Genomic DNA, 72,089 nt, shown 5'->3' with positions numbered 1-72,089 from the left:
CTGAAAGCCTTCTCACTAAAATCTGGAACAAGACAAGGATGCCCACTCTCACCACTTTTCTTCAACATAGTATTGGAAATCCTAGCCATACCAATCAGACAAACAAAAGAAATAAAAGGCATCCAAATAGGAAAAGAAGAGATAAAACTGTCATTGTATGCAGATGACATGATACTATATATAGAAAACCCTAAGGACTCAACCCAAAACATACCTGAACTGAGCAACGAATTCAGCAAATAGCAGGATAGAAGATAAACATTCAGAATTCAGTCACATTTCTGTATACTAACAATGAAATATTAGAAAAGGAATACAATACAATTCCTTTTAAAATTGCACCCCAAAAAAGCAACTACCTGACCAAGGAGGTGAATGACTTATATGCCAAGAACCATAAAATATTAATCAAGGAAATTAAAGAAGATGTAAAGAAATGGAAAGATATTCCATGTGCCTGGGTTGGAAAAGTTAATACTGTAAAAATGGCCATACTACCCAAAGAAATCTACAGATTCAGTGCAAACCCTATCAAATTACCCATGACAGTTTTCACACAACTAAAACAAACAATCCAAAAATTTATATGGAACCACAAAAGACCTAGAATTGCCAAAGCAATTCTGAGGAACAAAAACCAAGCAGGAGGCATAACTCTCCCAGATCTCAGGCAATATTACAAAGCTACAGTCATTAAGACAGTGTGGTACTGGTACCAAAACAGACAGATAGACCAATGGAACAGAATAGAGAAGGCAGAAATAAACCCAAACACCTATGGTCAATTAATCTTTGACAAAGGTGGCAAGAACAGAAGATGGAAAAAAGACAGTCTTTTCAGCAAGTATTGCTGCGAAGCCTGGACAGCTGCATGAAAATCAATGAAAGTAGAACACACCCTCACACCATGCACACACACACAAAACTCAAAATGGCTTAAAGACTTAAATGTGACAAGACACAATCAAACTCCTGGAAAAGAACATAGGCAAAATATTCTCTAACATCAACTTTACAAACATTGTATCAGGTCAGTCTCCCAAAGCATCAGAAATAAGAGCAAATATAAACCAAAGGGACCTAATCAAACTGACAAGCTTTTGCACAGCAAAGGAAACCAAAAAAAGAAAACAAAAAGACAATTTACAGAAAGGGAGAAAATTGTTTCAAATGATGCAACTGACAAGGGCTTAATCTCTAGAATATACAAGCAACTTATACAACTCAACAGCAAAAAAGCCGACAACCCAATGGAAAAATGGGGAAAAGACCTGAATAGACATTTCTCCAAAGAAGATATACAGATGGCCAACAAGCACAGGAAAACATGCTAAAATCCCTGATTATTGAGAAATGCAAATCAAAATTACTTTGAGGTACTACCACACACCAGTCAGAATGGCCATCATTTATAAGTCCACAAATAACAAACGCTGTAAGGGTTGTGAAGAAAAAGGAACCCTCCTGCACTGTTGGTGGGAATGTAAACTGGTACACCCACCACGGAGAACAGTATGGAGCTACCTTAGAAAACTGTACATACAACTACCATATGACCCAGCAATCCCACTCTTGGGCATATATCCAGACAAAACTTTCCTTAAAAAAGACACATACACCTGCATGTTCACTGCAGCACTATTTACAATAGTTAAGACATAGAACAACCCAATGTCCATTGACAGATGATTGGATTAGGAAGAGGTGGTATATATACATAATGGAATACTACTCACCCATAAAAAAGAATGAAATAATGCCATTTGCAGCAACATGGAAGGAACTACAGACTCTCATACTAAGTGAAGTGAGTCAGAAAGAGAAAGATAAATACCATATGCTATCACTTATATCTGGAATCTAGTATATGGCACCAAAGGACCTTTCCATAGAAAAGAAAATCATGGACTTGGAGAATAGACTTTTGGTTGCCAAGGGGGAAGGGGAGGGAGTAGGATGGATTGGCAGCTTGGGGTTAATAGATGCAGACTATAACCTTTGGAATGGATTAGCAATGAGATCCTGCTATATAGCACTTGGAACTATGTCTAGTCACTTATGATGGAACCTGATGAAGTGAGAAAAAAGAATGCATACATGTATGTGTAACTGGGTCACCATGCTGTATGGAAAAAAATAAAAATCATTCTATTAAAAAAAGGAATAATGCAATCCATATACATACTGATCAGTTAGAAAAAATGTGTTATGATTACAAAAAAAAGAAACAAGAGATAAAACTACAAAGAAGTGAAGTTAGGAACAAAAAAGGAACTAAAATTTAAAAATAATGTTAAATTATTAAAGATAATTATGTACTTATTCAAACTAGTATTTTTAAAGCTAAATAGATGTATAGAATAGTAATAGAGACCTAGTTTCATCAGTAATGTGTAAAAATATCTGGAAGAGCATATACCAAAATATTTTATTACCTATAAGGGGGAATTTGGAGTTGGAAAACCTACTTCTGCAGCACCAGGGGAGAAAAAAAAACCCTGAGCATGTACTCTAACACACTGATTTTATTAAAACAATAAAGATGAGTTCCCACTGTGGCTCAGTGGTAATGAACCGGACTAATACACATGAGGATGTGGGTTCAATCCCTGGCCTCGCTCAGTGGATTAAGGATCTGGTGTTGCTGCAGCATAGGTCACAGACATGGCTCAGATCTGATGTTGCTGTGGCTGTGATGTAGGTGGAGGCTGCAGCTCCAATTCAACCCTTAGCCCAAGACCTTCCATATGCTGCAGGTGCAGCTCTAAAAAGCAAAATAAAAAAAAAAAATAGAAGAAAAAGAAAAATGATGTTATGTTGCTTTGGAGACAGCAATTGTCAGATGTTGTTGGTACACATATAATAAAAACAGCTCACACTTCAAAACAATATAACTTCTGGTTCCTAGAAAGAAAGTAAGAAAAGAAAGAAAGAAGGAAAGAAAAGAAAGAAAGAAAGAAAGAAAGAAAGAAAGAAAGAAAGAAAGAAAGAAAGAAAGAAAGAAAGAAAGAAAGAAAGAAAAGAAAGAAAGAAAGGAAGGAAGGAAGGAAGGAAGGAAGGAAGGAAGGAAGGAAGGAAGGAAAGAAAGAAAGAAAGGAAAAAGAAAGGAAAAAGAAAAGAAAGAGAAAGAGAGAGAAATGAGAGAGAAATATTCAAAGCAGTAAAGAGAATTTTCCAATATTAAATATAGATATCAAATCATAGATCCAAGAAGCTCAAATAACACCAAGCAGGATAAATACCAAAAAAAAAAAACAACATATAAGCATATCTATTTATTCAAGTTGAAGAAAATGAAAGACAAAGGGAAAAACTTGGAAGAAGCTAGGAGTTGCTCCTTATGTATAGAGGAGCAAGGATAGAAATTACAATGGAGTTATCTTCATAAACCATGCAAGCAAGAAAAAAGTGAAGAAGTTCATTTAAAGTGATGAAAGAAAGAAACCTCACTGACCAAAATTTTACATCCCCCAAATTTCTTCAAAGTAAAGGAGAAGTAGACTTTTTCAGAAAAAAAGAGAATTTGTCACCATTAGATCTGCCTTACATATAATTTGTTTGATGAGACCAACAATGCCCTAATAATAAAACCAGACAAACACATTACAAGAAAGGAAAACTATAGACTAATATCTTTCATGAACATAGATGCTAAAGTCCTTAACGAAATATTAGCAAATTCAATATACAATGTATAGAAAAAATTAGACCTCAAGTATGAGTTATTCCATGCATGCAAGGCTGGTTAAACATGAAAATAAGTAATGTAGTCCATCACACAACAGGCTAAAGAAAAAAATCATATGATAATACCATATCAATAGATGCATAAAAAATATCTGACAAAATGCAATACCAATCATGATAAAGAAAAAATCAGCAAACTAAGAATAGAGGGGCTATCTTGAACTTGATAAAAAAAAAAAACCCATGGCAGGTATAATTCTTAACAATGACAAACTAGGTACTTTCCTCTTATACTGGGAATAAGGCAAAGATGACCCCTCCCACCACACCTATTCAATGTTATATTGAAAAATCCTAACTAATGCAATACGAATAGGACACAAGAGGAAGGCAAAATGTTGGGAAGGAAGAAATATAACTGTCTTTTTCATAGATGTCATGTTTGTTTACATCCAAAAATGCCAAAGAATCAATGATAAAACTCCTGGTACCAATAAATGATTATAGTAAAATTGCAGGATTCTATATTTAATATACAAAAGTCAATTACTTTCTTACATACAAGCAATGAACAATTTGGATTTAAAATATAATACTATCTACATTAGCATCAAAAACCTGAAGTACATAGATATAAATCTAACAAAATATATATAAGGTATATATGGGAAAAACTACAAAATTCTGATGAAAGACATCAAAGAGTATAACTGGAGAGAGATTCCATATTCTGTACAGATAGGAAAATTGTAACAATGTCAGTTATTCCCAAATTCATCTATAAATTCAGTGCAATCCCAAGTCAAAATCCCAGCAAGTTATTTTGTGGTTTTGAAAAGCTGATTCAAAGATCTATATAAGAAACAAACAATCCAAAATTGTCAACACAATATTGAAAGAAAATAAAAAATTCAGAGGACTAACATTTTAATTATTTCCATATATAAAATTTAAGTAATCAAGTTAGTATCATATTGGTGAAAGAATAGGCAAATAGATCAATGGAACAGAATATATAGTTCAGAATTAGATCCAAAAACTCACGGAGGGTTATGACAAAATCAGAATTAAAATGCTGAGCTCTTGACTCTTGATGTAAGGCTTTTCCCATATCAAGCTACCTCCTAGGTTTGTATACCAAGTATTGGTCTTCAGCTAAATTACTTTCCTCGAACCTTAAATTTCTGAGGATTGTTTTCTCATCTCGAAGTTGTATTTTCCTCTCTCTCTTTTGATCATATTTCAGAATAAAAAATATACCAGAGAGCACATCATACTCAGTATCTCATTTACTTTTTCTTTGAAAACAACTTTTCTGGATTTCCAGCTCTAGCACAACAGGGTCTGTGGCATCTCTGGAGTGCTGGGACACAAATTCAATCCCTGGCCAGGCACAGCGGGTTAAGGATCCCTCTTTGCCACAGCTGTGGTGCAGGTCATGACTGCAGCTCGTGTTTGATCCCTGGACTGGGAACTTGATATGCCACAGGGTGGCCAAAAAAGAAAAAAAAAAAAGAAAGAAAGAATGAAAACAATGTTTTCAACTCAGTACCTCACCATCAAAGCCTTTATATAATGCTGCTTAAGTGTTCCCATGGCATGGTCACTGCCCTCCACAAGACTGAGTGATCCAAGAAAGAGCAAGGCAGAAGCCACAATGTCTTTTTTTTTTTTTTTTTTGTCTTTTTGCTATTTCTTTGGGCTGCTCCCTTGGCATATGGAGGTTCCCAGGCTAGGGGTCGAATCGGAGCTGTAGCCACCGGCCTACACCAGAGCCACAGCAACGTGGGATCAGAGCCGCGTCTGCAACCTACACCACAGCTCACGGCAATGCCATATCATTAACCCACTGAGCAAGGGCAGGGACTGAACCCGCAACCTCATGGTTCCTAGTCGGATTCGTTAACCACTGCGCCATGAAGGGAACTCCCACAATGTCTTTTATGTCATAGACCCAGTTGTCATAACTTTTCATCTCTGTAATGTCTTATTGGTTACGCAAGTCATTCCTTTTCAATATGGGAGGGGACCACTCAAAGACATAAATATGAGGAGGTTATAATCACTGGTAGGGAGTCATCTTAGAGGTTGTCATGATCAGATGTGCCATCTTCCATTCATGATGATATCTGCAATTAAATAGTAGTTAATAAATCCTACTTTTGGAATTGTGTTCATAAAGCTGAACTATCTATGGCTTTTATATATCAAATTCTTCACATTCAAGTGATCTATTATTTAATTTTGAGTTTAAATTGATAACCAAATTTAGATTTTAGATAAAGAAAATTGAGGGCCATGACTAAGAATAGCTTTTATATTGCTAAATGTAGGGGAAAAACAAGAGGGATACTATTTTATGATACATGAAAATCATAGGAAAGTCAAATGTCCATAAATAAGTTTTCTTGAAACACAGTCACATTCATTCATGTATTGCTTATGGCTGTTTTCGCATTATAGCAGTGGAGTTGAGCCACTGCAACAGAGACCGTATGGCCAAGAAAGTCAGAAATATTTACTATATAGTCATTTACAGAAAGATTATTGACCTCTACTCTAACATGACATGTCAAACAATGCTCAGTTTATAATAAGCATGTAATTAGAGTTTCCCCAAAATAAAATTGCATTGAAAAAGTACATAAATACATTGGCTGTGGAGCTCCCATTGTGGTTTATTGAGTTAAGAACCCCACTAGTCTCCATGAAGATGGAGGTTTGCTTCCTGGCCTCACCAGTGGGCTAAGGATCAGGTATTACTGCAAGCTTTGGCATAAGTCACAGATGTGGCTCAGATCTGGTGTTGCCGTGGCTGTGGCATAGGCCTGCATCTGTAACTCAGACTCGACACCTAGCCCAGGAACTTCCATATGCCACAGGTGTGGCTATAAAAAGAAAAAAAAAATATATATATATATATATATATATACTGGCTGTTTATGTTTTCGTGCTAAAGTATATTTACCATAGAACCATGTATTGCAGGTAGATTCCTAAATTATCAACAAAAGCCTACTTAAACCACAATATACATACTTGAATACATACTGATTTTAGCCCCATATATTTCTAGTTGCCTCAGCTACTCTTGATCACTTCATTTTCCTTCGCAGAAATCACATCTCTAGTTTTTTTCTTCCTTCATTCTTAGTGCTGACATGATGACATGCTTGCAGCTAGATGATGCATTTCTGCAGCTGAAATTCACTTTGAGGACAGAATCTTCATCCCCTTCCATGAGTTATCCTGGATGGATCGAATGTCCACATGAATGACCCATCCTATACTCTAGTCTCTTATGACTTCAATTGCACCCCACCATTCATTATAAAGATACAGTCACCCATCTTGAATAAGGCCTGAACACTGACAATCTCACTGTTTGTCTGATCAGATTGCATGCCCATCTTCTTTAATACTTCAACCACCACTCCATTTCTCTTGCTCTCTTTCATCAGGTGAAGTTGATTCATAATTAATAGAGAAAATATAAACTATGAGATAAGTGCTACAATGACCTACTCTCATGTTCCATATTTGGTTTCAATCTTTCAAGTAGTCAATGAAAAATTGATAAATCCATTGATCTTATGAATTTACAATGTCTATATGTGCATGTTTTTGTCAAAAATAACTGTCCAAAGGAGAACTTTTTCTTAGGAGAAAAGAAAATATTTGGCATAGCTAAAATTAGCTCCTGAGTAACAGAGATTTTTCTCTTGTTCCTCTTTCTGTCCTGTGTATTGTATTGTGCATAGTGTGACATTATGTCTGTCCATTTATTTTCTAAATAGGAAAAATTATACTTACCATCTTAGAAAAGATACAAATAAAATGAAGTGTATATTAATTTTAAAAGTACATGCACTAAATATGTTTCAGGTTATAGAATCCAAAACTATAACATAAAACTCACCTTAAAAATTATTAATTATTTTATAAGAATCATGCTATTGAGATTATAAGTAAAGAAAACTCACATGACTTCCCCAAAAATGCTACTTGTGAGGTAGTACCATATAAGCACACAGGGGTTTAAAGATATGTTAGGAACTTTGGCCTATGACAATCGTATATGCTTTTTTGGCATGATAAAAACTGTTTTTTTCCCTAAAAGGAAACAAGCATATTAAAGGAAAATAGAAAAATCAATATAACCATAACATTCACTCAAACTATCTCAGTGATTTATCTTGTTTCACTTTGTGGATTTTTTTTCTTTTTATGGCTATGCCTTCAGCATATGTAAGTTCCCAGGCTAGTGGTCGAGTCAGACTTGCAGCTGCAGGACTATGCCACAGCCATGACAACACCAGATCTGAGCTGCATCTGTGACCTATGCCACAGCTTACAGCAACACCAGATCCTTAACCCACTAAGTGAGCCCAGGGATCAAAACCATATCCTCATGGACACTATGTTGGGTTTGTAGCCTGCTGAGCCATAACAGGAATTTCTTGTTTCACTTTGATATATCAAAATATATTTACATTTATCTTAAATGTAATTTAATTATATTTTTAATTGACAAATTTTAAGAATCAATTTTAAGAATCACAATTTACAGTAAAATAATGAATTTATGGTCAACATTACTTTGCATTTTTTTACAAAGTTATCTTTGAATGCATAATGATATAATTTTAGCTTAATAATCACATTTAATTGACATAATTGGAGAGAAGCTGGGGGTTATCCATATTGTTAGATTAGTTATTTTTATAAACTATGTCAAGAATACTTAACAATGTATATATTAATATATATTAATACATTGGTAAACACACCACACACAAATATAGACATAAACACAGACACACACATGCACACGCACACACACACACGCAGAAAGTATTTTCTGCTTCAAAGTTTCATACATTCTTTAGAACAAACACCCACATTCTATATTACTAACTCTGATGCCTTCTGAAAAAATTTCATTGATTAAACATACTAAGAAAGAGGCTGAGGTAATAGTGATAAAAAGAAATGCTAATTTTTATTTGATACTTAAATGTGAAAAGGAATTATGTTAATACATTGAAATAGTGCCAATACATTATAATAGGTTTTAAACTGAAATAGCTACAAAGTTTCCAACAATTAGTAACCCAATGTACCTATTTTTGTATATTTGACACTACTTATGACATAAAATATATGATCCAGATTTAATTTCCATGAAGATCCTTTAACAATAGGTCGATACTAACTATATAAACTTTTAACAAGTTTTTTTGGAAATAAAAACACTTGTCTGCATTAAATCCTTAAGGTAAGATGCTTTAGTTTGAATTAAATATTCAATTTACATGTTGTAATAGTTTTACTGCTAATTTGATGTTTCTTTTAATTTAGCAAAATACATAAATCTAATTTTGAGCTACTATAAAGGTCATCGTGGGGGAAGGATCAAGATGGCAGAGTCATGCTCACCTTCTCCCACAAACACATCAAAAAAAAAAAAAAAACACATCTACATGTAAAACAACTCACACAGAACATCTACTGAATGCTGAATGCTGGGGGAAGAACTTAAACTTCCAAAAAGGGCAAGAAACTCTTAGATGTAACTGGGTAGAACAAAAGAAAAAAAAAAGAGAGAGAGAAAAGGAATCAGGATGGGACTAGCATTCCTCAGAGAGAGCTGTGAAAGAGAAAAGTAATCCACATCCTGGGAAGTCACCTAACTGACCAGGAGATCAGCTGAGATGGAGGGACCTCAAAGTCGTCAAGAAAAGTGTAGCAGCTGGACTGAGGAGGGCAAAGTAGAGTGAGAGCCGCACAGACTATCTGTACCACTGCCTGGGACACCACAGCCTGAGATGCTCTGGCTGGAGCTGGGCACTGAGAGTCAGACTCTGCAGGTCAGTTCCAGGGAGAGGACTAGGGTTGGCTGTGTGAACAGCCTGAAAGGCTAAGCAGTGGTGTGCCATGGGTGTGGGAACAGTGTGCTATAGGCTGGGGAGTGGAATGCCATGGCAGAGGGAACCTGGGAGAAGGTCTGGGCCTGCAGGAGAAGCCAGGCACCATTGCTGGGGAGGGCAAGAGGAGGAGGGATGGACCACCATAGGAATCTCCCTGCACATGTGTGCACAGTCTCTCAGAGGGTGGGGTGCCTCTGGTGCAGGCTACAGGTGGCGAAAAGCCACTTGCTTAGGCTACAGGAGACTGGGTGTGTCTTCTGTGGGCTATGGATGGCTGGGCATCTCTTGTGTGGGCTAAGGGCAGCGGGGGGCTAAGTGCAATGTGGTGCCTCTTGCATGATCTACAGGGAGCAGGGATGGATTGCAGTAGTTGTCTCATAGGCCAGAGGTAGGTGTGGCCTGCCATCACTGGGGGCCTGAGAGTGGGCTCCACCTGTGGCCCAAGTCACCTCAGGGGTGGGAAAATAAAAAGAGGGCACTGCAACCGAGTACCACACGTTGTTGCTCTCACTCCCCTGGGAACACCCCCCCCACCCCCACTGCTGCCACTGCCAAACACTCTGCGCAGTGCTCAGATGATGATCACTGCCCCTTCCCAAGACCCTGCAACTAGGAGCAGCTTGTGCAGCACTTCCTCCATGGGCTAAGCAGGACAGGGTGCTTCTTGTGTGGTCTGAAGGTGGCAGGGGCAAACCACTGCAGTTGTATCTGACTTCAGAGGTGGGCGTGGCCCACTGCCACTGGGGAACCCCGAACAAGGACCACTTACAGCCCCAAATGCAAATTCTATACAAAGAGGAATTTATACACATCCTCCTTAAACTTTTCCAAAAGGTTGAAGATGAAGGAACACTCCCAAAGACATTCTATGATGCTATCATCACCCTAATACCAAAACCAAAGATACTACCAAAAAGAAAACTATAGGCCAATATCTTTGATGAATATAGATGCAAAAATTCTCAACAGAATTTTAGCCAACTGAATTCAACAAGATATAAAAAAGATCATACACCACAACCAAGTGTCATTCATCCCAGATGCACAAGGATGGTTCAACATATGCAAATCAATCAATATCATGCACCACATTAACAAAAGTCAAAAAAACATTATCATCTCAGTAGATGCAGAAAAAGCATTTGACAAAGTCCAATAAGCATTCATGATAAAAAATCTTACCAAAGTTTGTATAGAGGGAACATACCTTCGCATAATAAAAGGCATTTTTGACAAACCCACAGCAAATATAATACTCAATGGAGAAAAGCTGAAAGCCTTCCCACTAAAATCTGGAACAACACAAGGATGCCCACTTTCACCACTTTTCTTCAACATAGTATTGGAAGTCCTAGCCACACCAATCAGACAAACAAAAGAATAAAAGAATAAAAGGCATCCAAATAGGAAAAGAAGAGATAAAACTGTCACTGTATGAAGACGACATGATACTATATGTAGAAAACCTGAAGGACTCCACATAAAAACTACTCAAAATGACCAACGAATTCTGCAATGTATCAGGATACAAGATTAACATTCAGAAATCCACGGCATTTCTGTATACTAACAATGAAATATTAGAAAAGGAATAGAACAATACAATTCCTTTAAAATTGCACCCCATAAAAGCAACTACCTGGGAATAAACCTGACCAAGAAGGTGAATGATTTATATGCTGAGAACCATAAAACATTAGTCAAGGATATTAAAGAAGATGTAAAGAAATGGAAAGATATTCCATGTGCCTGGGTTGGAAAAGTTAATACTGTAAAAATGGCCATACTACCCAAAGCAATCTACAGATTCAATGCAATCCCTATCAAATTACCCATGACATTTTTCCCAGAATGAGAACAAAAAATCCAAAAATTTATATGGAACCACAAAAGACCCAGAATTGCCAAAGCAATTCTGAGGAACAAAAACCAAGCAGGAGGCATAATTCTCCCAGATCTCAGGCAATATTACAAAGCTACAGTCATTAAGACAGTGTAGTACTGGTACCAAAACAGACAGATAGACCAATGGAACAGAATAGAGAAGGCAGAAATAAACCCAAACACCTATGGTCAATTACTCTTTGACATAGGACGCAAGAATATACAATGGGAAAAAGACAGTCTTTTCATGAAGCATTGCTGGGAAACCTAGGCAGCTGCATGTAAATCAATGAAACTGGAACACACCCTCACACTGTGCACAAAAATAAACTCAAAATGGCTTAAAGACTTAAACATAAGACAAGATACCACCAAACTCTTAGAAGAGAACATAGGCAAAATATTAGGCAAAATATTCTCTAGTATCAACCTTACAAATGTTTTCTCAGGTCAGTTTCCCAAAACAACAGAAATAAAAGCAAACATAAACCAAAGGGAGCTAATCAAACTGACAAGCTTTTGCACAGCAAAGGAAACCACAAAAAACAAAACAAAAAGACAACTTACAGAATGGGACAAAATAGTTTCAAATGATGCAACTGACAAGGGCTTAATCTCTAAAATATATAAACAACTTATACAACTCAACAGCAAAAAGGCCAACAACCCAACTGAAAAATGGGCAAAAGACCTGAATAGACATTTCTCCAAAAAAGATGTACAGGTGGAAAACAAGCACATGAAAAAATGCTAAACATCCCTGATTATTGAGAAATGCAAATCAAAACTACTATGAAGTACCACCTCATACCAGTCAGCATGGACATCATTAATAATTCCTCAAATAACAAATGCTGGGAACAATATGGAGAAAAGGGAACCCTCCTCCACTTTTGGTGGGAATGTAAGCTGGTACAACCACTATGGAAAACAGTATGGAGATACCTTAGAAAACTATATATAGAACTACCATATGACCCATCAATCTCACTCTTCAGCATATCTGGACAAAACTTTACTTGAAAAAGACACATGCACCTGCATATTCATTGCAGCCTTATTCACAATATCCAAGACATGGAAACAACTTAAATGTCCATTGACAGATGTTGGGAGACATGTTTCTACAATCTTTTCTTAGCCTCTCTGCTTCTATTTTCTATGCTGAAAACTCCATCTTGTCCTGCTTTACTTTACCCCATATTCCTGCTTGAAAAACAGTCACAGTGCTGGTAAATAACTTAAGCTTTAAGAAAAAAGACCTAAAGGCATACGTTATTTATGCGGTCAGCTGAAAGAGGACATAATGCATTGGTCTAGGCATGCTGGACTTATGCAGATCAGCATGCCATTTGCACAGCATGATATGTCCTGTTAAAATAAGAGAAGGAAAGAGGAGCCTTACAGCCCCAGGGGGTTTATGAGTGGTCTTTAGTGGGATATGCATCAGTAAGGAGAACAGAGAATGAGGTGCAAACCTAGGCACAGCGGGTTGCTGCAGATAGGCACAGTCTGCAGAAGCACAATGATGATTCTCTAGATGCTATGCATAGACAGCTAATGCCAGGCTTCCTCAATGCTAATGATTGTTAAATGCCTAAAGGCCAGAATAAAAGCTTAACCAGCTACCAGCAATGTGACTTTTAAAAAAATAAAAGAACTATATCCTGCACCTACAGCCCCCTCCTCACTTGATGTAATCCTAAAGAGCACAAAAATAAAACAGTGTGGTTTCTTGAAGTGATGCTCTTGGTCCCTGAGACCCTGAGTCCGCTGGTTCCCACCTTTAATTAAGATAAATGTCTCTGTGTCTTGTTTTATGTTAACTTTTTCTTAAGTTTCACACAGCCCGTTCTTCAGCCCTCACCTGTTGAGCTGGTCTCTGCAGACAGATGATTGGATTAAGAAGATGTGGTATATATACACAATGGAATACTATTCAGCCATTTAAAAAGAACAAAATAATGCCATTTGCGGAAACATAAATGGAACTAGAGATTCTCATACTAAGTGAACTGTGTCAGAAAGAGAAAGACAAATACCATATGATATCATTTATATCTGGAATCTAATATATGGCACAAATGAACCTTTCCACAGAAAAGAAAATTATGGACTTGGAGAATAGACTTTGTTTGCCGAGGGGGTGGGGGAGGGGGTGGGCTGGATTGGGAGCTTGGGGTTAATAGATGCAGACTATTGCCTTTGGAATGGATAAGCAATGAGATCCTCCTATATAGCACTGGGAACTATATCTAGTCACTTTTTTTGTCTTTTTTTTTTTTTTAGGGCCACACCCATGGCATATGGAAGTTTCCAGACCAGGGGTCCAATTGGAGCTGTAGCCGCTGGCCTATGCCACAGCCACAGGAACACCAGATCCAAGCCATGTCTGCTACCTACACCACAGCTCATGGCAACGCCAGATCCTTAACCCACTGAGCAAGGCCAGGGATCAAACCCACAACCTCATGGTTCCTAGTTGGATTTGTTTCTGCTGTGCCATGCTGTGAACTCCAATATCTAGTCACTTATGATAGAGCATGATAATGTGAGAAAAAAGAATGTGTACATGTATGTTTGACTTGGTCACCTTGCTGTACAGTAGAGAATTGAAAGAACACTGTAAACCAGGTATAATGGAAAATATAAAAATCAGTATTAAAAACATTTTTTAAAAATATTCTCTTCAAAATATTTATAGCAACATTATTGCATCAAACAAAGGAAATACAAACTAAATTTGCCAAAATACTTTTATGAAACTACTAGTTGTAATTCATTTCACAGAACATACTAGTGAACTATATTCTCCCAGTATTGAAGAAACAAATAGAGCATGAGTTCAGATCTTGGTAAATTCATCGATTGATAGAATTAAGAGTTGAAAAGAACCTTAGAGTACAGCATGTATCAACCTAGTTGCTAAACATAGTATTCGTTTTCTATTTTAGTACCATTCCTTAGTGCCTAGAAATTATCATCTAATTCATTATTAAAAAGCAGCTAAGTCAGGTATAGGAGAGAAAGAAAGGGAATGGGAAAGACAGTGAGAGCATATGTACACTGGAATAATTCAAAATAGTTTGAATTTGAGGCATATAACTGAGATTACCTAGTTGGGTGACTCTGAAGTAACCACTTAACTTCTCTGAATTTGGTTTCCTTCATTTGCATAGTGGCTATAGTGATATCTGTCCTGACTATTTCTTAGTGAGATGAAGTGAGCAAATGAGTTTACATAAAAATTTTATAGGAACTATAAAAAAACTATACAAATAGACCACAATAACAGTAGGAAAATACTAGTGATATTCTGTATTTAAAAAAAAATAAAATTATTAGCTGCTAGCTGGGCAATGGTTGAGAAAAAGAAATGGCTGGAAAAAGCATTTGTACATAAATTATTTAAATCACACTCAGGCTCTGAAACTTAGAATTAGTCCAAAACACATCTCCCTAAGCCCTCTTATCCTCACTAGACTAACTTGTTCAGGCTATACTTACTCACTTTAATTTGATTTCTGGAGGACAATAGCTCTGGCCCTAGACCATACACCAGAATTTGTAGTGTTTTATAAGGATCTTTACAAAAGTATCTCCTCTATAAGATTCTGTTTGCTTTGAACATACAAAAATTGCTTTGACAGAAAAGTATCTTCTTTATTAGCTGGATTCTTATTCTCTTCAGTAAAACAAGAATGAATTTGACAACTGACAAGAGACAGAGAATAGTGTTTGTATTATAGTCTATTTTATACTGGTTTTGAATTGTTCTTTACTTTAATGAAGGCCATAAAAAGTCTGAAATAGTTTTCCAATGTTATAAATAGGACTCTACATAAATGATCTTTTCTCTTGGGCTTTCATTTGGGTTTTCTTTCAATTGAATAATAGTTTCACATGCTATTAATGGTCATACTAAAATATTAATCTACCCAAGCTTTTTTCCCCATTCTTTCTTTTCGCAGCTGATGCCAAAATGCAGGAACTGGCAATTGATTGTTATTATTGGTTATCCATGATACACAAATATTTGAGCTAGGGATTAAGAAAAAGAGAAGCATTATCCTCAAATTGGCATAATCCAATAAGACAGAAATTTGAGGCTTAGGATACATTCCCACAAATTTCCAAAAGATGTTGGTATAATTACCAATGCAAAATCCATGAAAACAACTTTTCCTTAGACTTTTGATGAATCATAGATCTTAGGCACTTTATGCAATTCTAAGTGATACTTGGTCATTTCTGCCACCATTTGTTACCATGGGACAATTTGTCTTCTCCCATAAGGACTCTGGCGATGGATTGGCTAAATTAAAAGACCTGATAGTAAATACAATGATACATTCACTTAACAAATAACTGTTAGTTGTACATCTATATCAAATTTTGCAGAGTTCCTGCCATGGCTCAGCAGAGAGGAACTCTCTGACTAGTATCCATGAGGACACAGGTTCAATCCCTGGTCCCACTCAGTGGGTTAAGGATCTGGCATTGCCATGAGCTGTGGTGTAGGCTGCTGAGGTATCTTGGATTTGGTGTTGCTGTGGCTGTAGCATAGGCCAATGGCTATAGGTCTGATTTGACCCCTAGCCTGGGGACCTCCATGTGCCATGAGTGTGGCCCTAAAAACCAAAAAAAAAAAAAAAAAAAAGAGAGACAAAAAAACCTTTGCCTTAAAAATTAGGGACGCATCAGTAAATAATACAGACATAGTCCCTGCCCTCATGAGCTTAAGTTTTAGTGGAGAAGATAAACAGTAAATAACTAAATAAGTCAAAACAAAATTAGAGATTGTATGAAGTATTATGAAGAAAACAAGATGCTAATATAGAAAATAATGAATAGGGGTTACTTTACATGGGAAGGTAAGAAAAGACTTCACTTAGTTGAAATTTAAGCTGAGACACAAAAGAGGATAAGGAGCCAGCTATGTCATATGAAGCACCTAGAGAAGGAGAAAAAGGTAATAGCAATGCCAAAGGCACTAAGCAGGTATGACCCTGATGTGTTAAAGGAAAAGAAAGAAGTTTGGACCATAGGGAGCAAAAGGTAGAGAGGTGTGAAAAGAAGCAGGAACTGCACCAAGCAGGACTGTGCAGGCCACGTCAGGAATTTTGATTTTAGACAAGGGAGTAACTTGGTCTGATTTTTAAAAAAAGTTTTCTCTACTCTTTGGAGAATGGATCAGAGAAAGTCAGTAGTGGAAGCATAGAAGCAGGGAAACTATATAAGAGAGTATTAGGATAATCTAGGCTAGAGTTGACATTGGTTTGGATTATGCTGATGGCAGTAGAGATGAAAAGTAGTGGCTAAAGACATATGTTTCAGAGGTAAAACCCCAGAGAATTGTGGTGAGTTATGGACAGCAGAGTAAAGGAACCAAAAGAGTAAAGGAAACCTTCTAGATTTCAGTCTTGACCATCACAGTGAATGGTATTCCCACATACTGTAATGAGAAAGAAAAGCATGGGCAGGTAAAAAAAATCAAGTATCTTTTTGGGCAAATTTGATATGTCTATGATCCATTTAACCAGATAAATTAAGGAGGCAGTTGGACATGCAAATCATACTCAGGCAATTTAGTACTGGACCCAGAAATGTGGATCTCATTAGCACATAGATATTTAAAACTATGGGAATGTATAAGATCATCTCAGAGATGGGGCAGGCTGTGAACTTAGGTTGGCTTTCTGAATAATCAATACCACTGATTGATCAGTCAAATATAAAATGAAAATTATAATTTAAAAATGTGAAACAAAATAAAAACAAGAAAAAATTGGTGATTATTGTTCTTGTATTAGTGAAACTGGTTAAGAGTCACTTCCTACGTTTTAAAACTTTGAGCCCTAAGTGATTGTTTATGAACATTTTGACCAAAAAATGTCACAGTAATCAAAAACGTTGATCTGGTATGGTAACCTGAGTGGCAGAATACTGTATATGCTCGGTGAAAATAAATTTGAGGAAATTATCACTGAGAACATCTCAAACCTGAAAAAGGAAACAGATATTCAAGAACAGGAAGCAGAGAGGGTCTCACATGAGATGAACCCAAACAGACCCACACCAAGATATATAATAATTAAAACAGCTAAGTTAAAGATAAGAAGAGAATTCTAAAGGCTTCAAGAAAAAAAGAAAGAGACATAAAAAGGGGAATCCTCATAAGGCTCTCAGCCGATCTCTCTACAGAAACTTTGCAGTCCAGAAGGGAATGGTATGATACATTCAAAGTGCTGAAAAGAAAAGACGTGCAACCTAGGACACTCTACCTAGTAAAATTATGATTTAGAATAAGGAGAGATAAAGAACTTCCCAGACAAGCAAAAACTAAAATAATTCAGCAATACTAAAACTACCCTAAAAGAAATGTTGAAGGGTCTTCTTCAAAAAGAAGTAGAATATTTAGGAAAGGGGAAATCCCAATAGGAAAAGCAAATATATAGTAAAGATTGACAACCACATAAATAATCCAGTGTGTAGATAAATAAAATAATTGTAAAAGCAACTATAACTATAATAGACAGTAAAGGGATAAGCATGAAGATGTAAAATATAACATCAAAAACATAAACAGTGGGGGAGAAGAGTAAAATATATGAGACAAGAATATGTTTGAACTTAAAAACTATGAGTTTAAATAAATATAATTATGGGTCAACATATATATGAACCCCATGTAACCACAAATCAAAAACTTACAATTGGTACATGAAAACCAAAAAGAAAAGAGCATAAACATATTAGAAAAGAAAATCATCAAACCACAATGGGAGAAACAAAAAGATGAAGAAATGGGAGGTCCTGCTGTGGTACAGTGGGTTATTGTGTCTGGGGCAGGTTCACTCCCAGCCCAGAAACTTCCACATGCCTGGGGTGCATCCAAAAAAAAAAAAAAAAAAAAGATAAAGAAATGAACAAAGAAGTACTACAAAAACCCCACAGAAAACAAGTAATAATAAAATGACAATAAGTACATACCTATCAATAATTGCTTTAAATATCATTGAACTAAGTACCCTGATCAAAAAACATAGGGTGGCCGAGTCAATAAAAAAAAGTCTCTAGAATAAGCTGCCTACAAAAGGCTCACTTCAGGGTTAAAGACACACAAAGTGAGTGAATGTAAAAATATATTTATGCAAATAGAAACAACAAAAAAGCAGAGGTGGTGATAGTCATATCAGACAAAATAGATGTTAAAACAAAGGCTGTAACAAAAGACAAAGAAGGATATTATATAATGATAAAGGGATCAATATAAGAAAAAAACACATTCATTAAACATATATGTACCCAATATAGGGGCACCTAATTACATAAAGCAAATACTAACAGATACAAAGGAAGAAACGGACAGTAATACAATAATAGTAGGAGACTCTTAATACCCCACTGGCATCAATAGACAGATCATCCAGATAGAAAATTAATAAGGCAGGAAATCAACAGTGATCTTTAATAAAAAAAAAATGGGTCAGTTGGGCTTAATTGATACCTATAGGACATTATATCCAAAAAGAGCAGCATAAGCTTTCAAGTTCACATGGAACATTTTCCAGGATAAATTACAAAACAAGGAAATTATATCAATCACTGTTTTCTGATCACTATATGAAACTAGAAATCTACAATTACAGAAAGATATGAAAAGAACAAACACATGGAAACTAAGCAATATGCTACTTAACAACCAAGAGGCCAATGACAAAATCAAGAAGAAAATCAAAGAATACCTCAAGACGAACAAAATGGAAACTCAAGTCCAAAATCTATGGGATGCAATAGCAGCTCTAAGAGAGAGGTGCATAGCAAAACAGATTGTCCACAAGAAACAAGAAAAATCTCGAATAAACAACTTAATCACCTAAGAAAATTAGAAAAAGAAGAACTAACAAAGCCCAGTATTAGCAGAATGGAGGAAATAATAAAGATCAAGGAGGAAATAAATAAAATAGAGAAAAAAAAAACAATAGAAACAATAAAACTAAGAGTGTTTTTTTTTTTTTTTTTAAAAAGTGAATTATCTTGGTGAGCCGTGCTTACCAAGAAGAAAAGAGAATGCAAATAAAGAAAATGAGAAATGGGAGTTCCCGTCGTGGCGCAGTGGTTAACGAATCCGACTAGGAACCATGAGGTTGCGGGTTCGGTCCCTGCCCTTGCTCAGTGGGTTAAGGATCCAGCGTTGCCATGAGCTGTGGTGTAGGTTGCAGACGTGGCTCAGATCCCATGTTGCTGTGGCTCTGGCGTAGGCCAGTGGCTACAGCTCCGATTTGACCCCTAGCCTGGGAACCTCCATATGCCGTGAGAGCGGCCCAAAGAAATAGCAAAAAGACAAAAAAAAAAAAAAAAAGAAAATGAGAAATGAAAGAAGAGAGATAACAACTGATATCACAGTGATACAAAAACAACCATAAGACAATGCTACAATTATATACGAACAAATTGGACAACCTAGAAGAAATGGACAAATTTATAGAAATATACAGCTTCTCAAGACTGAATCAAGAAGAAACAGATCATTTGAACAGAACAATCACTGGCAGTGAAACTGAAGTAGTAATTAAAAAAAAAAAAACTCCCAGAAAACAAAAGTCTGGGACTGGATAGCTTCACAGGGGAATTCTATCAAACACACAAAGAAGAAATCATATTTATTCTCAAACTGTTCCTCCAAAAAATGAAGAGAACACAACACTCCTGAATTCATTATATTTATTATATGAAGCCCTAACACCAAACCTAGACAAAGAGATTACAGAAAAAAAAGAAACGAAAATAACAGGCCTATATCCTTGATGAATATAGATGAAAAATATTCCATAATGTATTAGGAAACCTATTCCAACAATATATAAAAAAATCATGCACCATGATCAAGTTTGATTTATTCTAGGGACACAATAATGGTTCAATATTTGAAAACTAATCAGTATGATACACAACATTAACAAAGATAATAGTCACATGGTCATGTCAATAGATGCAAAAAATCATTTGACAAAATTCAATATCCATTCATGATAAAAACTCTCATCAATGTATGTATAGAAAGAATATATCTAAACATAATAAAAGCCATTTATGACAAATTTATAGCTGACTTCATATTTCATGGTGAAAAGCTCAAGACCCTTCCTCTAAATTTAGAAACAAGACAAGGCTGCTCACTCTCACTACTTCTACATAATATAGTATTGACAGTCTAGCTATAGCAATCAGAGAAGCAAAAGAAATGAGAGGCAGCCAAATTGAAAGGGGAGAATTAGAACTGTCACTATTCGAAAATGGCATGATATTTTACATAGAAAACCATAAAGTTTAAACCAAAAAACTATTAGAACTAATAAATAAATTCAACAAAGTTGTAGGATATGAGATTAACACAGAGAAATCTGTTCCATTTCTATAAATCGATAATGAGATATGAGAAAGAAAAACAATCCCATTTGTAATTGCATCAAAAAGAATAAAGTACCTAGGAATAAGCTTAACAAGGGTGGTGAAAGCCCTATACTCTGAAAACTGTAAAACATTCATGAAGGGCACTGAAGATGATACAGAGGAAGGAAAGATATCTTGTGCTTTTGTACTGGAAAAATTAATATTGTTAAAATGGCAATACTAGGAGTTTCCTTATGGTACAGTGGGTTAAGGATCTGGCATTGTCACTGCTATGGCTCGCATCACTGCTGTGGTGTGGGTTAAATCCCTAGCCTGGGAACTTCCACATGCCATGCGCGTGGCCAAAAAAAGTGACCATACTACCTAAAGCAAGCTACAGATTTAATGCAATCCCTGTCAAAATACCCATAACATTTTTCACAGAACTAAAACAAATAATTAAAAAATTCATATGGAACCATGAAAGACCTAAATTGCTAAAGAAATCTTGAGAAAAAAAGTACAAAGTTGGAGGTGTCACCCCTCAGACTTCATTCTATGCTACAAAACTACAGTCATCAAAACAGCATGATATTGGCACAAAAATAGATACATGGATATATAAAATAGAATGGGAAGCTCAGAAATAAACTTACATACCTATGGACAATTAAGCTAGGATAAAGGGAGCAAGAATTTACAATTGAGGAAAGATAGTCTTTTCAATAAGGAGTGCTGAGAAAACTGGACAGACATATGTGAAACAGTAAGACTAGGACATTTCCTCACAATAAACAAATACAAATTCAAAATAGATTAATGACCTAAATTTAAGAACTGAAACCAAAAAACTATTTGACATAAATCACAGCAATTTTTTGGACCTGTCTCCTAAGGCAAAAGAAATAAAATCAAAAATAAACAAATAGAATATAATCAGACTTAAAAGATTTTGTACAGCAAAGAAAACTATCAAAAAATGAAAAAATAACCTACAGAATGTGAGAAAATATTTACAAATGATATGACCAACAAGACATTAATATTCAAAATATATAAACAGCATATACAACTCAATATCTGAAAAAGAAACACCTGGTCAAAAAAATAGGCAAAGACCTGAATAGACATTTTTCCAAAGATGACATACAGATAGCTAACAGACACATGAAAAGATGTTCAACAGCACTAATTATTAGAGAAATGCAAATAAAAAATCAATGAGCTATTAACTCACACCTGTCAGAATGGTTATCATAAAAAATTCTAAAAATAACAAATTTTGGAGATGATATGAAGAAAATGGAATCCTTTTTCACTGTTGCTGGAAATGTTAATTCGTGTAGTCACTATAGAAAACAGTATGGAGGTTCCTTAAAATCTAAAGATAGAGCTATCTTATGATCCAGCAATTCCACTCCTGTGTATATATCTGAAAAAAACAAAACAAAACACTACTTCAGAAAGATACATGCATCTAAATATTCACGGCAGCAAAATTACAGTAGCCAAGATATGGAAGCACCTCAAGTGTCATTTGATAGATGGATATAAAGGAGTTGCCGTGTGTGTCTGCATACATACATATATATATATATAAATTATATACATAATATATATTATATATATATATGCACACAATGGAATATTAGCCATAGAAAGAATGAAATCCTGTCATTTGCAGCAATGTGTTATTTCATTACACTTAATGAAATGTCAGAGGAAGATAAATACTGTATGATTATTAATTAGATGTATGTTCTAAAAACTAAAACAAACAAATGCATGTAACAAAACAGAAACAAATTCACAGTATAGAAAACAAACATGTGTTTACCAGCAAGGAGAGAGAAGAAGAGAGGGCCAAGATGGGGCTATAGGTTTAAGAGCTACAAACAATGTGTAAAATAGATAAACAATGAAGATATATATATATAGCACAAGGAATTATAGCCATTATCTTGTAATAAATTTTGATGGAATATCTGTAAAATACTGAAACGCTATGGTGTACACTATACTAATATGTATATATATAAATTATACTTCAATAAAAATGTAAAATAAAATTATAACAATAAAGCAGGAAGCTTAATATCTATTTTTTAAATTGAAGTATAGTTAATTTATAATACTACATTAGTTTCAGGCATACATCATAAGTGATTCAGTATTTTTTACTCTCTAATTTATTTGTTCTGCAACTCTGAAATCTATGAAGTCTCACATGATTTAAACCTGGATACTTATGGAGCCTTTTGATAACTAAGATATGCTCATGTCCTTCCTACAAGAATTCCCAGATTTACACTGCCAACATGGAAGTCATGTGTTTCCAGGGGAAGGTCAACATCTTCAGCATTTCCTGCCTGCTATGGTTTGACAGATACTCACTTTTGTTTTTTGTTTAAAAAAATTTTGAAACAAGATCTCTTTTGAAATAGCTATCTTACCTCAGCGAGGTTGCAGGGTCAGTTTTTTACTGCTGCTATATTTTAACGTATTAATTCTTTTGATCACTACATATTTTCTCATTCTGCAGATATTTTTAACTAATATTACTTTGTACATTCAAATGAGCTTTCACATAAGTTACCTCAGCATGATGTAATGTAAAGATCAAAGGTTTTGGACACAGTAGACCTGGTTCCCTATGAGGTACTAATGTCATATCCATTAAACAGATCAGGAAACTGAAGGACAAAGAGTTGAGTTTTCCAAAGTAACACTATGTGTAAGTAGCAGATCCAGGACGTCAAGCAAGACTGGCTGACTTTGGAGTTAATGGTATTTATAGCTGTGCTCTACTGCCTCCTTTTGGCTGTTACATACTTTTCCGTTTTCTTTTTTTTTTCTTGACTTTTTGCTATTTCTTGGGCCACTCCCACGGCATATGGAGGTTCCCAGGCTAGGGGTCAAATCGGAGGTGCAGCCACCGGCCTACGCCAGAGCCACAGCAACGCTGGATCCCAGCCGTGTCTGCAACCTACACCACAGCTCACGGCAACGACGGATGGTTAACCCACTGAGCAAGGGCAGGAACCAAACCCGCAACCTCATGGTTCCTAGTCAGATTCGTTAACCACTGCGCCACAACGGAAACTCCCCGCATACTTTTTCTGATAGGTCCTGATGTAGACAGCTCTTGCTTGAAGTCACATAACATCTCAGAAAACAAAATCGTGACTTGATCCTACACTTTGAGATGCATGATCCCTGATCTCAGCACCATCTTAATCTGCTCCAAATGTAAGTGAAAACACATATATGCAAATCACAATTTTGAAAAATGTTTAGAGTAAAAAAAGAGATTACATTAAATAGTCTAACCCCTAGAATATAATGGAAGAAACGCATGTCCTTACAGCTGAACCACGTGGCCAACTTAATTGCTCTTGTGAAATTGCTAAAAACCAATAACTACAGACTTCACTGTTAAAGGAACAACACTACTCAATGTCATGTTGCCATAATGGGGCCAGAAACACAGATATCAAGGTGATAATGGAACAGAGTAAAGAGTGATCCAATACAGAAAATAGAAAATAAGGCCTGGATATAAACTTCTAGTTGGAATTAGAGGACTTCAGAGCTTCACATACCTGAAATTATATGAGTTCTCCTTTATCCTTCCTTCTAGCAATGCTGGTATATTTCTTCCTGAACCATAATAAAGACAACTAAATAACCACCTCTACATTTACCTCAGTAAATGTACCTTTTACACTTAGACAAGCACACACACATACCCCTCCCATTAAAAATGTGTGTTAATTCTGAATATCTGCTCTGAAAAAATTACAACTACTTAAACAAAATTTTCTAAGTCTCCATGGTTATTTTCAAACTTGTATTTTGAGTAGCTTAAAAGCCTTTCAGACTTTTCTTAATTAATCTGAACATTTTTCTACCTTATTTCATCCATGATGTTAAAACATGAGGTTCTTATAAACTCAACTCAAAAATAAATGCCATATATGCCAAAATGAAAGACACTGAAACAAGAATATAAGAAATAAAATTTCCATAAGCCTCACATCATTTAGTGTTCATAGATCAGTAAGGAATGCCCACATTTTTAAGTTCCCCATGTAATTTCTGAGTAATTTCTGCTATGGTAGGCCATTTTTAAATATATAAAATAAATTTCATAACGTTTAAAAATATTATTTACCATGACCTATACACCTTGACTACCAGTCTCACCATGCCAATATAACTGTTAACTGTTTTAGCAGTTCATCTTACTGTTTTTCCATTTTCTTGATTCTAAACTCAATTACAATACTAATTTTTTTAATTTTAAAAACTCTAAACCTTAATATTATAGTAAAATATAATTCTCCCAATTCCTTTTACTCTCTACATCTGTATGTGCATGTGTGTATGTATGTGTATATCTGTGTGTGTCTGTTTATTCAGAAGTCCCTAAATATTGGTTTCCATTTGAACACCAATTTTTAAGTATTTACAAATATTTGTGAAAATTTTCCCCACGTCATGGAGAGTCATTGTCCTGAGAAAGAATGCAGCTTTGTGTGTGAATACAACTTTTAAAAGATTTGGAGGTGGTGTCCAATTGCTACCTACCCTATTCAGGTATTATTAACTTTCAGGAAGTAAGGAAAAGATAAGTTTCTTTCAGACTTCCATTTGTTTGAAACAGGAAAGGCAAACCATAGTAACAAGTACAAAAAATTATCTTCACAAAGTAAAGCATTGATAATATATGGGCCCAGTGTAAAGAGACTGTGCTTCTTTTTTCCTCAAGAAGGTGTGGAAATGGAGCTGTCAGATATGCCATTCTGACTAGGTGAATGTCCACTGCCCAAGTTTGTATCTACAACACAGAGTACACATGTTCCAAAGAATTTTGTACCTTAATATGGAAAACATTTCCTTCATGAAAATAAATTGTGGATTCCATTAAATGTGATTGCACTGTGTAAATCTGCAAGTGGAACAATTGGATATTTCTACATCCTTTATGAGGTTAAAGTTTTATTTTTCATATATGTTATCTACAAATGAGAATTAAGAAATGTGCATCATCCTATATCATGCCCATGCACTTCATTCAACTATTTAAATAGCTATATTGGATTATAGGCATATTAATTTGATTTAAGACAGGAGAAAGTAAAAAAAAAAAATTTAAAGGCATATTACTACAAACCAAAAACCATTTCTAGACCTTCTAAGTAGGGAATGTTGGCAAGATGTTTCATTGACAACCTTATAAGTTATATTTTCGATAGTCCTTTCAGGATAGCTATTACCTGTAAGCCTTTGAGTAAATTAATCTTCAGAATTTCATTTTTTCCTCTTATAAAGTGAGGTAGATGACAGGATTTGTATAACACACAAATGGGAGAATGCATATGAAAACACATGGTAATTCTAAGGCCCCAAATACAATGTCCTAAACCCTTGAATTGGTGATACTAGGAAGTATTACTACAGAATGAATTAGAATATATAGGCAGTTCCTAAAGTGGAGAAATAGAATAAGAACTGATTGTCTTTTATCGATTTTAATTAAGAATAAACTTAAAATTAGAATCATACCTGCTGTTGTTGTTACTCATTTATTAGGTGATTGGTATACATCACTATGCCTATCAGGTAGTATTTTATATGTGTAAAGAAGGTGAGACAGGAGTTCCTGTTGTAGCTCAGTGGTTAATGAACCTGACTAGGAGCCATGAGGTTGCGGGTTTGATCCCTGGCCTTGCTCAGTGGGTTAAGGATCTGGTGTTGCCATGAACTGTGCTGTGGGTCGCAGATGCAGCTCAGATCCCTGCTTTGCTGTGGCTCTGGCAAAGGCTGGTGGCTACAGCTCCTATTAGACCCCTAGCCTGGGAACCTCCATATGCCATGGGAGTGGACCTAGAAAAGGCAAAAAGACAAAAAAAAAAAAAAAAAAAAAAAAAAGAAGGTGAGACAGGATATTTGAAAGATATAGAAACAGGCTCAGAAGTCATATATTGGTCAAAGTTATTGCCAAAACTATGGCTATAATAATAACATCTCTTAAAGTTGTTTAATGTCTTGCAAAAGTTAAATGTTGCTTCTTTATCCATTTAAAATAGTTATTTATAGGCACTGGATATATAGCAGTGAATAAGATATATAAGGTTTTGCCCTTATGCAGCTAGCCAAAAGTGACTAAAATAAAATCAACAGATTCCCTTTCATCCTGTCATCTCAACCTTTAAAGTAACTGCTGTTAAAAACTTGATGACTCTCCTTTCATACCTCTTCTTTTCCTTATACAAACGTATATGTACACGTAGATGCTTGTTTTTGTTTTGTACAGAGAGTAATACTATACATATTCTTATTTACTGGTTTTATTCACTTAACAAAACATCATGGATTACATATAAATTTACCTTATAATTTTTAGTAGTGTAATTATATTCCACTACCACCATACAACATAGTATTGCCTTATTTCCTTAGTGACAGATCTCAAAGTCACTTAAAGTTTTATTATTGAAACAAATATGGAAATACTTTGGACAAGTCTTTTATTGAGATAATTTTTATTTTTTAAGATAAATTCTCCAGTACGGTAATCAAAATGGATATGAATTTATAATTTTAAAAAACACTGCTGGATTACTTTTCCAAAATGTTGAATAATATATGTCTTGGTAACATAGTTTTAAATAATAATAATACAATAATAATAGCTAACATTTTTATAGGACTTATAATGTGCCAGAATGTAAGGGCTTAATCAATATCAAAATAATACTGCAATATGAGAACAATCCTCATCTCCATTTTTATAGATGAAGAAACCGAGTCAGAATTAAGTTTGTGAACTGGCCTAAAATTACACAACTAAATAGGATTGAGCTATTATTATATTATTTAAACCCATGCAATTTTGCTTGAGTCATTTAACATTTCAATTATTCATCACTTACCATTTTTACAAATCTTACAGAGGAAAAGATAATTTCATTGTTTTAATTTTCTGGCCTCTTATTACTAGAGTTGATTAGCATTTTTAATATGTTGATTATCTTCAGTCCCTCTACTATGAATTAGTTATGCATATTTCCCCCCATTTTACTTCAGACTGTTGTTTTTTTCATAGTATTTTGTAGGTGGCTTTATTTACTGAGAAAAAATATTTAAAATGAAAACACTAATTTTGCAATCAATTTCTCAGACTGTCATTTGTCTTTCAACTTGACTGATGTGGCCTTTTGCCATATAGAAGTATTTGTGAAATTAATTGCTCTCATTTATACAGCTCTCGGGATTCTTAAGAAGGTCTCTTCTATCTAAAGAATATACAAATATTATTCTATATTTCCTTGTGAGATTTTCTACAATTTAAAAAATTCTCTTTAATTCACCTTCAATTATTGCATAAATGTTGTGAGGTTATGTTCTACTTTTATTTTCTGTCAATAAATAGCCAGTCATCCTCAGTTTTTTAATACTACACCACTTTATATATGCTCTTTTAATAAGTATATAACTCTCTTTTTCACCCTGTTTTCTGAGATTCTGATATGGTATTGCCCACTCACTCCCACACTAGGTCTGGTTGAATATTTTTCTTTTAGTGCAAATGAAAGCTAACACTGTAATGATTGTAATTTCAAGTGCCATGGCCAATGGGAGAGTAAAATTATATTTTTGGTTCAGAGATTATAGTACCTCTCTTTCATCCACAAAAGAAATGATTCCACTTTGCTGCCTTCTTAAATGGCCAGTGCTGAGATTAAATAGGTTCATCTGGAAGTTCATTCTAAGGATACTCCAGTGCCAATAGAAAAATATCGAAAATCTGCCTCTAGAAACGTAAAAACCATAAGATATATCTCTCAATTTCCTAAATCTCCTAAAATTTCTAAATGTATCTGTTATAGAAACTAAGATACATGTTTTCTAAGTAGAAAGACTTGCTTAACAGGATTTACTAAAATAGAAGGGGAAATATGTCACCTTTGTTGGTAAGCTTCACACATTGTGTAGTCAAAAACAGTGATTAAAATTTTCTTCACACTATGGTATCTGCAAAGTCAGCTATGTTTGTTTTAAATTTTACTCTCTAGCACTTTTCTTTATCAACCACAAAAAAATTACCAATTGCTGACACTTCCATTTCTTATGGTATAGAATGTAACGTCTCAGGAAAAAATGAGAACCATTAAAAACAGCTTAGGTCTAAATATATTTTATAGATATCATTAAAGAGAAAACCAAACAAAACCCAACACATAATAGGAAAAAGCTTTACCAAGAGACTGACACAATCAAGCAGAGCAGGCTTACATTGGCATTAGATAATTCATCTTAACTATAAGTACTTTTAACTGATTTTGAGGAAACAATTACACAAACTAAATAATTATGAACTTTGTAATTCAACTCACCCATATGCTTTGCCTTATATGAATAGAGTTTTAAAGTAGATTTAATTTTCTACATTTAGGGGAACAATATACAAAAATCTAAAAGGCATTCATTCATTAATTCATTCACTGAGGTCACTTATAGTCAAGTTTAAAAATATTGGTAAGATTACTATATCTTGGTGTAGGATTTTTTGTTTAGCAATACCATGGTGTATAGAAATAGATGTGGATAGAGCAAAGTAATTTACTTCCAAGAATTCTTAACTGTTCCTGCTGGAATTTTCTCAGGCATTATAAAAGCTAACTAACCTTAGAAAAGATTTTGTGAAATTCCCAGGATGAATATTTTTCAGAGGAAATTTTTCTAAGAAACCATAGAAAAACAAAGGAAAATAAAGTATGGAAAATAAAGTAAAAATTGAATCACAGATTCATGACATTTTTTTCCCTGAGGACTATAGGTAAACTTACATTTTCTTACTTGATACCATTACAAAGATCAAGATATTTTTAGGCATAGTGGAGTTTAACTTTTATCTATAACCCAGTTCATCTTCTAGATTTAGTTTCCAAAAAGTATCCTCGCATATTGTGGTCTGTCTTTTCATGGTCTCTACACCCTATGTAATTTTGTGTCTTAATTTGGTCCTAAGATTCCTTCATAGACTGCACATGACTCATAAGAACTTTATATGCAAAGTTTTTATTCTCATCAATCTCTTCAGCAATTTAATCTCGCTCATGCTGTTTCCTCTCCTTGGTCTATTAGGATTTACATTAAGCAGGTGGTAAATAATTGCCTCACTTCTTTATTAAATATCAGTTCATTCACCTAGTATCATTAATCATTGCCAAGATAGTAAGTACTATATATTAGTTAAATCGGTAGATAATATTTTCAGTCTCCCTGTACTCTTACCAAATGGTGGAATCGTCTTTCAACTGTTACCAGCATACTAGAATGCCTTCAGCCTGTTTCCTGCCCTAATCATACTCTCACTGAATAAAAATTGATTGGCATATACCGGACTCAATGATGCGTGATTCTGGTTTTTGAACAGCGCCCTCTTCCGGAACATTTTTTACTTTATCCATTGCAGGTAGGACTATTTGGTGAAATACTGGACAATTGATTAAATTCATACTTCAGGTAAATAGTGTATAATTTTTTAGTCATAAGTCTTATCTCATGAAATAGTTTAGATATGCTGTGAATGAAAATATTATTCACTGTTTATCTGAGATTCAAGTTTAACTGAGCACCCTGCATTATTATTAACTAAATGTGGTAATACTATTGGCAGAGGTTCTGTCTTTAAAAAAACTGTCCTTAATTTTGCAATTTCCTAGTACTCAAAAAATGAGCAGGTATAACCGCAGTGAAAACATTCAGCAAGCGTGACTTCACTTTCTCAAAGTGAGTTTAGCATAATTATCCCATCCCAGCAAATACTTTTATCACAAGTAAGAACAAAAAATAAGAAAGTTGGAGAAAGTGGTGAAAAGCTCTGGCTTGGTTTAAAAGCTTGTATTGAAATCACCATCAGTAAACAGAGAGAGTGACAAAATATCTCTGAAGATATCTTAAACCCATTGAGGGATTTTTCTTTTCATTTCTAACAGCAAAGACTTTAAGGGTAAAAGAGATGCAGGCATAGTGTGGGGAAGGACTCCTACAGCCGAATTACAGGATAAAATTCACTCAGGGTCTAGCAAATAGTAAACTTCAATAAAATTAAAATTTTACTTTGGTTCTAGTGAATCCATTAATTACAAAGAAGAAAGAAATCTTCAGTTTCTGTTGCTATTTTAAGGTAATTTACCAACCTGACCTGCTTATTTACTGTACTAACATTTAGATAGAAAATTGTAGTTGCAAATTTGTTGTCAGACACACACACACACACATATATATATATATGATCTTACAATAATGCTGTGAGGTAGGCAAGGAATATTAGGTCAGTTTTAAAGATTCAGGAAACTAAAGATTAGGTTAATTAATTTAATTTATGTCATGTCACTAATATATGGCTGAGCCAGAATAACAAATCACATGTTCTTTTCAGTATAGTATTTTTATCCTTATAACTAATAGATGTTCCTCACTTGGATCACAGAACATCTTATTCGTTAGCATTACCTAAGACTGGCTTGGAGAGTTCTCTCCATAATCACACCAGCCCTTCCATAGTTATTCCAAATAAATAATCTCAACAGAAATTGTTTTCTTGCTCTTCAAATCTATTTTCAATAAAAAATTCCTTAGTCCCCTTCCTTGTCACAAGACATGTTTCTACAATATTTTCTTAGCCTCTTTGCTGAAAACTCCATCTTGTCCTGCTTTACTTTACCCCATCTTCCTGCTTGAAAAACAGTCACAGTGATAGTGAATGATTTAAGCTTAAGAACAAAGACCTAAAGGCATAAGTTATTCATAGGGTTAGCTGAATGAGGACTTAATGCGTTGGTCTAGGCATGCTGGACCTGTGCAGATTGGCATGCCATTTGCACAGCATGATACGTCCTCTTAAGAATAAAAGAGGAGCCCCATAGCCCCAAGGGGTTTATAAGGGGTCATTAGCTGGATGTGCATTAGCAAAGAAGAACCAAGGTGCAAACCTAGGCACTCAGGGTTGCTGCAGGTAGGCAAGCTGTCTGCAGAAACACAGTGGTGATTCTCTGGATGCTATGCATACATAGCTGATGCCAAACTTCCTCAAATGCTAATGATTGTTAAATGCCTAAAGGTCAGAGTAAAAGCTTAGTCAGCAACCAGCTATGTGACTTTTAAAATAACTTAAAAAAACCTATATCCTACACCTACAACCCCCTTCTCACTTGACATAATCCTAAAAAAACACAATAAAAGCAGTGTGGTTTCTTAAGGTGGTGCTGTTGGTCCCTGAGAACTTGAGTCCCCTGGTTCCCAACTTTACTTAAGATAAATGTCTCTGTGTCTTGTTTTATGTTAACTTTTTTCCTTAAGTTTCACAGCACCCATTCTTCAGCCCCATCCTGCTGAGCTGGTCTCAGCACTTCCTGTCAGAGTGCTTCATACTTACCTAAACACCTCCTCCTATACAGAAATCCTTTAACAAGCAATTACCTTACTTAAGGCACTTGTTTTTCTTTTCTCCTAGTATAAGCCAGATATATCAAAATATAGTCACTATTCTGTAATACATTCTTGAAGCAATTGTAAATAGAGATCCAAAAAAATACTCTGTGATCAATATAAAAGCCCAGAGGCAAGTTCATGCTCATTTTAATATTATAGAACTTGGAATGTATTGGGGCTGAGATGGTAAGTGAATACTACATAGCTAGGATCTCAAAATAAAAGAATAATCCACAGAAAACCAGTATAAAATCTTTTCCTTTGGGAGTTCCTTTTGTGGCTCAGCAGTTAATGAACCTGACTAGGATCCAAGAGGATGTGGGTTTGATTCTTGACCTTGCTCAGTAGGTTAAGGATCCGGTGTTGCCATGAGCTGTGCTGTAGGTTGCAAACGTGGCTCAGATCCTGTGTTGCTATGGCTGTGGCATAGGCCTGCAGCTGTAGCTCCAATTCAACCCCTAGCCTGGGAACCTCTATATGCCATGGGTGTGGCCCTTAAAAGCAAAAAAAAAAAAAAAAAAGTTTCCTCCAACAATATTTAAGAGTAGTTATGTGTATTTAAAATGTCATGTATATTGTTTGATAGCTAGGTTAACAATTAAATATATTGTATACAAAAAATTTTTATTCCTGTACTGTGGACTTAGACATTCTTTCATAATCCTTTTGGGATTTTAAATAAACAAGTAAAAGAGTAACTTTAGCCATTTTAAAATAGATACAACCACTGAAAGGACTCAAATGGTAATTACACTGATGACTCTGATGGAAAGAATGCACAGACCAAGTAAGCAGTTCTTCATACAGAATAGTGCCTAAATGAGACTTTTTCATTCAATATATATTATATTGTATATATCTGCTAAAGTATAACATTCAGAAATTTGAAGACATAACTCACATGCAAATGTAAAATGAACAATGGTCAAAAATTGTTATTTAAAACTTTAGCTAGTTGGAAAACCAGTAATATATTAGAACTGGTTCAAGGAAAAACATAGATAGTTATTCAGTACTAATACTGAAATAAAGTTGCTAATATATGCTAAATAGATTTGTATCTTTTTTTTTTCTTTTTTGGTAGCCCCATAGTATATAGAGTTCCTGGGCCAGGGATCAGTTGTGACCTATGCTGCAGCTGCAGCAATGTTAGATCCTTTAATTCACTGTGCCAGGTGAGGATCGAACATGTGTCCTGGAACTGCAGAGAAGCCACTGATCCCATTGTGCTATGGTGAGACCTCCTATATCTTAAAGGACAAGAAAATATAATGTATGTTTTCTTTCTTCCAAGTGACAATTGAATGTATTTTTACTGGGCAAAATCAATTTGCACATTTTAGAAAAAAATTATCTGCATTACTATTAGTTGTCTACAAGAAAACTTCTACTGTTACAAATAACCTAGTGAATAGAAATTAAAATTAAAATTAAAATTAAAATAATCCCCAGAGGATTAATAATTCCCAGGGGATTTGCTAGGCAATGTCTAGGAACCTAAGAATTCCTTCTGCACAATTTTAAGTGTAAGACAATTTTTTAAACCCTTCATTAGTTCATGTATTATCAGTCACATATACATACATTATATTAATATAATATATGTGTATATGATACATTATAAAAGTATCTTCTTATTTTAGCTCTCTTTAGTACATTGGTAATATTGACAATTGCTATGGATTAAATTTTTTGTCATCTCAATATTTCATGTTGAAGCCCTAATCCCCCATGTAACAGCATTTGGAAATGGAGACTTTGGGTTGTATTTAGATTTAGATGAGGTCATGAGGGTGGAATATACATGATAAGATTACTCACTTTATAGGCAGAGGAACAGACCAGAATACCTTCTCACTCTGCTGTGTGAGGATAGAGCAAGAAGTCTGGTTATAAAACAAGAAGAGGATTCTCACAGGACACCAAATCTACTAGCACTTTGATCATTGACTTCCAAGACTCCAGAATTGTTGGAAGTAAATATTTGTTGTTTTAGCCACCCAGTGAATGATAATTTGTTATTGTGACCCAATTTGACTAAGAAAATTAAGCTCTAAAAATACCTAAAATATAGACATTATTATTTATATATTTATATCCATAACATGTAAATATTTTTTTAAGGGAGTTGGAATATACCTTGAGAATTTATTCATCTGTTTTGAAATTAATAGTTCTCAAAACAGAAATAAACTGAAAACAAATTAACACATACACAGGTTGGTGAACAAAAAGCAAACAGTAGCCTTATTTTCACTCAATATTGTTGCTACACTTTCTAGTGTGCCTTTTCCATTTGGGGCACTCTGTTTAAGGTCAGGGTACTGGTAGATTTTGTGCTTAGCTATAAACTGGCCATCCTATTACACTCTGGCATACATATAGCCTTACTATTACACTGTGGCAGAAAATTGCTAATCTGGATATTTTTCAAATGAACTTGTGGCTCATTATATTGTCCATCACTTGCCATGACTCCCAATAAAATAGTTTCCATAAAAGATCCCCACTTTAATGAAACACATCAAAAGGGGAGCTATACTTTTTGAAAAATGCTATTATGATAATGTTCACTATTATGATAATGTTTCCTTTTCATTTTAATTTACAAGGCACATTATGAACTTCAGCATAGAGAACATACAAAATAAATACATTAGCAACAAATAGTTGAGGTTTTCAAATACAAGCCATTAATTGACATTATGCATGGTAAGCCCATTTAGGAAAAACAGCTAAAAGCATGGAATTTTTTTTTAAGGAATAGTGCTACTTTAATAAAATACTCAGTTTATTTCACAAGTATATTTTTGGCTTCCCACAATTTCCATTTGTCTGGTCACCACTCCTACTATGTCCTATCATAAGATTCCATAAAAACTAAACAGGCATTTTAGAAAACACATTCTTGGCAATGGATCCTGGACAACATTTATCAGACATGACAGGGAAAGTTCTCACTTTGCATTATAAAAAGGACTGCCAGATATCAACTGTTACATAAATGAAATAAGATGGAAAATTTTAACAATCTGTTTAAACTAAACTATTTTCTTAAAGAGACTTCTTCCACTGCCAGAGATCTTGAATAGCCTCCTGGTCAGTCATTTGGAAACAATTCTTCACATAATTGATGAACTTGGCTTCCACTTTGGGAAGAGAACCATTTTTTTTTTCTATACTTGCTTGCATTTTTGCTTTAATGTCTTCTATAGAACAAAGTCCTTTCAGTGTTTTAGGAGTTTTTCCTGTTTTCTGAAGGATTCTTGACCTTTTGATCTTGGTGTTGATGGTTTTGAGTCTTTTCCATTTTGGTTGATTTTTGTGCATTTTAGGCAGGAGTATCAATTATTGTTTTCTTTACTGGAGATTTTTGTGGAGGCTTTTCTTCCACATTCATCAAAGTCATCATCATCATCATCATCATCTTCATCTTCATCAACTGCAAGTTTTACTTTTTTCTGTGGTAACTTGCTACCACCTCCAGGGACAGACTTTCCAGATATATTCAGAAGTTTCACATTATCCTGCTCTTCATCTTCTGACTGCATCTTCCTCTACAGCTACTAAGTACTGTCCACTAATATGTATAGGCCCTGAACTACGCTTCAACCATAAGACCACTGGTGTTATTTCAAAGCCCCAAAGGGAAACAGTTGGCTAAACAGATATTTTCAAAGTTTCAAGTGTTACTTTTATTGAACTGCCTTCATAATTCATTGCCTCTGCTTCAACAATGTGCAATTCATCCTTTGCACCAGCCCCTAAACTGACCGTTCTTAAAAATATCTGGTGCTAATTTTCATCATTATCCAGCTTAAAGTGGTAGTCTTTATCAGCCTTTAGTTCAAAACTGAAAAGATAGTTCTGAGGCCCCAGGGGGCCTCATCAAATCTTCCATGGGTTGGTGGCACCCACTTAGGTGGGAGAGAAGGCAGATAGTGATAACTACTGTTCTGGAGAAGAGCCACTAAAGATGAAATCACACTAAGGCTAAAAGCATGGAATTTGAAGAGGGAAATTTACTTCCAGAAAGACAAAGCTGAAAAGAAAAAATTAAATGGCTAGGCATAGTTTTTCTCATAGATCTGAACAGTATCACAAGGGTACAGTTTAAGACCATGAATTTAATGTTTTGTGATAATATGTACACTTTTAAATAATCAATGTTACTATACAAGATGAAATAGAGGTAAATTTTCTCATTTAATTTTTGCCAGTTATTCACAATTACATTCTCTTAGGTTAAATTCTACAGAAAAGAACTAATATTTACTTTGTAGAAGAGGTGATCCTTATGGTTGATGGAGACTATGAGGGAGAACATTCTTCAAGATATGTCACATGCTAGGTCACAAAACCAGTATTGATAAATTAAAGAAAATTGAAATCATATCGAGCATCTTTTAAGACCACAATGTTATGAGACTTAAAATTGAATACAAGAAAAAAAAAAACTGCAAAAGTCACAAACACCTGGAGACTAAATAACATACTACTAAACAACCACTAAATAAATCAAAGGAGAAATTTAAAAAATGCTTGGAGAAAATTAAAATGAAGAGACACCAACTCAATATATATGGGATGCAGGGTGGTGAATCAAGATGGCAGAGGAGTAAGACATCGTGCTCACCTTCTCCCACAAGCACATTAAAAAAACCCACATTGACATGTAAAAGGACTCACACAGAATATCTACTGAATTCTGGCAGAAGAACTTAAACCTCCAAAAAAGGCAAGAAACTCTTGACATAACTGGGTACAACAAAAGAAAAAGAGAGAGAGAGAAAAGAAATCAATACAGGATTAGAATTCCCGAGAGGGAGCTGTGAAGGAGAAAAGGAACCCACACCCTGGGAAGCCACCTAACTGATCAGGAGATCAGCTGAGAAGAAGGGCCTCAAAGTAGCCAAGAAAAACACAGCAGCTAGACTGAGGAGGGCAAAGTAGAGTGAGAGCCACACAGATCATCTGCACCACGAGCCAGGACACCACAGCCTGAGACACTAGGGTGGGGGCTGGGCTCTGAATCCCCAGGAGAGGACTATGGTTGGCTGTGTGGGGACAGCCTAAGGGGCTAAGAAGTGGTGTGCCATGGGTTGGGGGAGCAGTGTGCTCCAGGCTGTGGAGTGGAATGCCATGGCAGAGGGAACCCTGGATAAGGTCTGGGCCTGCAGGAGAAGCAAGATGCTATTGTTGGGGACAGTGAGAGGAGGAGGGGTGGAGCACCATAGGAATCTCCCTGAGCAGGCACACTCTAGCTCTCAGAAGGCAGGGCACCTCTGGTGCAGGCTCTGGGTGGTGAGAAGCCACTTGCTCAGGTTACAGGGGACCAGTCACTTCTTGTGCAGACTACAGGTGGATGGTGCCTGTAGTCTGCACAAGATGCCTTTAGCCCACCTCTTGTGTGGGCTAAAGGCATCAGGAGGCTAAATGAAATGTGCCTCTTGCATGATCTACAAGTGGCAGGGGTGGACAGTGGTAGTCTTCATGGAAGCCAGTTGGAGGTGTGGCCTGCCACCACTGGGGGCCTGTGAGTGGGCTCCACCTATGACTCCAGTCACCTAAGGGGTTGGCAAAAAAAAAAAAAAAAAGGAGTGCACTGCAACTAACACCACATGTTATTGCTCTCAGCCCACTGGAAAAACACCTGCCCTGCACCTACCACTGCAAAACACAATGGGTAGTGCGCAGACAATTGATCACTGTCCCTTTCCAAGAACCTACAACTAGGAGCAGCTGGTGCTGCACCTCCTGTGTGGGCTAAGCAGGACAGGATGCTTCTTGCATGGTCTGCAGGTGGTGGGGGCAAACCACCACAGTAATCCCTGACTCCCGAGGTGGATGTGGCCCACCACCACAGGCACCACTTGTGGCCCCAATCACCTCAAGAGTACCACAGAGGAGGGCATTATGACTGAACACCTGCCACCATTGCTTTCACACCCCTGGGAGTACACCAGCCCTGGTGCTGCCACTGCTGAATGCTCCAGGAAGTGCCCACATGCTTGATTTCTGTCACTTCCCAGGATTCTGCAAATAGGAGCAGCCTGTGCAGAACCTCCTGTGTGAGCTAAGTGAGATGGGGTGATTCTTGCATGGTCTGCAGGTGGTGAGGGCAAACCACTGCAGTTATCAGTGACTCCAGAAATGTGAGTGGCCTGCTACCACTATAGGTCCCTGAACAGACACCACTTACAGCTCCAGTCACCTCAGAGGAGGGCATTGCAATCAAACACAACCTACTGTTGCTCTACCTCCTCTGGGAACTCACACACCCTGCCACTGCCACTGCCACTGCCAAATGCTCTGGGCACCTTGTAGATCTGCCTAGGCTTATTACCACTTCCCAGGGCCCTGCAACAAGAAGTAGCCTGTGCCACCTTTCTGCAGGTACTTGCTGTGGTTAAGAGCCAAGCAACTAGGCACTGACTCTAGCCCTACCCATTGCCTCTTTCTCCCTGGAAAACACTCAGCACTCTGGGGATAACAGCCTGCTCACACCCAAGAAAGAGACAGCAAATATTCAAACTCCCACACCAAAAATAAAGAGTAACACCCCATAAAATACAAAGGGGCACCCTTGCATAGAAGTAGCCCTCCAAGACCACAGTTTGCCTTCCCTACTGACAGAAAAAGAAAAATATAAGCAATATGAAGAAGCTCAGGAACCATTGCCTGTAAAAAACAAGTGAATTCACCTGAAGCAGCAAACAATGAAACAGACCTCTGCAGTCTGACAGACACAGAGTCCAAAAGGGAGGTAGTGAAAATACTGAAGGAATTAAGAGCAGATATGAACAGTAATGCAGATTCCTTTAGAACTAGAACATACAAGTAGGAACATAGAAAAATTAGAAAATTCATTTGCAGAGCTGTAAACTGAGCTAAAGGGACTAAGGAGCAGAATGATTAATGCAGAGGAATGAATTAGTGACTTGGAAGATAGAATAAAAATAATCACCCAATCAGGACAACAAACAGAAAACCAAATAAAAAAGAAAGTAATATAAGAGATCTAAGGGGTAATATAAAGCAGGCCAATCTATGCATAATAGGAATTCCAGAAGGAGAATAAAAAGCAAAGGGGATTGAAAATATATTTGAAGAAATTATGTCTGAATACTTTCCAAGTCTAAAGGAAACTGATATCAAGATACAGGAAGCACAGAGGGCCCCAAACAAGTTGAAACCAAATAGGATCACACCAAGACATATTATAATAAAAGTGGCAAAATTTAAAGATAAAGAGAGGATTCTAAAGGCAGCAAAAGAAAAGCAAAGCATTAATTATAAAGGAACCCCAAGAAGACTATCAGCTGATTTCTCTACAGAAATACTATGGGCCATAAGGGAGTGGCAAGATATATTTAAAGTTCTGAAAGGAAAAAATTTGCAACCTATAATACTCTATCCAACAAGAATATCATTTAAAATAGAAGAGGAAATAAAGAATTTCTCCAACAAACAAAATCTAAAAGAGTACAGCCACACTAAACCAATCTAAAAGAAATACTGAAAGGGCATTTCTAAATTAAAAAAAAAAAAAAAGTCACAAGAAGAAATAGGATGGAGGAAACCACAATTGGAAAGCAATCAATCACTTTACTAAGCCAGCATACAGATCTAAAAGAGAAAAAAAAAAAAAAAAACTACTGTAAAAGTGGTGATAAATACAAGGAACAACAAAAAGATAAAATGAAGATTTTAAAAAAAGACTTCATGATCATAGAATGTGGGGAAGGAAAATAAGAAAATATAGATTCTTTTATTTATTTTAATGAATTGTTTCAGCCTATATGAATATCAGGCTAAAGCAAGAAGATACAGGAAGGTGTTAACATTCTTAAAAAACAGGGCAACCACAAATCAAAACCAAATATTACATTCACAAAAACTAAAAAGAAAAGTACTCAAGCATAAAATAGAAGGAAATCATCCAACCAAAAAAAGAAGGGAAGAAGGGAGAAACATAGAATCCACTGGAAAACAAGGTTTTAAATGACCATAAATACATATCTATCAATAATTACCTTAAATGTCAACGGACTGAATGTTCCAATCAAAAGAAACAGAGTGGCAGAGTGGATAAAAAAGCAAAAACCTTCAATCTTCTCTCTGCAAGAGATTTACCTTAGGGCAAAGGACAAAGATAGATTGAAAGCAAGGGGATGGAAAAAGATATTTAATGCCAATGAACAAGACAGGAAAACAGGAGTTGCAATACTCATATTAGACAAAATAGACTTTAAAATGAAGGCCTTTAAGAAAGACTAAGAAGGACACTATTTAGCAGTTAACGGATCCATTCAAAAAGAGGATATTACAATCGTCAATATATATGCCCCTAAAATAGGAGCACTCAGATACCTACAACAAATACTAACAGAATTAAAGGAGACATTGATGGGAATACAATCAAAGTAGGAGACTTTAACACCCCACTCACATCAATGGACAGATCCTCTAGACAGAAAAACAATAAAGCAAATGAGATCTTAAATGACACAATAGAAAAGTTAGAGTAAATCAACATTTTCAGGACATTACATCCAAAAAATCAGAATATACATTCTTCTCGAGTGCACATGGAACATTCTCAAAGATTGATCACATGCTGGTGCACAAAGCTAACCTCAACAAATTTAAGAATATAGAAATTATTTCAAGTATATTCTCTGTCCACAATGGCATGAAACTAAAAATCAACCACAGGAAAAGAAATGAGAAAAAATGAACTGCATGGAGATTAAACAATATGTTACTTAAAAAACCAGTGGGTCAATGAGGAAATCAAGAAGGAAATTTGAAAAACACTTTGAGACAAATGATAATGAAGACATCCACTAAAAATCTATGGGATGCCACAAAAGCAGTGCTCAGAGGGAAATTCATAGCAATAAAGAACTTCCTCAAAAAAGAAGAAAAATCTCAAATCAACAACTTAATCCAACACCTAAATGAATTAGAAAAAGAAGAACTAACAAAACCTAAAGTCAGCAGAAGGAAGGAATCATAACGTTCAAAGAAGAAATCAATAAAATAGAGATTCAAAAAACAATTGAAGAAATCAATAAAACCATGAGCTGGTTCTTTGAAAAGGTAAAAAAATTGACAAACCTCTGGCTAGACTCACCAAAAAGTGGAGTGAAAAATCCCAAATAAACAAAATCAGAAATGAAAAAGGAGAAGTCACAAAGGATACTAGAGAAATACAAAAAACCATAAGAGAATACTATGAACAGTTGTATGTTAACAAATTTGACAACCTAGAAGTTATGGACAACTTTCTAGAGACTTACAGCTGGCCAAAAGTGAATCAAGAACAAATAGATCAACTGAACAGAATAATCACTAGAAATGAAATTGAATATCTCATAAAAACACTCCCTACAAATGAAAGTCTGGGACCAGATGACTTCACAGGTGAATTCTACCAAACATACAAAGAGGAATTTGTACCCATCCTCCTTAAACTTCTCCAAAAGGTTGAAGAAGAAGCAACACTCCCAAAGACATTCTATGACATCACCATCACCCTAGTAACAAAACTAGACAAGGACTCCAACAAAAATAAAACTATAGTACAATATCTTTGATGAGTATAGACACAAAAATTCTCAACAAAATATTAGCCAACTGAAGCCAACAACATATAAAAAAGATCATACACCATGACCAAATTGCATTCGTCTCAGCTTCTGAAGGATGCTTCAACATATGCAAATCGATCAACATCATAAACCACATTAACAAAAGAAAAGTCAAAAACCACATAATCATCTCAATAGATGCAGAAAAAGCATTTGACAAAGTACAAATCCATTCATAAGAAAAAGTCTTGCCAAAGTTGGTATAGAGGGAACATACCTTAACATAATCAAAGCCATTTATGACAAACCCACAACCAATATAATAATCAACAGAGAAAAGCCAAAATCCTTCCTACTGAAATCTGGAACAAGACAAGGGTAACCTATATGAACTCATCAAAAAACTCAGCAAAGTAGCAGGATGTAAGATTAACAATCAGAAATCTGTCACATTTCTGTATACTAACAATGAAATATTAGAAAATGAATCAACAATACAATTCCTGTTAAAATTGCACCCCAAAATATCAAACTACCTGGGAATAAACCTGACCAAGGAGATAAGGACTTATATGCTGAGAACCATAAAACATTGATCGAGGAAATTAAAGAGTATTCAAAGAAATGGAAAAATATTCCATGCTCCTGGGTTGGAAAAATTAATATTTAAAAAATGGCCATATTACCAAAAGCAATCTATATTCAGTGCAATCTCTATCGAATTACCTATGACATTTTTTCACAGAACTAGAACAAACAATCCAAAAATTTATTTGGAACCACAAAAGACCCAGAATTGCCAAAGCAATTCTGAGGAACAAAAACAAAGCAGGAGGCATAACTCTCCCAGATCTCAGGCAATATTACAAAGCTACAGTAATCAAGATGGTATTGTATTCATACAAAAACAGACATACTGACCAATGGAGCCGAATAGAGAACCCAGAACTAAACCCATATACCTATGGTCAATTTATCTTTGGCCAAGGTGGAGGGATAATAAAATGGGGAAAAGACAGTGTTTTCAGCAATTGGTGCTGGGAAAACTGGACAGCCATATGTAAATCAATGAAACTGGAACACCTTCTCGCACCATGCACAAAAATCAACTCAGAAGGGCTTAAAGACTTAAATGTAAGACAAAACACCATCAAACTCCTAGAAGAGAACATAGGCAAAACATTCTCTGATATCAACCTTACAAATATTTTCTCAGGTCAGTCTCCCAAAACAACAGAAATAAAAGCAAACATAAAGCAATAAGACATAATCAAACTGACAAGCTTCTGCATAGCAAATGACACTATTGGAAAAACAAAAAGGCACACTACAGAATGGGAAAAATAGCTTCAAATGAAGCAACTGACAAGGGTTTAATCTCTAAAATATACAACAAACTTATACAAATCAACAGCAAAAAAGCCAACAACCCAATTGAAAAATGGGCAAAAGACCTGAATAGACATTTCTGCAAAGAAGATATACAGATGTCAAACAAGCACATGAAAACATGCCCAACATCCTTGATTATTAGAGAAATGAAAATCAAAACTACTACGAGGTACCACCTCACAGCAGTCAGCATGGCCATCATTAATATGTCCACAAATAATAAATGCTGGTGAGGGTGTGGAGAAAAAGGAACCCTCTTGCACTGTTAGTGGGAATGTAAATTGGTACAGTCACTATGGAAGACAGTGTGGAGGTATCTCAGATAACAAATATAGAACTACCACATGATTCAGCAATCCTATTCTTGGGAATATATACAGACAATCTTTCCTTGAAAAAGACACATGCACCCACATGTTCATTGCAGCAGTATTCACAATAGCCAAGACATGGGATACAAGCTAAATGTCCATTGACAGATGATTGGATTACAAGCTAAAGGTCCATTGACAGATGACTGGATTAGGAAGATGTAGTATATATACACAATGGAATACTAGTCAACAATATAAAAGATGAAAGTAATGCTATTTGCAGCAACATGGATGGAACTAGAGACTCTGATACTAAGTGAAGCAAATCAGAAAGAGAAAGACAAATACCATATGATATCACATATCTGGTATCTAATATAAGGCACAAATGAACCTTTCCACAGCAAAGAAAATCATGGACTTGGAGAATAGACTTGTGGTTGCCAAGGTGGATTGAGAGGGAGTGGGATGGACTTGGAATTTGGTGTTAATAGATGGAAACTATTGCCTTTGAAATGGATAAACAATGAAATCCTGCTGTATAGCACTGGGAACTATATCTAGTCACTTATGATGGAGCAGGATAATGTGAGAAAAAAGAATGTATACATGTATGTGTGACTGGGTCACCATGCTGTACAGTAGAAAATTGACAGATCTCTGTAAACCAGCCATCATGGAAAAAATAAAAATCACTATAAAATAAAGAAAAAAAGCCAAAATCTATAGGATGCAGCAGAAGAAATTCTAGGAGAGAAGTTTTTAGTGGTACAAGCTTACCTCAGGAAACATGAAAATCTCAAACAAAAACCTGAACCTTGGAGTTCCTGTTGTGGCTCAGTGGAAACAAATCTGATTAGTATCCATGAGGACACAGATGTAGTCCCTGGTCTCACTCGGGGGGTTAAGGATCCAGTATTTCCGTGAGCTGTGGTGTAGGTTGCAGACAAACTTGGATCTGGCATTGCTGTGGCTGTGGTGTAGGCTGGCAGCTACAGCTCCCATTTGAACCCTAAGCAAATAAATAGAAATAAAACAACAAAAAACCCACAAAAAAACCCTGTACCTTACACCTAAAGGGACTAGAAAAAGAACAAACAAAATGTAAAGTTAGTAGAAAGAACAAAATCATAAAGATTAGATCAGAAATAAATGAAAGATTTAGAAAAATACAAAAGATCAATGAAAGTAAGAGCTGGTTCTTTGAAAAGATAAACAAATCTGTAAACCTTTAGCCAGACTCAGCAAGAAAAAAAAAAGTGTTCACATCAATAAAATCAGAATGAAAAATTATAAGTTACAACTGAATCACAAAAATGCAAAGAATTTAAGAGCTTACCATGAACAACTATATTACAATCAAATGGAAAACTAAGAGGAAAGGGATAAATTCCTATAAATACACTATCTTCCAATACAGAACAAGGAAGAAATAGAAAATATTAACAGACCAATTGCCAGTAATGAAATCGAATCAGTAGAAAATAAAACCTACAAAGAATCAAAAGTCCTAGACCAGATGATTTCACAGGTAAATTCCACCAAACACAGAGAAGAATTAACACCTATCTTTTTCAAGATATTGCAAAAAATTTCAGAGTAAAGAATACTTTTGAACTGATGCTTAGGTCAGTATCATCCTGATACCAAAATCAGAGAAAGATATTAAAGAAAAGGAAAATTACAGGCCAAAATCACTGATGAACATCAATGTAAAAATACTCAGCAAAATATTAGCATACCAAATCCAACAATACATTAAAAAGTCCATATACTCTGATCAAGTCATATTTATCCCAGGAATGCAATGACTTTTCGATATCCACAAATCTGTCAATGTGATACATCATATTAATAAACTGAATAATAAAAACCATATGATTATCTCAATAGTTGTGCAAAAAAACTTTTCACAAAATTTTTGTCCATTTGGAAGTCTATTCATGGCTCAATGGTTAACAATCCGACTAGGATCCAAGAAGGTGCAGGTTTGATCCCTGGCTTCGCTCAATGAGTTAAGGATCTAGCATTGCCTCTAGTTGTGGTGTAGGTTGTAGACATGGTTTGGATCCCTTGTTGCTGTGGCATAGGCCAGCGGCTATAGCTCCAATTCAACCCAGAGCCAGGGAACTTCCATATGCCACAGGTATTGCCCTACAAAGCAAAAAATTAAAACAATTAATATCCATCAATGATAAAAACTCTTCAGAAATTGGACATATAGAGAATATACCTCAACATAATAAAGGCCACACATGATAAGCTCACAGCTAATTTCATACAATAAAAAACTGAAGGAGTTACCATCATGGCACAGCAGAAATGAATCCAACTGTGAACCATGAGGTGGTGGGTTCGATCCCTGGCCTTGTTCAGTGGGTTAAAGATCCAGCATTGACATGAGCTGTGGTATTGGTGCAGATGAGGCTTGGATCCTGCGTTGCTGTGGCTGTGGCTGTGGCCGGCAGCTGTAGCTATTATTAGACCCCTAGCCTGGGAACCTCCATATGCCATGGGTGTGGCCCTGAAAAGACAAAAAGCCAAAAAAAATAAAAAAATAAAAACTGAAAATATTCCCTCTATGAACAGGTACAAGACAAGTTTGCCCACTTTCGCCAATTTATTCAGCATAGTTTTGGAGGTTCTAGCCACAGCAATGAGACAACTAAAATAAAAAGAATTGAAATTAGAAAGGAAGAAGTAAAACTGTTTGCAGATGACATGATCTTATGCATAGAAAATCTTAAATATGCTACCCAAAACCTACTGCAGCTCACCAATGAATTCAGTAAAGTTGCAGGATATAAAATTAACATGTAGAAATATATATGCTAACAACAAACTATCATAATAAACAATTAAGGAAAAAATCCTATATACAACTGCATCTAAAAGAATATTTTGCAGCAATGAAATTTTTGAAATTTTTATCAAAAGTTACTTTCTAAAAATTCCTCTCTATCTCCTTTGATTTCCTGCAATTCGACCCCTCTGAACAGAGTCAGAAACTATACTACAGCCCTTGTTTTAAAATTCCAGCTCAGGATTTATTAAGAGATTTGGATCTCAACACTAGGCAGGGAAATTTGCACCTTAATCTCAGTGAAGAAAGTGATAACTAGTATGGTAAGCAAGGCTAGATATCTATGCATTTTGCTGATCTTTCTGGTCATTGCCTACATGCCCCTATTGGAAAGCATAAAAATTGAGGAAAGCATTTGCATATTTGTTTAATTATTTACTTTTCTAAATACTAATCAATTAAGTTTCAATCATGTTTTGTAGCATTAGGAAAGAATCAACAAATAATTAAAAAAATAGAAAATGTAAAAAAAAATAGATAAAATACCAAGAATTAAACCTATCCAAAGAGGTAAAAAACTTGTACTTGCAAAACTATAAGACACTGATGAACAAAATTTTAGGCAATGCCAATAGATGGAAAGATATACTGTATTAATGGGTTGGAAGTATTAAGATTGTTAAAGTGACCATAATACCAAGGACAATTTACAGATTCAATGCAATCCCTAACAAAATACCAATGACATTTTCCACAGGACAAGAACAAATAATTTAAAAATTTGTATGGATATACAAAAGACACCAAATGGCCAAAACAATCTTGAGAAAAAAGAGCAAAGCAGGAGATATTATGTTTCCTGACTTCTATAAAGCTATAATAATCAAAATGATATGGTACTGGAACCTAGACACGTATATCAGTGGAAGAGAATAGGAAACCCGGAAATAAACTCATGCACCTATGGTCAACTAATCTACCACAAAGGAGGCAGGGATATACAATGGAGAGAAGACCATCTCTTCAATAAGTGGTGCTGGGAAAACTGGACAGCTACATGTAAAAAAATGAAATTAAATATTTTCTCACATCATATACAAAAGTAAACTCAAAAGACTTAAATGTAAGATGAGAAACCATAAAACTCCATGAAGAAAACATATTCACAACACTCTTTGACGCAAATTATAGCAATATTTTTGGATCTGTCTGCTAAAACAAAGGAAACAATAGCAAAAAGTAAACAAATGTGACCTAATTAAATTTAAAAGTTTTGCACTGCAAAGGAAGCCATCAATAGAACAAAAGACAACCTATAGAATGGAAGAAAAGATCTGCAAATGATATGACCAAAATGGGGTTTATACATAAAACATATAAATAGCTCATCTAACTCAATATCAAAAAGGCAAGCCACCTAATTAAAAAATGTGCAGATGATTTAAATAAACATTTTTTGAAAGATGACATATAGATGGCCAATAGGCATGTATATAGATGCTCAACATTGCTAAACATCAGAAAAATGCAAATTCAAATCACAATGAGAAATTACACCACACCTGTCGGAATGGTTATCATTACAGTAGACTACAAATAATGAATGTTGGTGAGGTTTGGAGAAAGGGAACCCTTGTACACTATTGGTGGGAATGTAGATTGGTTCAGACACTATGGAAAACATTATGTAGGTTCCTCAAAAACTAAAAGTAGAACTACCATATGATGCAGCAATTCCACTCCAGTGTATGTATCCAAAGAAAATGAAAACACTAATTTGAAAAGATACATGCAACCCAATGTTCCATAGCAGCATTATTTACAGTAACAAAGATATGGAAGTACTACGTGTCCATCAACAGATGAATGGGTAAAGATGATGCAGTATATACATATATATATGTATACCAAAAAGATGGATATAACTCAGCCATAAAATGGAATGAAATTTTGATATTTCCAACAACATAAATAGACCTGGAGGGTATTGTGCTTAATGAAATGAAGACAGAGAAAGACAAATACTGTATGTTATCTCATATGTATGGGATCTAAAAAAATAGAACACACTAGTGAATATAACAAAAAAGAAACTCACAGATATAGAGAACTGGTGGTTTCCAGTGGAGAGAAGAAAGGCGAATCAAAATAGAGGCATGGTATAAATGACTAGGTATGAAATAAATAAGCTACAGGGATATATTGTACAGCACAGGGAATATAGTCAATATTTTATAATAATTATAAATGGCATATAATCTTTAAAATTGTGAATTACTATGCTATACTCCTACTCTTTATATAATATAGTAAATGAACTGCCTTCAATAAATTTGAAAAAAGAAGGACCTCAGATAGATATGTGTACACCCATATTCATATCAGCATTATTTACAAAAGTTAAAAGCAACCCAAATGTCAATTGACAAATAAGTGGTTAAAATATCTGATATATATTTACAATGAAATATTGTTCAGCCTCAAAAATGAAGGAAATTCTGGCATATGATAAAACATGCATAAACCTTGAAGATATTAAGCCGAATGAAATAATTCAGCCCAAAAATTTCACTGGATGATTTTGCTAATATGAAATTCCTAGATCAGTCAAACTTATGGATCCATAAAGTAGAATGGTAGTTACCAGAGTCTGAAAGGAGGGTAGGATGGGGGATTGTTTAATTGGTACAGATTTTCAATTTTGCAAGTTGAAAAGTGTTCTCTATTATGACAATGGTTTCACAGAAACATTAATATCAACAGTGTTCTCAGAGAAATCACTAAGTATTGAGAAGCTAGGAGCTCCTGTTGTAACACAGCAGAAATGAAGCAGACTAGTATCCATGAGGATGTGGGTTCAATCCCTGGCCTCACTCAGTGGGTTAAGGATCCTGCATTGCCTTAAACTGTGGTGTAGGCCAGCAGCTATAGCTCTGATTCAACCCCTAGCCTGGGAACTTCCATATGCCATGGGTATGGCCCTAAAAAAGTCTTGAGAAGCTGTCATGCTCATGGTAGCAGACACAAGTTTTCCAAAATCATTGAATCTGAGCTGACCTTAGTGTAATGGAGTTGAGTTTTTGTATCTTCAGAGGGTAGGTCATGAAAAGTCTTATGCCTTCTGTTTGGATTACATGATCTGGGGAGGTCAGCTGAATGAAAGAAATCCAGCTACACTGAAATGTTGTTGCTGTGAAGAAGACCAAACCAAACACATGGAGTTGTCACTTGAGTCTAGCCTCAGCTGCAATCTGTTTGTCACTATATAAAGCCAAATGAGAAGTGCTAGATGAAGTCAGTCAACTCACAGGACAGTCAGAAACTGTTGTTTTACAGTCACAATGTTTTGTTATGGTGTGTTAAACAAAGTGAAATAACCAAAAAGTTACTTTCAGTTCTAACCTAATGTGATTTCTAAAAGTTTAGTTCCAAGTTTTTTTACAGTACATGTTTGTGATAATCTATATTATGGTACTCCCTTAATGCTTTTCACAGTGAATACTAAATTTCCTAATGGAGTTAATGACATAATATGACCTAATTTACATAAATTGTTCTTGTAACCAACTTCACAGAGCCACCATTATTCCAGAAGGTGAGACAACAGTGTGGCAGTAATCATTGCAATAATAATAAATTATGCAGTGATATTATATATAATATATGAATATATATTATATATAAACATATACATAACAATAACACATACAGTAAAATATATAATATGTAAACAGAGTATATATAATATATATTTATACATGTTTTATATTTTATATAACTACATGAGCTACTATATTATTATATTAAGTATATATATTTATAAATGTATATATTAAATATTTAAGGTCCCTGAAACAATGTTAAGGGCTATATCATTCACATTTTACAAATGGGAAACTGAAGCATAGAGAATTTAAATAAATTGTCTAAGGTAATACAAATGGAAATGCTAGCATTCAAACCCAAGAATCTATTTCTAAAGTTGATGTCCCAAGGCCAATAAACTGGTGAAATTCTTCAATAATCAATTAAGTAATTTGTTTAATTTTTGTCTTCATGTATAATTATTGAAGTTTTTCCCTAACACTATTGATCATAAGAATCATCAGGGGAACTTTTTAAAACTAGAGATCTTGGGGCTTCAGCTGAGAAACAATGAATAAAAATCCCCATTTTTTAAAAATTTTTTTACAGAATAAAATACATATATTTACACACAATTACATTCACACAGATTATTATAACATGGATCTTAAGAAACAGATTAAGTGACTCCCACTGGAGAAGTGGAATGGAAAATATGCTGAGACAAATAGGAAATTTATTCTATACTTTATCCCAATTTTATGGCTTTCATCTTTACTACTTAGTTTTATCTATTACATTTCAATTTTTCTTTAAAAATTAGCATTATATTAAATTGTTATATTATGCAACTAAAATTTATAAAGAAAGCCTTATATACCATTAAATATTTTATATAGCATAGTAAAAATAATAACTTAACTGGTAAGCATAACAAAAATAATACACCCTCTGAAAATAAGTAAAATATAAAATGCATAAGTTGGTTAAAAAACAGTATAACTATATAAATATGTCCTCACAATTTGTTCCATCTCATTGATTCTTCAATAAAGGCATTCTAGGTGATGTGATAAACAAGACATTATAGACTTTACATTGTACCATGGAGAGAAATGGTTTTTAATAATACAATTGTAGAACCGTATTATTTAATTGTACAGTGGCATTATTTAATTATAATTATCATAAGTTCTTTGATGGAGAGGAAATCAGAATCAGATCTAAGAAGTCTTCAGCATTCCCCAGTGGGGAAATCTTAAATATCTGTTGTTGCTGTTATAATGTGCCCAGGATAGTTCTTATTAGATTTGAGAACTACTGACTTAAGGTATTGAGTTATATTTTCCATTTTCTTTCACTCTGCCAAATGGATTCTAAAGAGTGCCTATGCTAAGCAGTTTAAATATATTGTAAACAAGGACTCTACCTGAAGAGGGATTTTTATTATCTCCATTTGCAGATGAGAAAATAAAGGTCCTGGAAAAGTTGAATAATGTAACCAAGCCCACAGATTGCAAGTAATAAAGTGGGTCTGTCTGGCAACAAAGTCTTTCTCTTTGTTTAACTTCTCCCTAATTTGATTTAATTCACACTAAGAAAAGTGGCTTTTCTCTGTGTGGTATTCATGTATGACTTGAGTGGACCTTAAGTACAATCCAAATTGAGCATTTAAAAAAATTATTTCATTGGAAACATTGGAAATATTCTGGTTCTATAATAAATGCATATTGCTATTATAATCTGTAAAAAAGATGAATTCTTCAAGAAGTCTGTGGATAGTAACAATGATGAATATTATTCATGTTCCTGAAGATACTTGGCATGCTCCAAGATATCTTTACCTTGCTGGCTTTCTCATCTTTTCTCAGGTCCTTACCCCATTATCACCATTGTAGTAAGGTCTTTTTCATCCACCTTGTTTAAAATTATACCCCTTCATTTCACAGCTGCGTCTCCATCCTCAATGTTGGCTTTGTTTTTCTTCATGACATTTATTAGTGGCTTTTGCATAGTTCACTTCTGCAATTTTAACACCTGGAATAGTGCCTGGAATATAGTGAGCCAAATACGTGTTTATTAGCTAAATGAATGAATGAATGAATGAATGAATTTTGAGTCATGTGCATGAATATTTGATCTTTTTTCTCCATATAGAGATATAATTGACATAAAATACTGTGTAAGTTTAAAGTGTGCAATGTGATGATTTGATACACACACACACATACACAGAGTAAAATGTAAACAAGAGAAAGGCTAGGTAAACATCCCTCACTCCATATAATTGCCATTTTGTTGTTGGTGGTATTGCCCTGAAACATTAAAAGTATACTCTCACAACAACTTTCAACAATATATACCATATTGTTGACTGTAGTCACCACAACTTATATTAGACTCCCATAACTTATTCACCCTATAACTGAAAATGTGTACAATTTGACCAACATCTTCCCATTTCTCCATTGCTCAGTCCCTGTCAGTCATTAATCTACTTTCAATTTTTATGAGTTTGATAATTTTAGAGTGTATATGTAAGTGAAATAATATTTGTCTTTCAATGTGTGTGTACTCTCTCTCTCTCTCTATATATATATATATATATATATAGTGGGATTGCTGGATCATATGGAAGTTCTATTTTTAACTTTCTGAGTCTATCTTGTTTTCCATTTTGGCTGTACCTATTTACATTCCCACTAACAGTGTGCCAGGATTCCATTTTCTACACATCCTAGCCAGCATTTTTAGCTTTTCTTTTTTGGATAAGGGCCATTTTAACAGGTGTGAGGTGATATCCCATTGTGATTTTGAATTCCATTTTATTGATAACAAGTATTGTTAAGCAACTTTTCATGAACTTGTCAGTCATTTGAATGTTTTCTTTGGAAAATTGTCAATTCAAACCCTCTATTTTTTTGCTGTTTAGTTTTATAAGTTACTTATGTATTCTGAATATTAATCCCTTATTAGATAGATAGTTTGCAAATATTCTCCCATTCCGTCTGTTGCCTTTTGATTTTGATTCTCTTGCTATGCAGAAGCTTTTTAGTTTGAGGTATTCTCACTTGTCTATTTTGGTTTTTATTCCTTGTGCTTTCGGTGTCATATTCAAAAAAATTACCAACACCAATGTCAAATTTTCCCCTATATTTTATTCTAGAAGTTTTACAGTTTGGGGTTTTTGATTGAGGTCCTTAATCCACTTTGAATTAGTTTTGTGAGTGATGTAAGATAAGGATTCATTTTCATTCTTTTGCATGTGGATTTAAAGTTTTCCCAAAACTAATTATTTAAGAGACTATCCTTTCCATATTGAATTTTTTTGGCTCACTTGTCAATTATTAGTTGAACATGTAGCTACTTGGATTTATTTTTGGGCCCTCATTTCTGTTGTATTTGTCTATGTGTCTGTTTCTACATCAGTACCATAGTGTTTGATTGCTATAGCTTTGTAATATAGTTTGAAATCAGGAAGTGTGATGTCTTCAGGTTCATTCAGTCTCAAGATCACTTTGGGTATTAAGGGCCTTTTGTGGTCTCACGTGAATTTAAGGATTTTTATTTCTGTGAAAAATGCCATTGGAATTTTGATAAGTATTGCACTGAATTGATAAATGGCTTTGGGTTGTGTGGACATTTTAACAATATCAAATCTTTTGACCTATGAACATAAGATATTTTCCCATTTATTTGTGTCTTCATCACTTTATTTCATCAATGTCCTAAGTTATGATGTATAGATTTTTCACTTACTTGGTTAAATTTATTCCTAATTATATTATTGTCTCTGGTGCTCTTGTAAATTGGTTTGCTTAATTATTTTCAGAAGTTCATTGTTAGTGTATATAAGTGCAACTGATTTTTGTATGTTGATTTTGTATCCTGAAACTTACTGAATAAGGTCTAAGAGTTTTTTGTGGTGTTTTTAAGACTTTCTATATACAAGATCATGTCATCAACAAAAAGAGACACTTTTATGTCTTCCTTTCTGATGAAGATGGCTTTTATTTACTTTTCCTGCCAAATTGTTCTTGCCAGGACTTCCATTACTATGTTGAATAGGAGTGCTGAGAGTGGGTACAGTTGTTTTTTCCTGATCTTAAAAGGAAAGCTTTCAAACTTTTACCATTGAGTATGATGTTATCTGTGATTTTGCCTAGTATGGCCTTTATTATGCTGAGGTATATTTCATTTACACTCACTTCATTAAGAGTTTTTATCATAAGTGGATATTGAATTTTGTCAAATGATTTTTCTGCATTTACTGGGATGATTGTATATCCTGTCTTTCATTCTATTAATGTATTATATCTTATTTATTGATTTGTACATGTTGAAGCTTTACATTCCAGGGATAAATCACACTTGATCATTAATCACAACCTTTTAATGTTTTTTTTTTTTAATTTACTCTCATTGTATTTTGTTGAGTTTTTTGCATCTATTTTCATCAGGGATATTGGACTGTAGTTTTCTTGTAGTGTCCTTATCTAGCTTCAGTATCAGGGTAATGCTGGCCTCAAAATTATTTCGGTAGTGTTCACTCCTCTTCAATTTTTTGGAAAGAGTTGAGAAGCATTGGAGTTAATTCTTCTTTAAATGTTTGGCAGAATTCACCATTGAAACTATCTGGTCCTGAGCTTTTCTTTGTTGGGAGGTTTTTGATTATTAATTCAATGTCCTTTCTTTTTACTGGTCTGTTCGCATTTTCTATTTCTTCATGATTCAGACTTGGTAAGCTGTATATTTCTAGGAATTTATTTATTTCTCCTACTCATACAATTTTTTGGCATATAATTGTCCATAGTAGTCTCCATCTCCTACAATGCTTTTTATTTTGGTGGTATCAGTTGTAATGTTTCCTCTTTCACTTTTAGTCTGACTAAATGTTTGGTTATTTTGATTATGTTAAAAAAAACTTCATTTTCATTGATCTTTTCTACTATGTTTCCAACCTCTATTTCATTTATTTCAGCTTTGATCTTTGTTACTTCCTCATTCTGTTAACTTTGGCCTTTGTTCTTTTTTTTTTTTTAAGTTCCTTGAGGTATAAAGTTATATTGCCTATTTGAAATCTTTATTCTTTTTTTAAAATTTAATTTAATTTTATTTTATTTTATTTTACTTTATTTTTTTGTCTTTATGCCATTTCTTTGGCTGCTCCTGCGGCACATGGAGGTTCCAAAGCTAGGGGTCGAATCAGAGCTGTAGCTGCCAGCCTACGCCAGAGCTACAGCAATGTGGGATCCCAGCCATTTCTGCGACCTACATCACAGCTCACGGCAACTCCGGGTCCTTAACACACTGAGTGAGGCCAGGGATCGAACCTGCAATCTCATGGTTCCTAGTCGGATTCTTTAACCACTGCGCCATGACGGGAACTCCCTTTCTTTATTCTTAATGCAAGTATTCATTACTATAAAATTTGCTCCTAACACTGTTTTTGCTGCATCTCATAATTTTTGGTATGTTTTTCTTCCATTTTTGTTTGTTTCATGATTTTCAAAATTTCCCTTTTGATTTCATCTTTGACTCATTGGTCATTCAGGAGTATGTTGTTATTTCCACATATTTGTGAATTTTCTGGTTTTCTTTCTGTTACTGATTTCCAGTTTTATATAACAGTAGTCAGAAAAGATACTTGATATGATTTTTATGTTTTTAAAATGTGCTGAGATTTGCTTTGTGACCTAACATATGATCTTTCCTGGAGAATGTTTCATGTGCACTTGAGAATATATATTTTGCTGCTGTTGGATGGATTGTACTGTATTGTCTGTTAATCTACTGTTCTAAAGTATAGTTTTGTCTAAAGGACAGGTCAAGGCTAATGTCTTCTTATTGATTTTCTGTCTCCATAGTTGTAAACAGGGTACTAAATTCCATGCTATTGTTGTATTGCTGTCTATTGTTCCCTTCAGACCTGTTAGTTTTTACCTAATATATTTAGGTGCTCCAATTATGAGTGTACATATATTTATAATTGTTGAAACTTTATCATTATGTAAGGACCTTATTTGTCTCATTATATTTGTTGACTTACAGCCTATTTTTTTCTGATACAAGTATAGTTGTCCTTGCTCTCTTTTGACTTCCATTTTCACAGAATATATTTTTCTATCCCATCACAAAGCATATCTCAGTATAGGCTTATATCTTCATTATAAGCCTATGTGTGTCCTTGAAGCTGAAATGAGTCTCCTGTTGGGAGTATATAGCTAAGTATTTTCTTATATCCATTTAGCCACTCTGTGGCTTTTGATTGGAGATTTTAATCCATTTATATTTACAGTAATTATTGATATGAAAGGATTTAATTTGGTCATCTTGTTTATTGTTTTCTGGATCTCTTTTTAGATTCATTGTTTCTTTCTTCCTCTGTTGATATCTTCCTGTATGAATTGTTGATTTTTTTTAGTAGTATACTTTGATTCTCTCCTATTTATATTTGTTTATCTACTATATTTTGGGGGTCATGTGTGTGGTTAGTCTGTGGCTTCCTTAAAATATACAGATATAGCAATGTATTTTAAGCTTATAAGAAAAATTTGATTGCATACAGAAATTCTTCCCTCCCCCCATTTTACCTTTCAATGTTACAATTTACATGTTTTTATTGTGTATCCATTAGCAATTATTATAGATATATAGCTATTTTAGTACTTTTATCCTGTAATCATTATACCAGAATTAAGTGGTTAACACACTATGAGATTATAGTATTAGAGTATTCTGAATTTGAATATGTGCTTACTTTTACCAGCATATTGAATAATTTCATACATTTTGTTTCAGCTTGAATATCTCCTTTCAGGGTTTCTTGTAAGACATGTCTAGTGTTGATGAACTCTTTCAGCTTTTTGGGGGGTGAAGGAAAGTCTTTATCTTGCTTTCATTTCTGAAAGATATCTTTCCGGGGTAAAGTGTTCTTGATTAGCAATTTTTTATTTTGGCATTTTGCATATATCATCCTATTGTTCTCTGCCCTTAAGTTTTTGCTGAAAAATCTGCTAATAGCCTTATGGGAGTTTCCTTACATGAGAGAATATTTTTTTCTCTGGCTGCTTTAAAAATTCTATCTTCTTTGATTTTAGATAGCTTTATTAGAGAAGATAATTTAGGATTGAAAATTTAAGGCAACATATTAGATTCACAAACGATTTTCTAAACTGGGCTTTGGAGGTTCTCAGTCATTATTTCATTGAATATGCTTTCTATTCCTTTCTCCCTTTCTTCTCCTCTGTAACTCCAAAGATGCGTATTATTTCTTTTAATGGTGTCCCATAATTATTATAAGCATTCTTCATTCCTTTCTTCTTTTTGCTCCTCTGACTGGATGATTTAAAATGATTTGTCTTTGAGATCACTAATTCTTTCTTTTGCTTGATCTTGTCTGCTCTTGGTGTTCTCTATTGAATTCTTCAGTTCAATCCAAAATTTTCAGTTCCAAAATTTGTTTGGTTCTTTTTCTATTTTCTATCTCTTTGATGAAATTTTTATTTTGTCATTTTTTTGTTTTCTTGATATCATTAAAGTTTCATTGGTACTCTCTTGTAGTTCTCTGAGAATCTTTAGAACAATTGTTTTGAACTCTTTATCAGGCAGTTCCTGTATCTCCATTTTGGGAGGTCAGTTACTGAAAGTTACTGTGTTCCTTTGGTTGAGTCATGTTTCCCTGATTTTTGTGTTCCCTGAGGCTTTGTGTATGTGTATGAGTATTTGAAGAAATGATCACCTCTTCCAGACTTTATGGCCTAATCTGGGGCCACAAGCAGCTGTGGGAAACATGCCTATCAGCATACACTTCCTTGGCTGAAAGATTTTGCCATGGATGTATACATGATAATGGAGATCAGTGATAGGCATCAGGCTGGCAGTGTGCAGGTACACAACTGAAAGGTCTAGCCCTGAGAGCACACATGGTGGTAGGCATCAATTGTGGGGATTTAAGCTGGTGTCTTGCACTTGATCAGCTGCAGAGAAATGGGCTGGCTACCAGTGTGGGTCTTGGGCTTTGGTGGGGTTAGGAGGGCAGGAAGTGGTGAGGGACTCAGGTGGCTGGTGTCAGCAAGTGGAAATACCTGTGGAAAGCAGATGAAATCTGAAGGGTATCCAGAGCAGCTGCACTAGCCACTGGTTTCTTTAGTGGTGAAATCTGCTGGGGTTGTCTGCAGAGCAAGAGATTCAGAACTGTGGTCACTCCCAGTAAATGGATGATAATGTTAGCCCCTGCTTTTCTTCTTTGTCCCTAGCCATTTCTGTATGTATCAGATTTACCAACATCTGGGTGGAAGAAAATCAGGGTGTGTCTTTTGGGGTGCCTTAAAAACTGGAGAAATTGTCATTCACCCTGGGACCTCTTTTCCAGTGAGGGAGCACTTTCTAGCTTGGGCATTCCCTCTTGATGCTGAGCAATGCTGGTTTAGGGGAGGCAAAATGAAGGGTTCTTCTTTCCTTTTATGTGGGGTCATTTTCAAGATTTTTGTTCCATTGTACTGCTAAAGTTTCTTAAGTAGACCCAAAAGCTTTCCCAAAGCTGTTTTTATTCATCAATAGTTGTCTAATTGTTGATTTTTGGTGAGGGAGAACAAAGGCTGGGGTCTCCTCCACTGCTATCTTTTTGACATAACTCTTTTTCTTTTTGTGGAATTTTATCCACCATTTTCTTCCTGATTTTTAAAATATAATTATCTCTTCAGATTTTATGGTGAATATTTCTAAAACTCACATATTTTTGTCTTGTTTTTAGAACTTTGTTGAATAAAAGAAAACAACCACTGAAACAAATGACAGAATGAGTTCTTCAATTAGAAATAAGGGGAAGGGAGTTCCCATCGTGGCGCAGTGGTTAACGAATCCGACTAGGAACCATGAGGTTGCGGGTTCAGTCCCTGCCCTTGCTCAGTGGGTTAACGATCCGGCGTTGCCGTAAGCTGTGGTGTAAGTTGCAGACGCGGCTCGGATCCCGTGTTGCTGTGGCTCTGGCGTAGGCCGGTGGCTACAGCTCTGATTCGACCCCTAGCCTGGGAACCTCCATATGCCGCGGGAGCGGCCCAAGAAATAGCAACAATAACAACAACAACAAAAAGACAAAAGACAAAAAAAAAAAAAAAAAAAAAAGAAATAAGGGTAAAATTCTCCATAATGATGAAGAAAGCATAGCTCATAACACTATGGAAACATTCATTAGTTCTATGAATTATTCCAGAGAGAAATAATACCTTATGTGTGGAAAAGTATTAAAGAAAATAGGCTTTATATAATAAATGTACTGATTTTTAAAATATGTAAATATCATCTACATTTATGCCATCATCTGAGGGCAATCTTTTAGTTATATATCTACTTTAAACCACAAGGGGTTCAGGACCAGTTTTCTACAATATGTTCTCATGAGACCTATTGAAAGGAACTCAGTGGTAACAATAGTTTTAAAATGTATATGCAAATTGAATATTTCATAAGTGTTATTTCCCCAAGGTTAGTTTCTATTCAAACTTAAGAAAAATCAGATTCTACAAAAGATTTTAGAAATATAAAGTTATTAATTCTGGAGTTCCTGTCTTGGTACAGTGGAAGTGATTCTGACTAGGAACAATGAGGTTGCAGGTACAATCCCTGGCCTCACTCAGTGGGTTAAAGATCCAGTGTTGCCATGAGCTGTGGTGTAGGTCACAGACGTGGCTCAGATCTGGCATTGCTGTGGCTCTGGCATAGGCTGACAGCAACATCTCTGATTCAACCCCTAGCCTGGGACCCTCCATATGCCATGGGTGTGACCCTAAAAAGACAAATGACAAAAAATAAATAAAGTTAATCCTGATCTGAGGTAATGAAACACTATTCTTTCAGTTAATGAAATTGCATGGAGGAGTTCCCATTGTGGCTTAGCAGGTTAAGGACCTGACTTTGCCTCCATGAGGATGTGGTATCAATCCCTGACCTCACTCAGTGGGTTAAGGCTCTGACATTTCTGCAATCTGCAGTGTAGGTTGCAATTGCAACTAGTATCTGGTGTTGCCATGGCTGTGAGGTAGGCCTCAGCTGCAGTCCAGTTTAACCCCTAGCCCAAGAACTTCCATATGCCACAGAGATTGTCATTAAAAAAAAAAAAAAAAAAAAGAAATTGCACAGTACTCCTTCTTTTAGTCACCCTATGTTCTTTCCCTGTCCTTGCAACAGATAGGAAATTAATTTTATTTGGCTTTAATTACTGAATTTCCTTCAGTCTATAATTTTGATAGTGTTTCAGCATAAATGCTATTCAAGCATCGATTCCAGTTGCTAGTTGCCATGGTTCAATATTAGCTATTGACCTTATATATCAAAGTCCTCTGCAGGTTTTATCTAATTTATAATGAGTGTATGGTGATTTTGATAGCATTATTTGTTGCATCTGTGGTATAAAAAACACTATATATATATCAGACTGGAATAAGGGGTAATATGTAAATGTACTTCCTATAAGGAAAATGTTAATGTTATTGGGAAAACTATTTTTCTTTATGCTTAGATTTATCTTTTAGTTGCTTTAATTAAAATTGTAATCAATATTTTGATGTTGTCATTTCTATTTCTACTGAAAATTTTAGAAGGTACATAATTAACAACATGAAGTCAAAGGTATACTCCATAATATTCACAATGACATACAATATATAGTCAACATTTTCACAGACATGATACTAGCTATTTCTGATGAAATATCAAAACTTTCAAACAAAATTTAATGCATTTTTGGGGCAATTAAAACATATGATAATGGAGTTCCCATCATGGCACAGTGGAAATGAATCTGACTAGGAACCATGAGGTTGCAGGTTCAATCCCTGGTCTCGCTCAGTGGGTTAAGGATCTGGCATTGCCATGAGCTGTGGTGTAGGTCACATACATGGCTCAGATCTGTCATTTCTGTGGCTGTGGTGCAGGCTGGTGGCTACAGCTCCGATTTGACCCCTAGACTGGGACCCTCCATATGCTGTGGATGCAGCCCCCAAAAGACAAAAGACAAAACAAATGATAGTATATTGTTAATAGTAATTAAATTATTTCCTCATTGTACATTACTTGCATAGTTTTCCTGACCCTATGAGAAGGAAAATCAGACTTTAATTATTACAGTAGGAAGTGTTATTCATCTTGGAATAGCTTTGTGAACTCCATTAGTGTTGCGAGACATGTTTTTATAATATTTTCTTAGCCTCTTTGCTGAAAACTCCATCTTGTCCTTCCTTATTTTGTCCTGTCTTCCTGCTTGAGAAACAGTCACGGTGATGGTAAATGACTTAAGCTTAAGAACAAAGACCTAAAGGCATGGGTTATTCGTGGGGTCAGCTGAATGAGGACATAATACATTGGTCTAGGCACGCCAGACCTGTGAAGATTGGCACGCATTTGCACAAGCATGATATGTCCTCTAAAGAGTAAGAGAAAGAGGAACCTCATGGCCAAGTGGTTTATGAGTGGTCGTTAGCAGAATATGCATTAGCAAAGAGAACCAAGGTGCAAACCTAGGCACACAGGGTTGCGCAAATAGGCATGCCATTTGCGGAAGTACAGTGAGGATTCTCTGAAATGCTATGCAGAGATAGCTAACTCAAATGCTAATGATTCTTAAATGCCTAAAGTTTAGAGTAAAAGTTTAACCATCTACCAGCTAAGTGACTTTTAAAATAATAAAAGAACTTATAAAATGATAATAAAAAAACCCTATGTCCTGCACCTACAACCCCCTTTTCACTTGATGTCATCCTCAAGAGCACAATAAAAGCAGTGTGGTTTCTTGAGGCAGGGCTCTTGGTCCCTGATACCTTGAGTCCCCCAGTTCTCACCTTTACTTAAGATAAAAGTCTCTGTGTCTAGTTTTATGTTAACTTTCTTTCCTTAAGTTCCACAGCACCCGTTCTTCAGCACCATCCTGCTGAGCTGGTCTCGGCACATTAGGAAATGCAATTAATCACAAATTGATGTTTTTGTGCTTTGATGAACTGAATTTATTGAGCCTTGACACATTTTTCCCTTTATAAATGGAAAACTAGAAGTATATACTCCTGGGGAATCAAGGTTAGACAACAAAATTTAATAGGATTTTTGTATCAAAGTTGCCATGGAACTTTATTAAGCGCTCAGAATCTGTTCTTCTGTCATCATGGCCTCTGGAAAGAAGTTGCTCTTCTTTCTTCAACAATATGAAAAGTACTTTACTTGGGAGAGTCATAATTTGTTTTAATCATTCTGACCTTAAAAATTAAATCATGCTTTTCTCAATCTTTACTACTTTAGTGTGGCTGTCTTTCTCTTCCTTTTTTTCCTTTTAGCTACATATAAAGCTACACTGAGGAAGCCAGCCACCAGATAGAATTGGTCTAAGGATGATTGAGAGACTCAGAATAACACTGAGATTAAGCACATCAACCATCCGCTTTTCATTTTTCTTAAAACATGTTTATTTTCATCAATAAAAAACATTCTAAGAAGTTTATGTTTTATTTGAGCAGGTGTTTTTAAAATTTTTTACATATGAAATTCTAATATTGAATGTATTTTTTTCAAAGTACACAAATACAGATTTTAATACCTTAGTGAGACTATTTTGTTCTATAGCAAAGGGAAAAACAAGGTCAAGAGCATATGTGATTATAATACAGACAGGATAAGGTGATTCCATAAGTTTGTATAAACTGAAGTCCATGGTGGTTCAGAGAAGGACAGATCCTATCTAGTTCAAAACAGGTTAGGCTTCAAGAGAAGGCCTTTGCAGTATGGATAGGGTTTCAGCAACTAGAGGAATAAAACAGTAGTTACTGAGGCAGAATTTATTTGCAAGTTATGTTTGTGGTAGAGTCAGAAAATCAATTTGAATTCAAAGTATAGTGCTTATGTGTGGGGGGAAGGGATGTGGTGAAATGTATAAAAGTACATTTGTTCATGTGGAAGGCATGAATGTTAAATTGAGAAGTTTATAATTCAGAAGGTGGTGGAGAGCAATTGACTGCTTTGATCAGCAGAGTTCCAGAGAAGCTGGAGATCAATGCTTCCCGATCCTAGATGCACTTTACAATTGCTGGAAGAAACTTTTAAGAAATTACTTATGCCAGAACCCCACCCTCACAGATTTAGTTTTATATGTCTAGTGTTAGACAAACATATGCTCTATTTTGATATCACTTATATGTGGAATATAAAATATGGTGCAAGTGCAAATGAACATATGTACAGAAAAGAAACGAACTCTTGGACATGGAGAAGAGACTTGTGGTTGCCAAGGAGAAGAGGGAGGGAGTGGGATGGACTAGAAGTTTGGGGTTAGTAGATACAAACTATTGCATTTGAAGTGCATAAGCAATGAGGTCTTGCCGCATAGCACAGGGAACTTTATCCAATCATTTGTGATGGAACATGATGGAAGATAATATGAGAAAAAGAATGTGTGTGTGTGTGTGTGTGTGTGTGTGTGTGTGTGTGTGTGTGTATGACTAGGTCATATAGCTGTACAGCAGAAATTGACACATTATAAATGAACAATATTCAAATAAAAATAAAATTTAAAAAATTCTACAGGTCATTATGACATGCAGCCAGTATTATTAATCACTGATACAAGGTTTAAAAAGTTTCAACCTGTCTGCATAATTTGAACTGGATCTGTCTTAATTTGTTTGATTATCTCTTCTTCCATTATATAACAACTGGCAAAATCTAAAGCCTGATTAATGCTCATGAGTCTTTTAAAGAACACAGTTGTGCAGCTCCAACCCTAGACATTTGGCTTCACCTAGTCTGGGGTGGAATCTAGCCATCTGTCTGGCTATGTAGCTACATAAGCCAACATTGTTGAGAACCATTGGTCTAAGAGGAATACATTGAAGAGCCTGAAAAATACTAAAATTTATTTGAATTTTGAAACAAAGTTTGAGTAAAGCACTATTAAGTCTGATTTTCAGCACTTTTTAGTTTTAACATTTTCCTCATCTGGTATTTAATTACATTAGCACTCTCTTTTATGAGGTTTTAACATAGAAACAGCTACCTCACAGTGTTTTCTTGAATGCTAAGTTGGATTGGTCAGGCTTGGAAAGAATTAAGAATAGTCCTAGAATATAGTAAGTTTCCAATTAAAACTCATTACTATGATTACTTTGGGGGTAATCATTTCTACTTTGGAGAGTTATAATGATTTAATTAGTGAATAAAGTACCTAAGAGTGCCTGGTGTATATTAAATGTTAAACAAATAATAGTTTTCTTAAGGGGATATTATTACTTTAATTTGTGGAAATATTGGTAACATAATTCATGCTCTTTTATCTTCAGTATTTTTATTCTGAGGGCACATTTCCATTTAGCTCTGAGAAACATATCTACTACACAGCTAGGATAATCGAGTGATGCCATTGTCATTTAACAAAAGTATTACCAATTAAATCTTATTGATTAGTGCTATGTAAAACACTTCCTTCCTGAATTAATGAATAAAATATTTTCTAGATTAAGCATAGTAATGTTGCCAAAACTCAGCCTGTGTACTCTGTTGCCTAATAGAAACACAGATACAGAATTTATGGTGAAGCAGGGAAAAATAGCTTTTAGTGCTTTGCCAGACAAAGGAGGCCAGAGCAGACTAATGTCCTAAAGACTGTGATTTCCTTTGGGGAAGATTGCAGGGAGTTTTATAGACTAAAGGGAGAAAAATAGGGTTTCATATAAGAACAAGGATTGGGACAAATATGCATTCTTCTTTTTTTGGGGGAACCTTGGTCATCAAAGCTGGTGTCAGGAGATCTTGGCCTGATCCTGGGGGTGGTCTTCTGGGTTATGGCATCTTAACTTTTCCTAGAATAACAATACTTGCAAAAGGGACATATTGATCAGAGATAGAACAAACTAGGAAAGTTCTTGAAAAATATCTTGTGCTTATAATTTTAAACCCACAGGTAATTGTGCTCAAGGCTCCTAATCTTTAGCTTACAGGTGATTTTGTTTAGGGTGAGATCAAATTAAGCAGCACAAGGAAAGGCTCTAAACTCTTCAATTTTAATGTATTCATTTTTGAAAGATATTTTAAGGTTTTATTGAAGGGTATTTTTTCTACAAGGTTGTGAAAGTATTCATTTCTAAAAGAAGCATAAAGGAATATAACTTTTATCCTAAGTGTATAAGATGCCTACATCATCGTGCATATCCTTTGAAAGAGAACCAAGATTCTGCCCCAAGGCTGCACTATTTTTGCTTGACTGTCCCTCCCTTGTCTTTGAATCCTCTCCCCTCCCTTAATCAGCAACTGTCTGAAGCTTCCCCTTAGAACTCGGAGAAGGCCACGGAGGCTGAATGAGATCCACTTTCTAAAGACAAGAAATGGGGGACACTGAAAGACTTTTTACTTGGTTTCAATAATAGAACTGAAAAATTGATTCTAAATGAAATGTTCACCTTCCCTGGTCACATTAAATATTTTAAAAAACTAAAGAATGATACATTTTAAAATTAAGACTAAAATGGTAAGTTGATATTTTTCCATAAGGGTGATTATTTTTTTCAGGTTATCAGAAAAATCTTCCAAAACTTGGAAAAAAATGACAAAATGGCAGGCAACATAGCTTTTCAGTGTCATATAGAGGCAAAAAAAGACAGGTTTTCTAGCAAATATAGTTATTTCAACTCATTGTCTAGTATTGATAAATTATCAGACTTACAGAGTTCCTGTCGTGGCTCAGTGGTTAACAAATCCAACTAGGAACCATGAGGTAGCGGGTCTAATCCCTGGCCTTGCTCAGTGGGTTGAGGATCTGGCATTGCCATGAGCTGTGGTGTAGGTCACAGATACAGCTCAGATCCTGCATTGCTCTAGCTGTAGTGTAGGCCAGCAGCTACAGTTCCCATTAGACTCCTAGCCTGGGAACCTCCATATGCTGCTGGTGCAGCCCTAGAAAAAAGCAAAAAGACAAAAAAAATGATCAGACTTAGTAAAGTAATTTGTTAACATAGATTTTTTTTTTGTTCTATAAAGAAACAAATGATTTCTATCTGTTTGAAAAGATTACATTTTATGACCTATTGGACATTGAGTAATTTTTATGTAACTCAGAAATTTTACCCTAATATTATTTGCAAATTTTTAGCTTTTGAAGTAAAGATTAAAATGTTTTTAACCTCATGCTTGTTCTCTAACCAATGGGGTAAATAAAATATTTCATATATATTCATTGCATATTTGTAGGAAAGTCATTTTTTTGACCTTCTTGAAAATTAGCCTTTAACAATTCTTCTTATCACTGTTTAGCTCTTGAAGGAATATGTGAGGTCCCCTCAGTTTCAACTGAAGCCATATCTCCTTTTTCTCCCATTAGTGGCGTCTGGAAACACAAGGCCATTCTCCTTTTTGTTAAAGGCTTATTCAGAGGCTCCACAGCCTTCTCTTCAATGAACTGAATAAATATGGGGTCTTTCCTCTTTCCCCCTTGGTTTTATTTTTGACTTTTTATATTTATGCTACCCTCTAGAGCTATGACCTAAAACTGGAAATATAGTTTGCTAAGGAGCCAAACCGTTAGGCATAATGGGAGACTGCAATAATTTAATTACTATCTGTTTCCTTGCTTTTTTTTTTTTTTTTTTTTGCTTTTTAAGGCCTCACTTGCAGCATAGGGATGGTCCCAGACAGACTAGGGGTCGAATTGGAGATGCAACTATCTGTTGGTCACAACCACAGCCACAGCAATGTGAGATCCAAGCCACATCTCTACAGCTCACAGCAACAATGGATCCTTAACCCACTGAATGAGGCCAGGGATCAAACCTGCATGAGTTGGTTTGTTACCACTGAGCTACAATAGGAACTCCCTTTTCCTTTGTTTTTAAAATCAAATAATAGGTCGTTACCATATATTGGTTGGCTTGTCTCCTCCCTTTTGTGTTTTTTACTTTCCTTCTGAAAGTGTGCATAGTCTGCATTTTTGCATCTTGCAATTCAACCATTTTTGCATAATTATTAACAACAAAGAAAGAAAAAATATTTAAAAGGATTTATTTTTAAAACTTCCAAAGCACATTTTGCACTATCTGAAATTGTAATGTTTCATTCTCCTTGCAAGTGTATATTTTATTTTATTTTATTTTTATTTATTTATTTATTTATTTATTTATTTGTCTTTTGGCCATTTCTTGGGCTGCTCTCATGGCATATGGAGGTTTACAGGCTAGGGTTCTAATCGAAGATAGAGCCACAGCAATGCGGGATCAGAACCATGTCCTACACCACAGCTCACAGCAACACCGGATCCTTAACCCACTGAGCAAGGCCAGGGATTGCACCTGCAACCTCATGGTTCCCAGTCGGATTTGTTAACCACTGAACCACAGTGGGAACTCCCGCAAGTGTATATTTTAGAAAATTATTTTATTGAAATATAGTTGGTGTATAAAGTTACATGTTATAGGTGTACAATACAGTGATTCACAATATTTAAATATTATACTTGATTTATAGTTATTATGAAATATTGGCTATATCCCCTGTGTTGTACAATATATAGCTTATTTTATACATTATAGTTTTTACCTCTTAGTCCCCTATCCCTATGTAAAGAAGATTAACTCCTTGCCTTTTTGTTCTATTTTTTGCTATTTGTTTTATTACCCTTGCAAGTATATATTATTTTTAATCAAGAAAATTAACTCATCTTTTTATGACATTTTTGTATTTTCATCCAAATTTTAAACATCATTTAAGTGGATTTGGGATTCTTCACCTCCTTTTCTGATTACAAAAGAATATGGGCAATTTATCTTTAAAAAATATTTAAGGATTCTTAATCCCATACCTCTATCTTGTCCCTCCCTCTTTTCCTCTACTCACTGGTTCCCTCTAGTTTGTTCTATCTGTGAGTCTGTTTCTGTTTTGTTTTATATAAACTATTACATATAAAATAAATAGGCAACAATGATATATTGTACTGGACAAGTAAATATAGGAATTATTTTGTAATAACTTTAAATAAGGTATAATCTATAAAAATATTGAATCACTGTACTATGCACCTAAAATTAACATAATATTGTAAATCAACTATACTTCAAAAAAAAATTAAGGATCCCTAGATTTTTTTATTAAAACAATCTAATGGTCTGATATAAATCAATATTAATTGCTGCCTGATTAACCTTAATTTCCATTGTCCCATGACTGCTGGAAAATGTATTTGATTATATTAATAAACATACCTTTTTTAAGCATTATTTCTAGTTCTTATTTTGCACAGAGAGCTATTTGTTTAGATAAATAAATTTTGTGATTAAACTTCACATGTCCTTTGTGTTATAATTTCACCTTTTTTGCTCTATATTTCTATTTTTTTTAACAAATACTATATTTGAATTGAAAAGGAGGAGAAGAGATCATAATTCCATTAAGCTTTTAAAAAAGCAGATCATTTAATGTTTAACATAACCATTTAAAGTCAGCACTAGTATCCCTATCTTGGAGATGAGAGAACTGAGACTTAGAGAAGGTTAAATAATATAGTAAATAGAGGAATAATTTTGCTGAATCAAAACAGAATTTTTGCCCTTAAAATTATTATAACTAGGTCATGAGTATTAAAAAATAAAACTCAGTTCCCTGATGACATAGTACATTAAGAATCTGGCATTGTAACTGCTGTGACTGGGGCCACTGCTGTGGTGCAGGTTTGATCTCTGGCCAGGGAATTTCTGCTGCTAAAACAAACCCAAAATAGAATAAAAATTAAAAATAAAAAATTTAACTGAGTAAATTTGATGATCTAATTGACTTTATTTAACAATTCATGAATTGAGTAATATCAATAGCAAATAGAAAGGAGTTCCAAAGAGTTACAGAAAAAGAAAGGTTTTTAAAGATGGAACAAGGAAGTGATAAAGAATTATTTCAGGCAGGCAAGGCAACTTTCCTTTGGAAGAAGGCAGGTGTTCATCTGACAGATTACTTCGCAGGGGTTGGCCAAGAAATTCCATACTGGTTAAGATTATATTTCTAGGAGAGGATGAAACTCTAATTAGGTTAGTTATTAAATCTAGATTCCCTGGTGTTGGCCTTAGCATAGTGACTCCATTTTTGGCCTTTTTTTTTTTTAAACATGGGTTAAGAGGTGGGGAGGACAATATTTTGGAAAATTAACTTCGGCAATGTGACCACAAAATTGAAGGAAGAAACTACTGGAGACAATGAGTCATTTAAGATATTGATAACAATGAGGTAATGAAAATAGAGAAGAGGATATAGACTTAAGACACATTAATGACTTCAACATGACTAGATGAATAGGGAATGAGGGCTTAAATATTGCCTTATGAGAGTTAACTTGTGTTGCTAACTGAATCATGTGCAAAATAAACTTACACTATTCAAAGGTGATCTGGACCTACAGCATTAACATTGCCTAGAAGCTTGTTAAAAACACAAATTTCAAGGCTCCATCTGTGAACCATACTAGTGATTTGAAATAGGTCCACAGATTCTTCAACACCCTCTGCTTCTCCTACTCTTAAATATGGACCAATTTTGTGACTTGCTTCTAATAAACAGATAAAATGCAGTAGTGATTGTATGTGACTTTAGAGACTAGGTCAGAAAAGGCTTCACAACTTCTTGCTTTCCTTTGGATCACTTGTCTGGAAGAATGGCAGCTGACATGTCATGAAGACATTTAAACAACCAATGGAAAGGCCCCATTTGATAAAATGATGAGTCTTTCTGCAAAAAACAACAAAAAAAAATGATATGACTAAACCATCTTGCCAGCATATTCTCTAGTTCAGTAACTCTTTGGATGACTGCAACCTCTGTCAACAGCTTGATTGTAACCTCATGAGGTACATAACTCCTAATTGACCTACCCTTGAATTCTCAATCTACAAAAGTTATTTAAGATAATAAATGTTTGTTGTCTTAAGCTGCTAAGATTTGAGGTAATTTAAATGCAATGATAGATAATTCATATCCACACTGAATTTGAATTTCTATTGATGGTGCCTTCCACATGGTTTAGTGAGTTCTCCAGGTGATTCTGATTCATAAAGTTTGAAAATCACTTATTGAAGGAAGACAGAATAGTAACCTATTTGAATATATTAACATTATCTGAGGAAAGACTCTGCGAAGCATGAGGAGTTAGTCACAGGGATAAAGCATGGCAATTATCATTCAAATACTTCCAGAGAAAAGAGAGCCTTTATTATCAGAAACTGAGTATTTCTCCTTCCAATGGTACAATTATTTGTAAAATGATGCAGAAAACTATTTAACAAATGATGTTGGGGCATGGGAGGATCCATACACAAAAATAAGAAATAATCTCTCACATTATAAATATAAACACATTCTATACGGACTAAGCCCCAAAGGTGAAGACAGTGTCATTTTTCTCTATCTATCTATCTATTTATCTATCTACTATCTCTATGTCATTAAAATAGGGAAAGATTTAATAACAAATCACCAAAATATAAAATATAACCAAAAGGAATCATGAATGCAACATGAAAATTAAGAAATTTTGAAAATGAAATCACCATAAACAAAAGGAAAGCCAAACCATGTAGTAGGATAAGCTATCTGCAAACTATTTAACCATGAAAGCAATTAATTTGGGAAGTATGGTGACTTACAAATTCATGAGAAAAGACAAAACACGAAGGTAGGGAAAACAATGGACAAACCTGGGAAAGAAGCAATTAAATTACAGAAATCCAAATAATCAGTGAACACATATTAATTTTTGAAATGAAGAATTTAAAAAATATGTATCATTTCACACACACCCTACAGACAAATTTAAAGTCTGGTAATACTAATGTTGAAGTTGTAGAGAAATAATAAATATTATCTATTGCTAATGGGATTATAAATTAGAGAACTTGAAAATGCCTTATACAAATGATGATACCCATAAATTTTATCAAGCAATAACACTTGAGGGCTATAAACTCTTGTAAATACTCAAAGAAGACATGTATAAATGTGTACATACTATGTTGTTTGTATGAATGTAAAAGTAGAAACAGCCTAACTCTCCATCAATAGGATTATGGGTAAACAATAGTTTATTCTTATAGTAGAATATCATACAACCATTAAAATGAATAGATTATATCTATGGATATCAATGCAATTACATAACATAATTTTGAGGAGAAAATAGAGATTTAGTGATTGACTACTAATTCCAGATACTTTTCTAAAGACATTGTGTGTGTTAACTCATTTAATCCTTAAAACCTTATGAGGCAGATGGTATTATTAAGCCTATTTACATATGGAAGAATGGTCACATAAACTTAAGTAAATTATTCAAATTTATACAAATAGCAAGTATTGAATAAGAGATCTATCTTCCTTGTATATATATAATGTGTAAAATGATACAGATAGTACAAATAATTTATATAATTTTTAAAATACCAAAAAGCACCATCAGCAATTTTTAGCATATATAACTATATGAGAAATATATTTGAGAATGGCACATGCCAACATCAAGATCATGGTTTTATTTTAAGGAAAGGATGTGGGAAGTGTGCATGTGTGTGAGAGGTTTGTGATTTTTTTGAAGAGAAAATTAAGCAGAAATGGAAAAATTTATTTAAATGTTGTGATTATATGGATGTTTGTTATATTATTTTTTTTATTTTCTGTATGCTTTGAATCTGAAGGAGAAGAGTGAAGCATGTGTTACAGCTTTTTGGAGGGCTTCCTAAGAGGCAAGTGACTTGTTACTTACAAGGGAGCTTCTGTAACATTATCAGCAGATTTGCAAGCAGAAACATTACTGACTAGAAGGAAGTGGGGTAATATATTTAAAGTGCTGAAAGAAAATGCCAACCAAGGATACCATGCCTCTCAAAAATACCCTTCAAAAATAAAGGCAAAATAAAGAATTTCCCAGATAAACAAAAGTTGAGGGAGTTCACCACTAGACCTTCTTCACAAGAAATAATAAGTTTAGTCCTGCAAATGG

At 34.9% G+C, this 72,089-nt stretch overlaps 1 pseudogene; it reads right to left on the bottom strand.

The window, feature by feature from the left end:
- Window positions 1-35,450: 35,450 nt before the first annotated feature.
- On the bottom strand, window positions 35,451-38,853 carry LOC100525198 (nucleophosmin pseudogene; annotated as a pseudogene).
- Between the last annotated feature and the right edge of the window lie 33,236 nt (window positions 38,854-72,089).

Source organism: Sus scrofa, chromosome X (genome assembly GCF_054392235.1).
Source record: "Sus scrofa isolate SSC_HxYL_T2T_F1_AM1 chromosome X, Sscrofa_HxYL_maternal_Yorkshire_Landrace_v2.0, whole genome shotgun sequence".
Taxonomy (NCBI): domain Eukaryota; kingdom Metazoa; phylum Chordata; class Mammalia; order Artiodactyla; family Suidae; genus Sus; species Sus scrofa.
The sequence above is the reverse complement of the archived record's forward strand: the minus strand, read 5'-3'. Positions and strand labels throughout refer to the sequence as shown.